This window comes from Saccostrea echinata, unplaced genomic scaffold, assembly GCF_033153115.1.
Source record: "Saccostrea echinata isolate AGI-Se365-2 ecotype Australia unplaced genomic scaffold, CSIRO_AGI_Sech_v1 ptg000052l, whole genome shotgun sequence".
In the NCBI taxonomy this organism is placed as follows: Eukaryota; Metazoa; Mollusca; class Bivalvia; order Ostreida; family Ostreidae; genus Saccostrea; species Saccostrea echinata.
In genome coordinates this window covers 8598877-8670965 of record NW_026889801.1, presented here as the reverse complement: position 1 = coordinate 8670965, position 72089 = coordinate 8598877, and the positions used below count along the sequence as shown (strand labels likewise).

General features: G+C 31.9%; 2 protein-coding genes and 1 pseudogene across 3 annotated transcripts; 2 read left to right on the top strand and 1 right to left on the bottom strand.

Moving 5' to 3' along the window:
• Positions 1-8088: 8088 nt before the first annotated feature.
• On the top strand, positions 8089-12034 carry LOC133203823 (uncharacterized). Its single transcript, XM_061339608.1, has 5 exons — positions 8089-8166; positions 8310-8454; positions 9369-9493; positions 11475-11598; positions 11724-12034. The coding sequence occupies exons 1-5, from the start codon at positions 8103-8105 to the stop codon at positions 11986-11988; spliced, it is 723 nt and encodes a 240-aa protein (XP_061195592.1). The 5' UTR covers positions 8089-8102; the 3' UTR covers positions 11989-12034.
• A 12728-nt stretch (positions 12035-24762) lies between these two features.
• LOC133203821 (uncharacterized) lies at positions 24763-60606 on the top strand. 2 transcript variants are annotated; one of them, XM_061339606.1, is made up of 5 exons: positions 24763-24883; positions 25024-25168; positions 26215-26339; positions 60091-60215; positions 60332-60606. In XM_061339606.1, the coding sequence occupies exons 1-5, from the start codon at positions 24820-24822 to the stop codon at positions 60332-60334; spliced, it is 462 nt and encodes a 153-aa protein (XP_061195590.1). In that variant the 5' UTR covers positions 24763-24819; the 3' UTR covers positions 60335-60606. The 2 variants fall into 2 exon arrangements, with proteins under 2 accessions (XP_061195590.1, XP_061195589.1); XM_061339605.1 differs by lacking the exons at positions 60091-60215; positions 60332-60606 and adding exons at positions 30629-30752; positions 31637-31960 and having other exon boundaries at positions 24764-24883.
• LOC133204217 (piggyBac transposable element-derived protein 4-like) lies at positions 38475-41856 on the bottom strand (annotated as a pseudogene).
• Positions 60607-72089: the final 11483 nt, after the last annotated feature.

Genomic DNA, 72089 nt, shown 5'->3' with positions numbered 1-72089 from the left:
GAAATTTCAAAGTAATAAAAATACAATTAAAGATTACAGTCAAAATGGTCTATCGAAATCTGCAGGGGCACCAAAAATGTCGCTGCTGTGAGCAACATGACATCTGAAAATGCCAGAATAACATTGATAGATATTGCTAAGACACTAAGCATTTCCTCGTCACAATAGTTTATAGAGTTTTGACAAATGTAATAAATTTAACAATAATTTTATCCAACAGGTGCCTTATTTCCTTACAAAGGCCTCAGAGAAAACATTCACAACATGTGCCATTGGTCTATTTAAAAATAAAAATATTTACTAAACGAAGATTTGATATACTTGAGTGATGGATTACAAAACATGGGTGCACTTTTTAAAGCCAAAAAGGAATATCAAGAATAAAATCTGGAATCAAAGAGAAAGCTGTCGCCCAATTATTGCAAAGAAAAGCAAGGGCTCCAAATATGTGTAATTAAGTAATTTTTTCTTTTTATTCAAGAGGTCCAGTAAAACATGTATATACGCAGATTTCCTGCAAAGCAATACCATATGCCTGTCCCTAGAGTAGTTTTTCTTTACCTGCAAGTACTGGAGCAAATAAGCATAGAGTAATAAATAAAATGTTGAAGAAAGGAAAGTTTTTTGAGGTTTTCTGGCCCTAGGTATAAAGACTTACATATGTACGACATGTATACATGTAAACATAGAAAGCTTTGAGAGATTGAAAGCATGAAGAATCTGCTTTACATGCTTTTCCTTTTTTAGATGACTTTTTGCATTATTTATTGAACGACCCTTATACATTACAAAATTCATCAGATATGATATATATTTTATCAAAATCAAACATGTGCATGTATCTCAGACAACCCCCAGATACACTGTATTACTAATGTACTTCTATAATGTGTTTAGATCTAAACGTGTTTAGAATTATGTTTAACGACTAAACGCCTATGCCTAAACATGTTCTATATCTAAATGCGTTTAGAAATTAAACACGTTTTACTGTTAAGTGCAGAGTTATCTTCCCAGAAATGGCACATATATATTTGAACGTTAATTTGAGTGACTATCGAAACAAAGAAAATCACAAATAAGGTAATAGAGATGTATCAAAGAAAGTTATTGACAACTTAAGGGATAACCATGACGAAATTGGGAAATGCATCGGAAAGGCATCTTATTACTACAATTAAAGTTTTGTTTTCTTTTTTTTTACATTAATTAACCACGATGAGCAATGCAAACAAAGTTGACTTGGGATATTTTGAATTCGTTCATAAATAGAGTTGCTGGAGAAAAGTAAATATTGAATATCGTTAAAACATCTATATTTGTAACAGCATAGTTTCACCAAAATTTGATTAATTATGTTTATCAAGGTAATTTAAAATTTAAATGAGTAGCGTACTTTTACTCAAATGTGACTTTCTTTCCTGCAGGTTAAATAAGTAGTCCAGATCAAAGTACATGGTGTCATCTTCAAGTGCAATTGTTGTTCCATAATCTACATCTACACTTAGAAAATTAATTTTGTGAAGACTACTAGGGCAGTTTTGAATACCTAAAAAATTATCTTTTTGCATTCGAAATAGACTACTCAAGTTTTGAATACCTAAAAAATTATCTTTTTGCATTCGAAATGGACTACTCACTGGCAGTTATTGATGGGACATAAATCATATGCAGTGTTATGTGGTGCTTTGGGACATTCTGAAAGTAATCAATTTTGATATTTTTGTGACTGTCATGAGGAAAACTCTGCAGCCGATTCAAATCGTAATTAATTAAACATGTTATTATATTTAAAAATATACATTTTGTATTTTTTTAATTTCTAAAATATTCAGTGAAGTTTTGATATTTATGGAAGCCGGTTGGTGTCAGGTAGAAAAAATATTTTATCTGGCGGCCGCCAGATAAATAACTGGCGGCCGCCAGAAACTTATCTGGCGGCCGCCAAATATTTTCTGGCGGCAGCCAGATAAAAAGATCTGGCGGCCGCCAGATAACTTATCTGGCGGCTGCCAGAAATTATGTGGCGGCCGCCAGATAAAATATTTTTCTACCTGGCACCTACCGGCTTCCGTAGATATTACATTGTCCGCTGATTTATTTTCTTTGTCATTTTGAGGATAAGAAAATGGTTTGTACGTTATGATTTATGAGTCATGCTGATTAAATGTGAGAAAAATAAAATCTATTCAGTTCTAGCTCCTACTTTATTTGTGAAAATTAAGTACATCACACAGTGTCCATTCTATTGCATAAATATACATATCTCAGTAGTGGTTTTATAAGAAATAGTTAATATTTCTTACACATTTTGAAAAATTTGTTAATTATGTGCATTGATAAGAATATGCTCCTTGATCAATTCAGTTTATCGTTTTTCTGCAGTTATAAAAGATATACTTATGAAGATATATTTATGAAGTGTTTAGCTACTAAATACTTATGTGTTTAGCTACTAAACACTTATCAATTTGTGTTTAGAATTAAAACACATGTGTTTAAGTGTTTAGATATGTTTAATTTCTAAACACACAAATGATTAAATTCTAAACACTTTCTCATACATGTTTAGAAATTTTACATGTTTAGGAATTAAACGTATAAAAAAGGAGGTGACAAAAAATTGTATTGAAAAATGCTTGGATTTTAAACACATTTTTACAGTGTAGATCGATTTGGTCAACAATAATTATCTTAGCCAAGTGCTTAAAGTATCAGATTTATGAACGGCAAATTCCATGTTCGAATCTCTCCTGGGCTTTTGTTCATATTTATTGAATTAAATTTTTTGGTAAAACACATGCATATTCAATTTCAACCTTATACATACATCCCTACAAAAGCTAGAGAGCGGAAACTTAAGATTTCTTATTTTTTGTAAGTTCAAGAGGGATAATTCTGTCAAAAATCATCGAACCACGACATAATATAAACTTGACCTATATCTTTTCGTAAAATACCTGCACATGCAATTTCAATTTTATACATACATCCTTATAAAAGTTAGAGAGCTGAAATTGAAAATATCTTAATTTTTCTGAGTTCAAGAGGGATGACTCTATCAAAAAAATCATCGGACACAGACCAAATTCGAAATTGACCTGTATTTTCTGGTAAAATACCTACACTAATAAACTACCTGAGACCGGTCCTTCGGATGAGACCGTATAAAGCGAAGTCCCGTGTCGCAGTAATTGCTGGGACGAAAAATATCCCTCAATGCTCAATGGCCCCGAGTGCCGAGTATGGGTCAAAATTCGCAGTTCTCCACCGGCAAATGGTGGCGTCTCTATATGAGTGAAAAATTGACGAGAAGGACGTTAAACAACAATAAACATTCAAGCAAACATCTGAGTTTTGCCAAAAATCATCGGACCATGACCAAAATCGAACTTGACCTGCGCATTCCTTTGACGTATCCATATGTCAAACCTGAGTTGAATGTGTGCAACTGTTGACTAGATAATAAATGGAAAGTCAATGATACGGAATGAAAGAATGACGGAATGACCGAACAGGGTAACACTATATGCCTCGGCCATTGTATGGCGGGGGCATAAAAATACTGTAAATGTACATTTTTCCTCCACGGAGTCATAATTCCGCGGAATCATTATTTTCTCTTTAGTCCGCGGGCATGAAACTACGCAGATTTCTTTGATTGCCTTTGTATACCAGTATGTTAAATATTTCACACCTTAATTATCAACCTGGATTAAATCTAATGTCAAGTTATTTTCATAATGACGTCATAAATAGAAATTTCGTATTTTTATGACATGTTCTTTGAAACATGCTACTGTAGGCGTACTTTTTTCGGTGTGAGATAAATTTAAGCTATGTATGCTGTCACAACGTAGCGAAATTTTCCGTGGAAATTTGTCACCCGTACTAAAGTGTATTTTTTACATTTAGTTTAAAAATTATCAATTGATTTTTTTGTGTTAAATTGGACTTTTCTATTTTTCCAATTAGATATACATCCTGTAGAAGCCGGCAGACATATACAGAACAAGAGTTAATTGCTCGAATTCACAGAAATGTCAAGAAGGACTGCGTCGTGTGGCTTATATATGTTTATACAAAGTATGTAAAGGGATATCTTTGTAGAATATTGTTAATTGTTTTCATTTTTATACACTTACCAATTCATGGTCTATTTTTAAAATAATACCGTACACAATCGGCTGTGCAGTCATTATAAAAATATCTCTTGCCTACGAACTTTGTGGACACTAGTTATAAATGTCGTTCACTGCAATTAGTTTACAGTACTCATTCTAAGGTTTAAGAATGGCTTCATGCGTATAATAAAAATACACGTTTATTAAACTGTATATGGCCATTTTCTTTACCTTCAAATGACATTAAAAACATTTCACATGATAAAAAGTTGGTATATGACAGAAAAATCTGTTAAATAGTACATACAGCACAACTTGAGCTAGAAACTCTTGAGATTGCTCTTTTTATATTCTGACACGCAAAGGAAACACAACATCCTATTTTAAGAGAAAAATAGCATATAGTGTATTACTTTGTATTTAAAAAGTAATTGCATGTTCAGCTTTGCGAAATCGCTAATTTAACGGTTGAATGATTTTCATAGCATTACCTGAAGTTATGTTTGAGTCCGCCTAACAGAAATCAAAAATAATACTGCGTGTTTAACAAGACTTTCAGCAATATTCCGGGAAAAATTCTCCTTCCTTTCCAAAAGTGATGCCTAGGCTTCCTCAAAATGACTGAAAGCAGGCATTTCCAGTGCTCTAGATGGAAATTCTCAAAAAAAAAAAAATATATATATATCAAGCATTAGATTAAAGGTCATTTGCAAGAAAAAATTATGTTTTCCGATATGTTTATATTGCACTACTTTATTAGCCGACCTGTTTTTTGAATTATTTTCCTATGAAGCAGAATTTATTCAAAAACTCAAAAATGAAAAATAGAAAACATTCAGATATATCGACAACGGTTTATCAATTAACAATAGTTATTTCCTTTCATGTTTTGACTCAATATATCCCAGTGAACTTGAGATAAAATGCACTACAGAGTCTACCACATCTGATTCACTTTTGTATGTTTTACTGACTTTGAACGATAAACAGTATGACAGATTTTCTATCGTCATATTTCTTTAATATATATAGAATATTCCAATAAGCCTGCATATTGTGTTTATGTCTCCCAAATTATTTGCTATTTAAAAGAAAGATCAATTTTTAAACCGAGACAGATTATTCACAGATAAGTTGATGTTGCGTCATGGGTTTCAACAACCTCGGTTAAAGTCTTTATAATTACCTTCAGTTGTTATTAAATATAACATGTCATTGGGTCCTATATTGCATTGCTTGTTTCATACCAGTTGTTAGGCCTTTGTTTTTTAGTAACCAAAAATAAAATAGAATTAAAATAAAAAAGATAAATAAATAAAAAAATAATAAAAAAAAATCCTGTTGTGCAACTATATACCGACTATACTTTTTTTTAATTTTGCAATATTATCTTTCATACATTTTATTAGTCAATTGTATTGACTAATATATAATATCTGACTTTGGAGAACGTTAGTGCATTAATATAGCTGATTAACACAACTGCACGATTTAGGCATTGAATCTATATTTGTTACCTTATTGCTCTCAAGTTTCCTTCGAAAGGACGGAATTCATAACAACGTTTCAGTTTTAAACACAAGTACTTTTACAGAATTCGAGATACTTAGTATGCAGATAATCTATTCCAAAACTTCCTTTAAGAATTTACAAACAAAGATACATTGACGAAATCAGTAAACGCTCCATACTAAGTCCTCATCCGTGCTCCTCGCAAAAAAATAAAATGTGCAATGAGGGAGAAACTTCAAAGACACATTGAAGATTTTAGTAAATTCTCTATACCAAGTCCTCATCCGTGTTCCTCGCAAAAATATAAACTGCAGTGAGGGAGAAACTTTAAAGTGCTATAGTTCTGTTTACAACAAATTTTCGAGAATTTGTATAAATCAAATGTGGATTCTGAACTCCAAAGAGCTTTCAGAAAATTTGAAATTCCAATTCTTCCCACACAAATTTACGTAACCAAATGTGCCAATCAATTCTCGAAATACAAGTAGCATATATCAATTTTTTTTTAAAAATGCCCACAATGAAAATATAAGGCTACAACAGTACTAATTTGAGAGTAATTGTCTTCATCGGCAGATTATGTTCCCAATATATTCTTATGTAATTCTTAAAAATGACATATTGGAGCTCAATCCTACCCAATGAAGTTATAATTTAAACAAAACTGAATCTACCATTCCTGGAGAGAGAGAGAGAGAGAGAGAGAGAGAGAGAGAGAGAGAGAGAGAGAATCATTTGAAATATCAAACTTTCTATAGCATTGGTTTTCTCACTATTTATTTAACTTGGAAATGTCAGACTGTTTACAAAATTAAATTCTAACTGTTCATAAATATACATGTACACTCTACATTAATAGAATGACGAAGCAAATGAATCAAAGATTAGATAATTAACCAGATTTTATCTGACCTGTAATTAATGTAGGTTCATTTTATGTCAATTTGTCAACCAATTTCTTGACTATTAGAAATAGTAATTGTTTAAAATTTATGGGTGAAATTTATTTGGTTTCAGAGTCAAACATAGTTCATTGTCATTGAAAATTTGCTTTCCAAGAAAAAAAGTTTTAGTGAATTTTTTTTTCATATAAACATATTTATGTTATACACATTTGTCTTAAAAAGACGATGTTTTTTAGAATTAATTACTGAAACTTGCTGGACAATTTCACGTGAAACAGTTGTAAACATGAATGAATTTTTGTTTATCATTTTTCATCAAAGATGACGTTTCCGGTAACTTTTTACATGCATGGATAGGGTTACGATGTTCCATGGATGCTCCCCCATGAAATTCGTGCACATTTCAGAATCAGCAAATTTTGACTTAGATGCCCACAAAGCATCATGAAGAAAAAAAAAATTCAGTTTTTTGCTCCTTTGTTATTCCTACAAGTCTGAAGCCAAATCAACTGAGCTAGTTTTCTGATGGATTAAGAGAAAATAACAGCAATATTGAAAGTGAAACAAATGTCATTCATTCAAGTAAACGACGCAAAACAAAAATACATATAGTTAAGGGGTAAGAAGAGACTACAAAAAAAAAAAGAAAACAAAAATCTTTGGCATCATATTATGCAAGAACTGACCCACTAAAGTTAAACATTCCATAAATCAGGCACTGATATGCCTACCATCAAAAAAGGGTGGGATAAAACAAAATGAACGCAAAATATGAACACTTATACATGTGTAACAATAATAAGATAACGGTGGAAGAAAGGGGATGGATGGAGGGATTTTTCAACAAAATTTTCCCTCGCAATTTGGCCTGGTTTTCTCCTTTCGTAAATAAACAACAATGGTCACGTCATTGGGAAAATCCACGCCGATTGGCTGTAAATTTAGACAATCATGTCATAGATTAAAATTAGACAATCATGAAGAAAGAAAAAATATTCAGTTGCCTTCGTTTCTCATTATATATAAAATGGAATAACTCTGATCGCGAGATCCTTTCATGTATTGAAATAGTAGATAGTGTAAATCCGCATAGTATAAATGCATATTAAACAATATATAATATGCCATGCCACTGCAAAAATCTTACAAAATCTTTATAAAAGTAACATAAAACATTAAACAAACCCCATCTTTTTAGGGAGTTTTGATTGATTATATGTTTTAAAAACATTTTCTCCTTGTTTGAGTTGTGGCAGCACTTCTTTGTCTAGCACATTAACATATCTCAACACTTTTTCTAAGAGTTTACAGAACATTCTCTTTTTGCCAATCTATGTAAGTATATTTCATTTTCGAATTAATGCAGGGTATAGTAGTCTAAATTATAAATGCACCAAATGCCTTCAAAATGTCTAATTATGAAGAGCAATCAGTGATTTGCCACTTTTTCTCACGGCATTCCATATTTAATGATCCCAGATAGTATTTAGTTATAAATAAACGGTTGTTGAGTTACAAAGCACTGCCAAGATTTAGCAGGCAGAGAAAAGATTGATTTAAAATGGACTCTTTTCAGTTGTTCATTGTAGTCTTCATTGCAACACTTTATTTTGACGTGTATGAAGGTGGGTCTCTCTTTTTCTCTCTATCTTCAGAAAAATGCACGATTGAGTGACGTTAGATATAAAGGGAAATGCTCAGAAGTAGTATATAAATAAATAAACAAACCCGTTTTATACTTAATCAACATTTACCTTTTTATCTCTAGCCGGGCATAATATATGTCTTACTGAGGTGTGTTTGGAGAGTAAAATTAATATTAAAAAAGAATTGAGTGAAAGAATCACTTCCATACCAACACCAGAGGGAAATCGACTTCGCTTTAAACCTGGGCTCTTTAGTTTTGGATGCAGGTGGGTTGAATGCACTCACTCGAACATTTTATTATTAAAATTGTATAGAGTAAATTACTGTTAGAAGACGTATTTATTACTTTTTTATTTAACCATCCTTACTTTTGCACTCTACCAAATGCAATACTTTTGCATATTGAAATTCAATACTAAACATTGAAAAGATCGATGAACAATGTACATGTAATTTGAATTTTCAGTAAGTGTTATTTGAAGTAACAGTAAAAAAGAAAAAGCTTATGCTTCAGATATTTTTTTTAAATATGTATTTTTATAGTTTTACGCAGATTAAGGATGACTTGTACTGAAAGCTTTGATAAATGTTTTAACTAAGATACATCAATAAAGATAAAAAAGTATTTGAAAAATATGTTATAATACGCCATTGAAATACGTTGAATGAAAAATGAAACAAACTTGATGCGGCTAAGATTATCTATTTACTTTAACAGACATACATTAACTTGATTTCTCGTGATTTTTGAAAGGAAAAGTTTGTTCTGTCCTAAGAAGAAATTACTTTCTGCTAAGGGAAAAGGCTTTAAAATTTGAATCTCTATGCTTCCTCCACAAAATTGTCATAATCAACAACGCCGTGCCCAAGAATCACCTCGTGTTATTTACATTTTGGTTTGAATTTCATTTTAATTCAATCTTTAAGAGGATTTTCAGCATTATGAAAATTCCATTCAATTTAGCAGATGACTATTTGCCATCTCCATCGTTGTAATCTTGTGTCCTTAAATTTAAACAGTTAAAACAATAGTCTACTTGGAAATTGAAAGAACCTATATCATTATGAATTTGAATTTAACTGGAACTTACAGTCTACCAAAATTAAGTTTTAACAGTTCCTCTCACATCAATAGGAAGTACTAACTTGATTGAATACACCTTAAGGTTTTATTTTACAGCTATTTTGACACGTACAAGGCTTGCTTACCTACGGGGTTAGATCCATGTGTTCCCGAGAGGTATCGTAATACAGTGAAAGAATTTGTTGAAGCGTTTGACAGGATTGCGTGTACCAAAGATGAAAGTAAGTCTAGCGATTCTTAGATCATTTAAAAGATAAATTGTTGGGGTAAAAAAACCTAAACTGAACTAAGGGAAGGGAATATATTTTCAATTCAGTCAATATTTTTTATGCCCCCGGATCGAAAGATCCCGGGGGTATATTGTTTTTGTCCTGTCTGTCTGTTTGTCCGTTTGTCTGTCTGTCTGTTGTCAACTTTAACTTGCCCATAACTTTTGATTGGTTGGAGCTATGACTTTCATATTTCACATGTGTATTCCTTGTGACAAGACCTTTCTTTGGGTACCATCATATTTGACCTTTTGACCTTGACCTTGGAGTTTGAACCACTTTTGCAAATTTTATGAGACTATAACCTTGGCCATAACTTCTGAACAGTTGGTTCCTGGGGTTTCAAACTTCACATGTGTATTCCTTGTGACAAAACCTTCCTTTGGATACCAACAACTTTGACCTTTTGACCTTGACCTTGGAGTTTCACCTACTTTTGAAAAACTTTAACCTTGGCCATAACTTTTGATCAGATGGTGCTTGGGGTTTCAAACTTCACATGTGTATTCCTTGTGACAATACCTTCCTCTGAATATCAACCTCCTTGACCATTTGAACTTGACCTATGAGTTTGACCTACTTTTGAAAACTTTAACCTTGGCCATATCTTTTGAATGGTTAGAGCTAGGGCTTTCATTCTTCACATATGTAATCCTTGTGACACGACCTTCCTTTGGATACCAACCACTTTGAACCTTTGGCCTTGACCTAGGAGTTTGACCTACTTTTGAAAACTTAAACTTTGGCCATAACTTTTGAATGACTGATGCTAGGGCTTTCATACTTCACATATGTAATCCTTGTGACAGGACCTTCCTTTGGATACCACCCACTTTGACCTTGACATAGGAGTTTGACCTACTTTCGAAAAACTTTAACCTTGGTCATAACTTTTGACTGGTTGGTGCTAGGGCTTTCATACTTCACATATGTAATCCATGTGACAAGACCTTCCTTTGGATATCAACAATTTTGACCTTGACCTTGACGTTTTTCTTACTTTTAAAAAACTTTAACCTTCGTCATAACTTTTGAACAGTTGCAGCTAGGGCTTTCAAATTTCACAGGTATAGTCTTCGAGGCAAGACCTTTCTTCTGGGTACCAACATTTTTTATCTTTTGGCCTGGATTTTGACTTGCATTTGAGAAACTTCAACCTTTGCCATAAGCTGCCATATGGAGGCATCAGTGTTTCACAAACACATCTTGTTCTTCAATATTTTTATGTTTTATTCTTTATTGATATCCAAATTCAAATTAATATACATTTTCCTTGAAAGAGACTCTTTTACGATTGTTCAAATTCACGTAGGACTAATTTGTATTAAAGTATTTCTGCAAACCATGTTTTTAAATAAATTGATAAAAAGTACAGAATGATCATACTTTTTGTATAGAATTGCACTTACTACACAGTAAAGTTATACAAAGTCATGTAACTATACAGTAAACTCGATACCATGAAGTCACTTGAATCTCGCATTTTCCTTCCTTATAACCTATGTATTTTTTATTTATAACGCATTGTTCTTTTTTTCGGATTCATAAAAAAAATTTATATGTGAAATTTCATTGTAAGGGATTACTTTATAACCGAGCTTCACTGTTAACATGCAAATTCTATTCAAAAAATATAAACAACCAAGCAATTTTTCATTTACAAACATACCTGAAAAGACTGGAAATATACATATTATATATAGATGAACTGATCTGAATATAATATGAATATAATTAGTAAGTTTTGTAATTAAATGATAACTACATATAGAAATTCACATTTATAGAATGTGTTGATGTTGAATCTTGAACAATACATATATATTTGGTTTTTTTTTTTTTTTAAATCTACATAATTAACATTTTCTTTAAAACTAATTACACCGCTGTGCTAAACTATACACTGTATCATTGTAATCAATATCATTTGCAGGGCTAGACAAATTGATTGACTGTATGAATAATGACAAAGTCCAGAAAATGTTTTTTAAGGACCTGGTGGTTCAAGGCTTTTCCCTAATGGCAAAAATGAGAAGAAACGATTCCGACGTATGCAGGTTAAGAAATCCCTAATTTGTTTTCATACCTTTTACATTTTTAGTAAGAAAAAAACCCAACACAGCTGTATTTGAAAGATTTTATGAAATTTAACTGTAGTTACAAAACAAATGTATCATTTCAGCGAAATGAAGTCAGATATCAGTACCACCGTCACAAAACTCTCGGCGTATTGTGACCATGATGGTCTGCGAGCACTTTTGCAGTTCATGAACGAGCTGGGGGAAGAGCTACAAGATATTTTACAAAAGGCTGTAGATACTTTGGAATACAAAGAAATTTGCTATGACGAGTTTATGGAAGTGACTTCATCAGCCCAGAGTTCCATTACAAGGCAAGCTTCGGCCCTGAACACCTCTCGGCTCGTCAGATCACTGCTTGGCTTGTAATTCCTGCTCTTTGCATTTTCATTAAAGAAATGAAGCATGAGAAAAATCTATCATTATTGCAAATGTTAAGTTTGTGTTGTCAGTTGGTATTTTAGAATGAAATAGCAAAAAGGACAGGTTCATAATATTTGCCCCTAATAACAATTGTCGGTAAGAACTTAAATCTTAAACATATAAAAGAATGTTCATGCACATAATCTTTATTTATTTAACACGGGAAACTTTGCTCGAAATTAGCATGGCAACAGCTAGCTACGTAGAAAAATTACAAAATTATTGATAACGGATCCAAACGCTTGTCGTTAACAAGGAGGGTATAATTTTTTTTTAAAAAGTTATAAAAATTAAATTTTCTTCGTTGTGATATTGTATATACATGTATATGTCTTTAAAATGATATATTGTAAGTTATCAATTGTGTTAATTTACAAAAATATGCACTTTTCAAAGCGATTGAAATATAAAGGAGACATGAACTTCATTGTCAGGTAACATCCATAAATTTTAAGAGAAGATGAATTACAAATAGTCAAAATGAGAATAACACTGACATTAAAAAAAAACAAAAAAAAAAAAAAAAAAAAAAAAAAAACCCTTAGTCTAAGGTCTCATTTTATTATTTTATTTTTTTCTAGTCTGGTATTCAATTTGTACCAAATTCAATGAAATTTTGTTACTTGTAAATGCCATAGGGAAAACACGAGCTTCCTAATAGAGTTATACCCCTTGACACAGTATAAATCAAAGACAGCAAATATATTATTTGACAATTTAAGTGAATTTTTATCTTTTTTAATCTTAACCACAGTCATATTTTTTTTTTAAATATACATGATCAAAATATTTCTTTTTAAATCAGACAGGTAGGAATAATGAAATATATGGAGATAACGAACAGTATTCAAGCTCAAAAGTCCATTATACAATACAAAATAGGAGCAGAGCAAACACGGACCTCTAAACATCAGAGGTGGGATCAGGTGCCATGGAGGAGTGAGCATCCCCTGCCGACCGGTCACACCCGCCGTGTGCTCCTTGTCATGATCGGAAAATAACGGAAAAATCCGTCGACAATTCAGTGTGTAAATAAAGACCTAACAATTAGTATGAAAAACGTCAGTCAGCATTTGACTCAATGATAAATTGTATTTGCTGACAAGGTCATTGTATCGACCATAGAACTTACGAAATGATGACTTTAAACGAGACAGCTGATATTCTTGTTTCATCAACTTGTTTGTCAGTAATTTACCTCGTTTTAGAAATTGTTCATACGTAGAGCATGCTCTTGCGTATCGAATCAACTGAGAGATATATACCCCGTATGCTGGTGATGAAGGTATATTGCTGCATAAGTAAGGGAAGTTGACGATTGAAAAGTTAAAGTCATCACGTTTATCATAAAGCTTGGTTGTTAGATTAACATTAACGTCTTTTTCAAGTAAAATATCCAAATATGAAACAGATGTGTCACACTCTGTGGTATCTTTTATCTCAAGCTCACCAGGATATATCGTATCCACATAAGAATGAAAATAGCCATTGTTATTTGACAATACATCGTCGATATATCTAAATGTCGAGTTCAAGGCCACAGCAAGTGTTTTCTTCTTTTCACGTACAAGATTTTGGACAAATTCTGCTTCATATGAATACAAAAAAAGGTCTGCTAATAACGGGGCGCAATTGGTACCCCTGGGAATTCCAATAGATTGTTGGAAGACCTGGTCTCCAAAAACCACATAGATATTGTCAATCAGAAACTCAAGCATCTTTTTAATGTCAACTTCAGAGTACCTATGTGTACAATCAGAATGTTTTTTAACAAAATAATTTTGCAAATGACCAATGACAAGGTAAGTTAATTTACGAGTTCCATTGTTATTGAAAAAGCAGCTGTCAATTATATCAAAAAGCCTGGACTTTAATTTATCGTGGGGAATGGTTGTGTATAAAGTAGAAAAGTCATAAGTTTTTAAGCTGTTGATTTTGGTAAAATCTTGCGATTTCAAATTTTCCAAAAGTTCCTTGGAATTTTTAAGAATCCACATCTGATTTACACCACTTCTCGAATATATTGTTGCACAGTACTCTTGAAGTTTCTCCTTCACCATTGTTAATATCTTAGTGAGAAGTAAAGAAAGAGGCTTGGTTGAACATTTACTGGAACCCGCTATGTATCTTTGTTTGTAAGGATTTTTATGAAGTTTCGGAATCCAATATAAATATGGTAATTCAAATTCATTTTGGTTGTTTGGAATATTCAAAATATTCAAAACTGACCATGATTTTGAAGAATTTCTTCCTTAGAAAGGGAACTACGAGTATAAGTTGGATTACCACTTGTAGAATTAAATCCAAGTTCCTCTAAAATACATTTAATATAATGAGTCTTACAAACAAAGACAATGTTGTTATCTGCTTTGTCAGCAGGGACCAGTACGTACTGATCATGTAATCTATCTAATTCTTTTTTCACTTCTGGATTGTTGAATACAGAAGGATAGATGGTTCTCATATTGCCCCTCAATCTTTTAATGCGTGATTTTAACATACATCTGATACATTTAATCCATTCTGACAAAGTGTCAAGGTCTTCTTTTTCATGTCTGGCCCATCGCCTGAAAGGATGTATAGAATTTAAATAATTAAAAATATAATTATTTAATCTTTCTAAGGTTATAGTAATGACGTTCTTCTGTTATCACTGTATTGAATGAATAGACTGACGAACATCATATTGATGCCTACTATTAAAAGTTGTTCAGCCACTTTCAATTTGATTTAATTGCATTGAAAATTCCACATACCAATTTAGATTTCTGGTAGAATTCTATGAGTTCAAAAGTAAGAAAATTTAAGTTGGCATGAAAAAAGCAAAAATCAGTTCAGTATTGAGGAATTTACATGGGGTGGGGGGTGGGGGGGGGACTTGAATTTTGAACTACCTGATGATGCTTCCATATTAATATAACAAATGGCTTTGTTGTTCTTGAGCAGATGATTTTTTCCTATTTATTCATTTGTAAAAATTTGATACCCCTTTGTGGCCCATCCCTACCCCTTGGGGGCCTCATTTGAACAAATTTGATTCTACTCTACCTGTGGATGCCTCCATATTAATATGACTAATCATGGCTTTTCTGTTCTTGAGAAAAAGATTTTTTGTCCTTATATCCTAAGTAAAACTTTGATCTCCTATTGTAGCCCCACCCTACCACCTAGGGGTTATAATTTGAACAAACTTGAATCTACACTACATGAGGATGCTTCCATATCAAATTGACTAATGATAGCTTTGCTGTTCTTGAGAAGAAGAGTGTTAAAACATTTCTTATGTATTCCTATGTTAAACTTTGATAACCCGTTGTGGCCCCACCCTCCCCCCAGGGGTCATGATTTGAACAAATCTGAATCTTCAATACCTGCGGATGCTTCCATATAAATTTGACCAGTCATAGCTTTGCTATTCTTGAGAAGAAGATTTTTAACTATATTTTCCTATATAATTCTATGTAAAACTTTGATCCTCCATTGTTGCCCCACCCTAATCCTGGGGATCATGATCCCCCATTGTAGCCCCACCCCACCCCCAGGGGTCATAATTTCAACAAACGTGAATCTACACTACCTAAGGATGCTTCCATTTCAAAATGACTAATGATGGCTTTACTGTTCTTGAGAAGAAGAGTTTTAAAACATTTCTGATGTATTCCTATGTTAAACTCTGATAACCCGTTGTGGCCCCACCCTACCCCCAGGGGTCATGATTTAAACAAACTTGAATCTACATTATCTGAGGATGCTTCCATATAAATATGACCAATCATGGCTCTGCTGTTCTAGAGAAGACGAGTTTTAAAGAACTTCTTATGTATTCCTATGTTAAACTTTGATTACCCGTTATGGCCCCACCCTATCCCGGGGGTCATGATTTGAACAAACCTGAATCTTCAATACCTGAGGATTCTTCCATATAAATATGCCCAGGCATAGCTTTGCTGTTCTTGAAAAGAAGATTTTTAACTATATTTTCCTAGATAATTCTATGTAAAACTGATCCTCCTTTTTTGCCCCACCCTAACCCTAGGGGTCATGATTTGAATCTTGAATCTATACATCTGGGGATGCTTCCAAATAATATGACCAATCATGGCTTTTCTGTTCTTGAGAAAAAGATTTTAACAATATTTTCCTATGTATTTCTATACTAAACTTTTATCGCCCATTGTGGCCCATTGTGGCTCTACCCTACTCTCAGGGGTCAGGATTTGAACAAACTTGAATCTATACAACCTAGGGATGTTTTCACATAAGTTTCTTCTTTCCTAGCCCAGTGGTTCTTGAGAATTCCTAATTATCTCCCCTTGAAAGAGGAGATGGTCCTCCATTTGAACAAAGTTGACTTCCCTTTACCCAAGGATGCTCTTTGGAAAGTTTGGTTGAAATAAGCCCAGTGGTTCTTGAGAAGAAGATGAAATTGTGAAAAGTTTACAACGACAACTACGACGACGACAACGACAACAACGACAGACAAGGGACAAATTTTTATCAGAAAATCTCACATTTGGCTCAGGTGAGCTAAAAATTAACTTATTAAAAATGTTTTTAATTTTTACGGTTCCAAGTTTGAAAACAATTTTGTCTCTACATAATACGAACAAATTTAACAGATACAGTATAATAAGAAATATAATCTACCTGAAAACTTGTCTTGTGTACCCTGCATATCTTATAGAACCTCCAGATATTGTTTTCTATTTTATACTTTTAAAATTTGTAAGAAATATACATTCCATATCCACGTATGACAGCAGATTTTCCAGAAGGATATCAATTGCATAAGTTGGAGTACAATGAACTGTCTCGAAAAAATATGATCAATGTTCACTCGCACATGTTGAGATCTCCATTACACAGCATTTGCCAACAAAAAATAGGACTTATTTTGCGAAAAAAAGACACTGTTACGTAACTGCAAGAAAGTTAGTTTAGGCACCTCTATCAGTATTCGTATCTGTTGGTAGACTAAATTCTTCTCATTTTAAGGATTATTTTAGTAAAGCACACTTTTGGTTGTTTAGAGCATAACACTGAATTTTGTTCATTTTTAAAATGAAAAATTAGTTGTACCTAGCCGAAGAAACCCTTGTGCATTTGGAAACATTTAAACTTAGACGATTTCAATTATTTTTGATCTTTTTGTTGATACCGTGAATGCCAAATTAAAGGATGCTTAGTCACACTCTTACATGTACCATTAAACACACAGACACACATCTCCTTGAATCCTGAATATGAACATCGACAACAAAAATCCTTTTCTGAATTTAATTTTGAATAAAATTAATTTTATTTATTTAAATATAATTTTATAGAAACAATTTTCTGGATTCCCAGCTTGTAATTGGTATTGGCTAAAAGATATCTTATATGGCCAATAACTTGACATTTTGAGAATGGATATAGAAATATTAAATAATTTGAAATAATTCATAAACATTCAATGAAAATAAAAGATTGGGATTAAATCATTTGTTCTTTGCACATTCACATAGTACGACCAGGCACTGAATGTTTAAATTTATAATTTGATTTAATAACCACTACATGGCCAGATATTTTCCAGGATAAACGAGAGGTACATTAGTATGTAATGATTTGGAATTGTGCATAGTTATGCGATAAATTTGCTACATTATTACATCTCTTAGCCTTGAAATCTTGAACTCGAAATGTTATCATAAATCAAAATAATATCTTTGGCCAAAAATTGCAAAACTGCGCATTTTGCTAAAGCCACGCTACTAATATAATGAGAAAATTTCCATGATTTAATTTTTTTTGAAAGAATCGACAATCTCAGCAGGACAAATAGACGAAAAGTGCTAAATTCCATGCCGCTAACCAGGTTATGGAAAAAAGTTTCCAGGAAAATATTAACTTGTTTGCAATATCATTGCAGCAATAGCTTTAACGTTTATATTAAAAAAAATAAGTTTATTGTGATGTGGAGATTTTAGTCCTAGAGTTATCTCTCTCTGCTTTTATACACCGTTTGTCATTGAGGGTAATTTCCACATCTATTTTTAGTAACAGAACTTCCGTTCAGCTAAAGTATTCAAGATTTTCATTTAAAATACTTTCTTGTAATTATCATTTTTCAAATTATTATAGAAAATGCATATTATTTTTAAGTTAAATGTATTGTTTAAAAATTTGATAATTTTCAACTTCACTTCATGTGTTCATGTGATTTCATAGTTTATGATTTTGCACGAAATGTTTCGCGCTAGTATGAATCGAAGCAAGACTGTGTAACCGTTGAAGTCGATTTTTGTAATAGGAAATACCAACTCAAGTTTATATTTTTTAATATATCTTTGTTTATAATAGTAAAGTATGTTTTGGTAGGATTATTTTAATATTTACGAAGTCAGAAAATATTTATTTTAATAGAATAAGTTTTAGCCATTGTATTTGTTGATAAAAGTTTTCATATTCTGTTTGGCTATTTATTTTAATTCTAATCATGCTTATGATAGTATGAAGAAGTTCAAATTTATTACATAAAATATACATGATATATTTGTGTTATTCTTTACAAGTATGAAAAGGGGTAAAATAGATATATTGATTTTTAATACACATTGTACCCTTGACCTTTTGTGCATTTTGCCCTATTTGGGGTAAGGTTTATATCAATCATATTCCTTATTATATATTTATTCATAAGTGTCAATTAATTATGAGTGTAATATATTATAAATATTTATATTAAAAAGATCAACTGTCTGTCATAATTATGTATTTTAAATTCTATTCATTTTTAGTTAATACATCATTACAATCATGTGAATTTACATTTGTAAGTAATGCCATTTTTCTTTATTTTTCATTTGTACAGCACACTCTCATTATTATGATTATGATTATTATTATTATTATTATTATTATACCATTATAAATGTTGTAACTTGAATGACACACTAAACATATAAAAGAACAGAAACTGGTTATCACATTATTTTATGGTAATGATTCTTTTTACCTGAATAGGACTCTAAACGATTGCACTGATTCTTTTTCAGTTCTTAATAGAGACTAAACAAATTAACAACTGACTTAACAAATCCTCTAACACTGCCAAGTCAGTGTTGATGCTTAAAAAGTAAAAGTCTTTTGGGTGACCATCTATCAACCAACAAAAACTTTTGTATAAAATGTGACACTCACATATGGTAAATTAGGCTCGGACATTTTAATATGATATTCTTTTAGATGAAAATAAAAAAAAAATGATACACGGTAAAAAGCGAGACTATCAAATTACGTAAATATTTTTATATGCGTTTTTATTTGAGTTGCTTTCGTGTTATGAAGTGACCCATGAATTCATGACCTTGGATGTAATCAATATTTCAGATATACAATTCCTCACAATTTCTTCACAGAAACATGTTCCCAACCAATACATATTGTCTCATCATAAAACCACACAAATTTGGCCCCACGAAAATAGGTGAATTTACAATATCTTCTGTATACTCTGTACTCATTTCAAACACTGACTTGTGTAAAATGATTAAAATTGTGCTGAAACATTTAGACAATATAATATATTTTGTTCCCCCCTTTGAACCAGGTCTCTTTATAAAATAAAAAAGACATATATGCTCTGTTACGTTATTAGTCTTACAGTAATAATTTCCATCCTTTTCTCTAGTATGCCCGTCTTCAAATCGCTTTAAATGACCAAGAGAAAAAGGAAGACGCCTGTCTGTTTCTGTCTGGTGAATATCTTATACCTTAATTAATCTAATTCACAATTCACTTACCTGTAATATACATGTAAGTTTACAGTGTAGTGGACAGAACATCGTTTAATGATAAATTAACCTTTCATTTGTAAATTCTACAGCTACAATGGACATTTTTATTGAGCTTAACAGTGAAAAAGATAATATTGTACATTCTTATTCTAAATGCAATGAAAATCGATATGTTTTACATGTAGTATGCTTCCGGTAACATGTACTTGAACATATAGTTATATGAAAAGCTAATTCTTTATCTAATAATGTTTAAACTGAAATTAATCCTGAGTATTAATATATGTGATATAAAAAATATTGTTTGTTTATTTGTTTAAAGTTTGTTTTTTATTCATATGATAGACATACAATTAAAGTCTATAGTCGACTGTTACACGATTTCAAAGAGGAAACATCTACGAGTATACTGAAACCGCTTTATCAAAAGGTATGGTAAAGGGATTTTACAAAGTGTAAGATCTTTCCTAAAAATACTTCTCCTAAAATCAGGTATGTTTAGGCATCATTCGGATCATTATCAGGGAAACTATTTTTTGGTAAAATTTTACATTGATGACCCTGTAAAGGCACGGATAAACATATACAATCATTATCCGATGTAAAGACGCCAGTGAGTCGAAGCAATCCACTATAATGTCATAATGTGATGTATATAAACAGAAAAATATGTCGTAATGGGAAGTGAAAAGTTCAAGACTAACCCGGCGATAATTTGTTTCTATTTGTAAAAAAAATATAAAAAATGTATCTCTGGGTATTGAAAGGTGCTGATTGAATTCGACTCTCCTGTCATAAAAATAATTATTCCACACTGTCGAATGAAACCTTACCAACCTTTTTATACAATTTAATTTGTACAGAAGATCGAAGAAGTTTTATCAATTCATGTCAAATGCACGATTCTAGCAGCACTTTCCAAGTACTATACAACACAAGTTTCAATATTGACAGAAATAGATAATTGTTCTCAAAGTTGTAATGTTATTACATTTATGTTTATGATGATTACAAATGTTAAAAGGGACGCAAGTTTTGTATTGTGTTATGATTTAATTTTAGTTGTAACACGACATTTGATTGGATAAAAGATTTCGTTTATATTGTATAATATAAGTTGCCTTGGTCACATTGAGTTCAAAAACGTATTACTCCGCTTGGCGTTACTTTTTAAAATATACTCAATTTGAAGCCATTTGTGGAGGAAAACCGTGTCTTATTGTCTACACTGAAATAAAATTATAAGGAATGAAGCTTATTTTAACCTATGTAAAAGGATATGCATCTCTGTTGTTGAGGACGACAGAAAAAATGCTGATCGGGATTTCAAAACACTATCTGACTTAATTGTAAGAAGAAAAAAAAAAAAACAGGAAAATAAATCAGCATACCTGATTTTAAAAATTTATTCCTTATAAAGCACATATGCTAATCACTGTATGTTCTTTTGAACTTCCAACTCTCGTCTTGTTTCTTGTTTTTATTTTCATTTGGCGAATATTTGATCAAAAGCTATGACGTCAAGGTATATTAACCACCGTGACAAATAGTTCGTTATACATACATGTACCATACAAAGATGTCATGATTCAGTCATTATATTTTGCATGTTTCAATTTTTTTAATTGACTTGAAATAAGAAATCGTTATTTCTAAAATTCACGTCATATAGCTTACAATGGCATTTTGTAGATGCAAGCTAAGAAAGATGGGCGTAGCCTTACACTGTAACATATCCGCGTACTTTCATGATTACTATCTTCTTTGTGAGATTGTTTATCCTCTTGCACCAGTTTGACATGTTCCAAAGGATCCTCAGTACTGTTGTTTTCAATCACCCAGTTTGTCAAGAGATTCTTCCCGCTCTTGATGCTTCTGTAGCATAACAGGAGATGATAATAGATTTTCCAGTTAAAGAAATCATTGGCTAGATAATCATTTTTGGTGACTAAGCGCATTGTAATTTATATTTCAAACAGTCTTTCTGCCTGAATGTCTGTTTATCTGACAGTGAGCTTGTTTTCTTTCGGAATGATGAGATTTGGACTTTAGACTTAAAATTTAAGGGGAACGACAAATGACGGTGGAGAAGTAGTTTTGTTTAAATTATGCAGTACATCTTGATCTGATATAGCAAAGTTCAGGAAACTTGTGAATTTACTTTGCTTATCTATCAGTTATTTGTTTAACGAATTCGTTTAAATAAATATTTGGTGTCTCTATATGAGTGAAAAATTCTCAGAGGAACGTTAAACAACAAAGAAAGAAAATATATACATTGCAAATTCTCAATATGCATGTCTTCCTGAAGTAATACAATCTGGGGTACGAACATTTTCAGATTAATTGAATTTCGAATATAAATACGAATAATTTCATTTCAATAAGGTAAGTTTTAATAGCTATTCTCTTTAATCACTTAAACTTCTTTGCCACGCATAGCCACCGATTTTGATGAAACTTTGCCAATTATTACCACTTGACACCAGAAACATATATCAAATAAAATTTGATTGCTGTTTCCTGGTTGCCATTGCAACAGCCGAAAAAGTTTGAAAAATTGACAATTTTCAGCTACTTCTGTATTGAGCCCTAATAGAAAATAAGAAAAACAAACAAACTATTCTCTTAAAAACATAACACATTGTTGCCACTTATGCTATGACGAAAATGCTTAGAATATTTTTCTAAGTAAGTGGTAACCATGGATACATTTGGAATACATTTTAGATATTGAAAATTGCTGAAAAACGCATAATATTCACTATTGATGTGTGTTATATGATCAAACCCAAGCAACAACGTAAGAAAAAACAATATATCAATATATTTTTTGACCTTAAGTAATTGAAATGGAAATGTTATTCTAAAAATAACTTTCATGGTTGCCTTGGTAACACAGTTTATCCAAGCAAAATCTGTTACTAAGATTGGGTTAATGATACATATACTTTCTTGACAAAAAACATAAAAATTCAAGACTGGCAAATATACACCCTTAGGACCTTGCAACATTAACAACATAAAAAATGGGATTAATTGCTACGGTGCAGTGTAACCATGGTAACAACGTACCAGTGGTTTAAAGTGATACTTTTTGCTGTTTTAGGAATTTACTTACCATTTAATCAAGAAACGTATTATTTGATTCAACTTGAATAATACTTATCTGGTAGGACTAAAGTTGAATATCGTATATTGAAAAAGTTTAATAAAGAAAACATTGTTGCTGCATGAATAGTTACCAAGAAGGGAAAATGTTCAACTTAGTTCATGCTGTTAAGCTTATATTATTATCTTGCATCCATTTAGAGATTGGATGGTAATCAAAATTGATAGTCAGGTTAGTTGTTCATAAGTATCAATCATAAAAGTTTTGGAAATCTACATATAAGGCTAGGTATCCAGGGAAACAAAATATTTTAAAAAAAAATTACGCATATTTTCTCTGCTAATTTCCATAGCAAAGCTCTATTCAAAGAATTTAATTTGAATTTTTTTAAATGTGAAAATTAGGACCATACCAACGCCTTTAAAAAAATGATCAGCAGTCGTATAGAAGTCTGCTTTTTAAAATGATCAGCTTAAAACATACAGAGTGTAAATTTGAAGCCTCCCTGTGGTGTAAAAACCATGACAACCATTGCCAACCAATGAAAAATATCATATGTTTTTCTTGGTATATGTTTAAAAGCTCTTTTCTCTATTATTAGGTTGCATGTCAACCTATCATTGTTTTTATTATTACGTATATGACATAATAAAAGTAAATGAATAAAATTTTTACTTTTGAATAATTTGTTTCCATAGTAACGTACGTAATTGTTGATTTCCCAAACACGTTTGTCATGTGTTTCAGACATCAGACCTTCGGAAAAGTCATTGCCACTTGTTTGCTTTCCTGCAAATTTTAACTATTGGGCTCTAAATATGTTAAAATGCCATTTTTCAAACTTTAAGACATATTGCCATGGTAACCATGACACATAACACCAAATTTTGCCTGATTTTAGCTTACGGTATCAAAGCCTTTTATCAGAGAGTGTTTGCAGAAATTCTGATACTATGCTTGTCACGGCTTCTACATAAAAATCGAGTCATTATAGAGACTGACTCTTGAGATCTAAAGAATTTACTATAAAACATGTACGCTATTTTTAACTTCCATGGGAAACTGAATAATGTTACTTCATCCATTATAAGTTCCTGACCGTTCGATTTTACAAAGAATTGTTTAGAATTTGGCTTGCATACAAAAAGCTTTATTCGTTAATTCTCTTAGTCTCAGCTCTAATAACGAGTTTAACAGTGCTCTCAGAATGAATATGGAGTTTTCTTATGATGTTACATGTATTGCGTATCAGTACATTAAGGAACAGAAAAATTACCTTTTTTACGCGTGCATCTACATTTAATGCAACATATTTTTATTACACGAGCATGATGGCAAACAAAGACTTCATGCACATTTGTTTTCGAAAGATGTGTTAATTTGATGCTAGGGATTAATTCTAAGTAAAACTTGCCGGATCATGTCGCATGAAACTCGTTTTATACTTAAAAATTTCGGAGTATAACTTATCCTTGTTCTCAAATTTTTCTTGTGCCATACAGCAATTATACATCATGTTCATGTTATGCAGGCGTTCACAATGTCCCCCTACTGCCGTTTTTCCCTTATTGTAGACTATTATATGTCTAGTCTTTTTTTAATTTTAAGTTTACAGAACATTCCGTAATAGCCATACCTATTAGCTGAACTGTTGTATCACAGTTTCAAATAAATGCAGTTCGTAATACTTTAAAATTATATGAAAATTACTGTAATGCAACAGATATCTTCAAAACGTCCAATTGGCAATGGAAATAGGTAATTTGGCTCTATTTCGCACCGCATTCCAGATGTAATAATCCTAGATAATATTTTATAAATAAACTAGTATCAAGCTACAAAGGGATATGAAGAACTGAAGGAGGATAAGAAAAGTTCGTTTTCGAAATGGTTTCTTTTCGATTGCTCACTGTAGTCTTCACTGTCACACTTTATTTTGACTTCTATGAAGGTGAGTCTCTCTCTCTCTCTCTCTACATGTAATTGCACGAGCTTTCGGGTGACGTTATAAAGTGAAATAGCATACTAGATAAATGAAGTATACTTGTTTTATACTTATAACAAAAAATACGTTTTTTTTTAAATCTCTAGCCACTCATGACAAATGTGCTACTGAATTGTGCATGGACAGTAAGATTGATATTAAGAAAGAAATGAGTGAAAGAATAAATTTTACATCTGGACCAGAAGGAGTGCGAGTTCGCTTCAAACCAGGGCTCTTTAGCTTTGGATGCAGGTCGGTTAAGCTTACATATATTTGATGTTCTTAGCTTGTGTGTATTTAATGTTTTATTATTGATTTGAGTAGTTAGTACATGTTCACAGTAGAATAAATCCCACTTTTTCTGAAGATTTGATTAGTTTTTACCCGTATACTCATATACGCAGATTAGGGATGGTTTTTGTGAAAGTAAAAATGTAATAAATAAGTATCATAATAGTTTAAAAAAAATGAAATGATATTTTTTGAGTATTTTATGTCTTTGTGGGGACAACATACAAAGGAAACAGCTGATGCATGGATTGGTATGTGTTTAATTATGCTGTAAATAATAAATTGAACAAATTCTTATATATATATATATATATATATATATATATATATATATATATATATATATATATATATATATATATATATATATATATATATATATATATATATATATATATATATATATATATATAAACTTGAGATATTCTTTGATGTTCATTGTTCTTCCCGGTTCCATCACCCTATAAATCTATGTATATTTTTTTTTTATATGACATCATTAAAATAACTCTGAGTGAAAAATGAAACTATGCGGCTAAAATTATTCTTCCATTATCTACGTTAGCGTACATGTATGAAATGAAAATTGGTGAAGATTACGAACAGTGGTCGATCAAAAAAAAAAAAAAAAAAAAAAAAAAAAAAAACAAAAAACAAAAAAAAAACAAACAACATTTTAAATCTGTAAAAAGTATATAAAACACAGACCCCCGGAAATATTTTGTTAGTCAAAATACGATCTATTCTGAGGGAGATTATTCAGGATTTGAAACTTCAATAAAAAAGGAGTAGACAACTGTTTACCATTATTCTTCATAGTCCTTAATCTAGTCCATAATGTAAAGAACATAAAACAATGAAAAACAATAGACTACTTAAGAAATGATAGGGAATTTTGAGAGAAAACAAGAATTTTATAATATATGATTGATATAATCAAGTTCATATATTCCATCTTTACAAGTATCGATAGATCTTAGTTACTAGAACTTCTCATAACTTTTTAGCTACTTTGACATGTACAAGGCTTGTGTACCTACGGGGTTGGATCCATGTATTCCCGAGGAGTTCCGAAAGAGAGCGAAAGAATTTTTTGAAGCTTATGACGACATTGCGTGTACCAAAGCTGATAGTAAGCATGGTGATACTTTGATCGTTTGAAAAAAATAAATTGAGCATATAAATATCTTGAGTGAATATCTTCCCTTTAAACTGAACTAAGGTCAGAAAAAATTCAAACAAATCAATGCTAAAATTTTCTATTTTATGTGTTTTCTTTTTGAAGATTCATTATGATCAAATTCAATTTCATTTACACTTTCATAGATATCGAAAGAAACAATTGCCTGATTGTTAAACATTAGCTAGAACTCGTAACCGTTTTTAAGGAGGAGTAGGACATTAATACGAAAAAAAATAATCCTGTCAATGAATTTTGCTCATATTTTTTTATTTTACTAATTAATAATGACCTACTTATTTTAAGGCAATTGTTTCAACAGATTTCTTGACTTAGTTCAGATATATTGCAGCACAAATATCGCTCAGTATCGTATCTGTATGAGGTTTTGATTTAAAGGCCCATTACTGAGTTATTAACGTGAATTTTTAGTACAAATAAAAATATATAAATGAAGACATATATCTCTTTAAATATTTTACGATATAAATTCAGCTTAACATTATTTAACATTTTTTTATCCCCCACTGCATATGGATTGGATAAGTACTTTTTCAAGACAATTACAACATTAAAAGTAAATATGTGAAACATTCTGTCACGAAACATTTTTAAATTCACGACTAAACGTCCTTAAATTCAATAATAAACTGTGAAAATATCGGAATGAATCAATGAACCAATAAATAAATGTAAATGTGAAAGTATTGATATGAATGTTAAAACTGACACATTCTTATATAAGATGATTAAGCACAATAATTAATACAAGAATTATACAACTACTCTTGATTTTTTATGATATATTTATTATGCATTAGTTGAGATTATGACGTTGCCAATTATGTTATGTGACATGTGCCCTGCATCCCCTTAGGTATAATTCAGTTCGATTTTTCTCTATTAAACCTCATGCTTTTTATATTTGGTAATATTAGCTGAGCAGTAAAGTAATATACATGTATATAGATACAATTTATACAGACAAAATGATAAAGCAAGAAACATTAAGATTCAAAACATACATTTCAATACTTCAAACATGGAGCGACAAAAGGGAATAAGATCATGATCTTATTTATAAGTTTTTGTAATTAAGGGGATGAAGGACACATGGTCACATGACTAAGTTTAACTATGTCTTGTCTCTGATAATATAAGTATAAAACCTAATTTAAACCATCAGTTATGTGTTATTTTTGGACAATTTGATTCACTTCACCATCTTATATAAGAAATATTAAAAAATTGAACTTTTTTGCAAATTTTAACAAATTATAGAATATATTGATCGAGTCTTGTGTTTCCAAATAGAGCGCGTCCAACACGTCGTTGATGTTATACATGATCTCTTAGTTCATCAAGAGCATACTCGTTGAATGCACGGGCAGTTTTAGTACATTAAAACGGGTCATAATCAGCATATGGTAGGGTATTTTGTAAATTAGGGAACACCAAAAATATTTTAACATGGCTGTTGGCATATATCTTTTGTAGGTATATCTTATTTCGCTTATTTTACTTATGTGTGACGTCAAAGTTGTTTTTTTTCCGAACACAAGAAATGTAAACATGACATGCTTACATCATGTTTTACTAAGTCCTGTGCAATATTGAAGTAAGCTTTACCTTTCGATATTTTTACACTTAATCAACAAAATGAAGGACTCCAGTTTCAATATGAATTTTCAAATATTGAATAATAGATTTTGTTTGGAAATATAAGTTTTCTGTAGTTTAAAATTTCTGAAAAAATATGCAATTTGCGTTTTTGAATTATAAACGTATTTAAATTCTTAAATATTTTAAGAGATACATGTTCACTCACAAATTTTTAATCTATGCTTAAAAAATCCAATTATGGACAGAATGATGGGACCATAAACATGGAGAATCGAAACTCTACTTAGATACTATATGGCATGGTATTTGTTAAGCAATATCTCTGAAATAAAGTAAGAAACATAACGATATAACTACATTAAAATACATGGAGCATACTGATTTAGTGATATAGAAAATAGGAAAAGTGTTAAATGACAATTTTTTTTAGCCCAAGATCCTTCTTCCCCTTAAATGATGTATATATATATATATATATATATATATATATATATATATATATATATATATATATATATATATATATATATATATATATATATATATATATATATATATATATATATATATATATATATATATATATATATATATATATATATATATATATATATATATATATATATATATATATATATACATGTATATATATATATATATACATGTATATATATATATATATATATATATATATATATATATATATATATATATATATATATATATATATATATATATATATATATATATATATATATATATATATATATATATATATATATATATATATATATATATATATATATATATATATAAATATATATATATATATATATATATATATATATATATATACATTTGTGGTATCTCTCTATTATATAAACATGCAGAGAGCAAATAACTTCATACCTGTATGAAGTTTTTCGAAGGTCATATGTCATTACGTGACCTAATCACACAGCGCAGTAATATCTACATAAAAAGACTTACTCCACTAAGCAATATAGCATGTTTTTCATGCATAAAAATGTACAAAATACGCAAGTAAAATAATAATCATTTTATTTACAATGTAAACGAGTATTTAATACAGTTCTTGATCGATTTTACATAGAGAATAGAAGACTACGTGTTATAAGTTTCATGTCTGAGCTGCATAGTCTCAACGTTTACCCTTATTTTTCTAGCAGACCTCTGAATGCTATAATTTTTTTTCCATTAAACTTTACTCACAATATATTTGAAAATCTGTTGGAAAATATCAATGTAATGCAATCACGCCACAAACAGCTGACAAACACTGCACTTTGGAAGTTCGGTAGGCACACCTCCATCATCGAGATCGTTGTGACGTTGTCTTAACAATGTAAGCTGTCGCCAGTGTCTCCATGTCAACATCATAAATTAATAAATATGCCTTACTGAAATCGTAGATTTTATGTTTTTGATCAAATTTTGTACTTGATTTCAAGTTATCTGGTCCGGACAAGTGTCTCCATCCATCCCTTTCCGACCGCAATTCCTCCAACTTTTTAGTATCAAACATCGGACGTGTTTCTTGAGTTTTTTAACATCGAATATGGGTTCTCATGAATACAAAAATTCCCAGACACATGCTCACTATAATAATTGATCACAAGTAGCTTTTCACAGAATATTTCCTTCAAAACAATCCTTTGTCAGGTGAATTTGAAGCGTAACCGCTTTTCAAGCCGATTTACACCTAGCGTAATTTGTCAAAATCTACGACGTACAGTTAGTGCAATATTTATATTCGATTACATTCGATTGTCCGTCTCAAATGTATATATAAGTAATAAATAACAAGTTTAAAAACTTCAATGGGAATTGAAGTGGGTCGGTACGTGATCAAATCTTCTGAGAAGGCCTTCGGCCTTCACAGGATTTGATCACGTGACCGACCCACTTCAATTCCCATTGAAGTTTTTAAACTTGTTATTTATTTCTTAAATATATATATATATATATATATATATATATATATATATATATATATATATATATATATATATATATATATATATATATATATATATATATATATATATATATATATATATATATATATATATAGAGAGAGAGAGAGAGAGAGAGAGAGAGAGAGAGAGAGAGAGAGAGAGAGAGAGATAGATAGATAGATAGATAGATAGATAGATAGATAGATAGATCTCTCTCTCTCTCTCTATATATATCTATATCTATATCTATATATATATATATAAAACAATTGACAAAATTATTAATAATTTAGGTTTGATTAATATATGTACTGTTTAAGCAGAAATTTTAGCGAGGATTCAATTTTGGCAGTATTTAGCGACGGTGTTGAGGTCTTTAAAATTGAACATCGCTAACAATTTATTGCCACGCTGAAGGTTACCGTTAAGTGTACCACTCTAGACATCACAAATCACTAAACATTTTTCTTGCTAAAATTAAATACTATACCTTTATGAAAAATTGCTAAATTTGTGCCTCGCTAAAGATTCCACTAATACGGTATTTGAAAAAAAAAATATGTATGAAAATTTAGCGGTTAGGAAATAATTCCTTCTTGTTTGTGCTATTATACCATTGCCACGTTTCACCTTTTGCAGGGCTGGACAAGTTGATCGACTGTATGATCAATGACGATGTCCAGAAAATGTTTTTTGAGGACTTGGTGTTTAATGCTTCCTCCCTTATGAGTAAAATGAAAACAAATGATTCTAACGTATGCAGGTTAATAATTATTGATTTCTTTTATGCCTCTCATCATTATTTGTTATGCCCTGTCATGAATATGGCATTGGCGTGTAGTGTGTATCATGTCCGTTTTATGTCCTTCTGCCCTTCCGTCCCTCCATCCTTCATCTCTCCTTCCGTCACACTTTGCGGTTAGATAATTTTCAAAGACACTATGCAAGATATTATTGTCTTACTTCATATCCACATACTGATGAGAATTGTTTTACTGCATCACAATGTTTTGACCTAGACCTTTCTTTGACCTTGATCTCGCTTTCTTCAATTAGTGATTATCTCAATTTCATAGACACTTTAGATATTTAATCAAGCCTTAATACTTAACATAAACATTGATCAGAGCTTTTTCAACAGCATCAACATTTTTTCATTGGGTCTTTCCTTTGACCTTTTTCTTAAAAAAAAAAAACAATCAGCTCTGTTTCCAAGACAGTACTTAATATATTTTCTTCAAGCATTTTTCGCCTATGCATATTGACGAGGGCTATTTAACGACATCAACATTTTATCTCTACCTTTCGTTTAACCTTTAATTAACATTTGTGTTTAGGTAAATTTCCAACCTGATTCCACCTTTGAAATTTCCAAAGGTCTTTGTTTATGCCGTCTACAAAGATTTGCATTGTTTAGAGATTTCTTGAGATATACCACTTTTCATTATCTTCACGCTTTTCAAGCTTATGCTTTAATTTTTGAAAGTATTTTCTTCAATCTTCGTACATTAATACAAATTGTTGTATTACATATGAATACTAGACGGGGCATTCTTATCCTATTGACATATATACTGTATCTAGTTTAAACTAAAAAGCCTTGATTTGAAAGCAGCCACTTCAGTTCCACAAAATATATAATTTTAGTGAAATGAAGTCGGAAATCAGTGCCACTGTGACGAAACTCTCGGCTTATTGCGACCATGATGGTCTGCGAGCTCTTTTGCAGTACATGAACGAGTTGGCAGAATTGTTACCAGATATTTTGCAACTGCTTGAAAATGAATCGGAATATATATACCTTTGCAAAGACGAGTTTATGGAAGTGACGTCAACAGCCCAGAGTTTCCTTACCAGGCGAGCTTCAGTCGCAGAGACTTCACGCATCGTCCGATCTCTATTTGGCCTGTAGTTCCGTCTTTTGTTTTCTGATAATCAATCAAGCATGGAATAAAATATTGCACAACTTGATTGTATATTTTCCATTGTTATTTGTGAATAGGTTTAAAGAAAGTATAGCGTGTGTCATAAATGCTGTCTTCATTTCAAGTGAAGATAGAATCGTTTATTTTAATAATAAAATTAACAGTAATTATATAAAGAAGAAAGAAAACAATTTCGAATCTTTAAAAAAGCAGGCATTTTTATGGTATGATATCAGATATTTGTCATCAAAAGCACCAAAATTTTGATATATATATATATATATATATAATAATGGTTTGCTTGGTAGGTGATTGATTTTTTCTGAAATTTTCAACATTGATGTTGATGGAATGTATAAAAATCGGAAATAAAAAGAAAAGTAAAAATATCGTTTCCTGGAATTAAAAAAAAATTGAGTCTGGCTATTTTAGCCTGTCGGTCAGGAGAGGGCAAACAAACAGTTTTCTAAAGATGGCCTAAGTTTTATATATATATATATATATATATATATATATATATATATATATATATATATATATATATATATATATATATATATATATATATATATATATATATATATATATTCTTCTTGAGTCTTTATACGTGTGATATTAAGAAAAAATCTTGTTCAACTTTTCACTTAGTTTTGTTTGCATAATCATATGACAGTCATAAAAATACAATCTAGTCAACAGAAATATAAAGAACAAGACATCTATAATGATTGAAATTTCTTTTTCAAATGGTATGGTTGAAGGATTTTACAAGGTATTAAATATGTAAAAGAAAGTAATAAAATTCTCAATTCTCCGAATTCTTCTTTATTAACAGTCTTCTTGGCAAGATTGAATATTAGCTTGTTCCATCTTGTCATGGCCCAAGTACTATAGTGATATTCCATTGTCCAGTTTGTCAAGAGTTTCTTTAAGTTCTTGCTGCTTTGAAGTATAACAGTACTTTGGCAAGAAAGTCAATTTTATGTGCAATACTATATTTGTACGCCTCCAAAGAATAGACAGTTATTTATTTCGAAATATTTAAATTAACCAGTATTTTGCCATTAACCGTGCCAGAAAAATCCAGGTATTAACTTTATATAATCCAGAGCTATTAAGTTGCAGGAAAAATAGATGAATTGAAATTTTTATCCCCCTGAACTGAATAAAGCAAGAAAAATACATTGTTCATTCTCAATAAAATCAAAGCTTTTGATTAATCTTAAAGTGTTGTTTGTAACATTATGACCATATTTAATTTAATTTACACATTCCTGGAAAGAAACGATCGTCCGATTGTTAAAAATCGGTAGTACAAAAAGTATTTCTCTAAACAGTTTCTTTTGAATAATTCGGTACAGTTTCCCAAATTAAACAACATGCTTAACGAATGAAGATATAAACTGCACAGAATAAAAGATTCAGCGAAGTGAGATAACAAAACACGTTCATTTTCAAAGCATACATCTCAATATTGAACATATGCGATTGAGAAATAGACCTATCGATCAGAATCCTATATATTTAATTTATAAATAGTTAGCATGTACTTTCTTGTAAATATTACGCTCATGTAGAAATTTAAATTAGTATCCAAAAATATATAATTGCTGGCGTTTGTACGATATATATATGTAACTATGAAAAAATATTTGTTGATTTGAGACGTTCTTGGAATATTTTTCACTATTGACTTTTTGTAACTACTAGTATGTTATTGTCTTACTCTATGCAGGACAAGAAAAAAAATTAATGTATGAACAATGACAATGTCTAGAATTATTTTTTCGAGGACCTGGTGTTTAAAAGCCTTCTACCTCTGGCTAAAATGTAAACAAACGATTCTGAAGTGTGCAGGTTAATAAAAACTTAATATGTTCATGTTTCTCTTCATTATTTTTTAGCATAGAGAGCATTGGTTCGATTGATTGTTTGTTTGTCGTTTAACGTCCCTCTCGAGAATTTTTCACTCATATGGAGACGCCACCACTTGCCGGCGGAGGGTTACAAATTCTGACCTATACTCGGCACCTACGGCCATTGAGCAGTGAGGGATCTTTTTCGTGCCAGCACAAACTGCGACACGGGACCTCGGTTTATACGTTCTCATCCTAAGGACCGGTCTCCACGTCCCACAGTGGGATTCGAACCCCATTGGTTTGATAGTTTCATTGAAATAATGTACTTAAACGGTACTTTAGTTTCTTCAGTTTATATAAAATATTTTATAATGCACGGTGTATAAAGTGTTTACTATCATTGTAAAACACCGTAAATTACTTTTAATTTTAAATCATGCTAATAAACATTGGTATCTAAACTAGATTAAGGATTAAAGGTAAACAAATATCGACTTTTTAAAAGACCGTTCCTAAGACTTCAAAGAACATTGAATTACTTTGAGAGACAGGAAATGAAAATTGTTGCAGGAAACGATTTCAATTTCAAGCTTCATTTTGAGAGTTTTTGAATTAGATAATAAAATAAGAAGTTATCCTTCCTGGTTGAGGAGCGGATATCATTAAGGATATAATAACTAGGACCTAACGATTGGTATGAATTACGTCAGTCAAAACACGGCCCAATGATAGATTATATTTGCTTACAAGGTCAATATAACGACCTTTAAACTTTTGAAATGCTGACTTTAATCGAGGTTGTTGAAATCGCTGTCAGATCAACATATCTGTCAGCAGTCTGCATTGGTTTGAAAATTGATCGTACTTAGGGCACATTCTTCAGTATTGGAAACCAACAACGCTGCGGCACCAATAAAAATTCATATATCGAGACATGTAATTGCCTCCCCCGAAATGTTATTTAAGAGTATTTATTAAAATAAAAGAGGTGTGTACGTTTTACATACACATAGATCAATCAAAACAAAATACGCAACAATTGTCGTTAAATACAGCAATTACCATACAACAATATCTTTCAAGGTTTTCCCCACACAACCTTGAAATAGCATCCTTCAAATTTTTATTTAAACGATCTCGAAATAAAACTGTTTTTTTCTTGTATCTCTTACTTGTCACCACACAAGCCAATCACAATTATCCCGATATATGATATTATGATGTGATGCCGAGGAAGAGGACAGGGAAACTGTTGAAATAAATTTCTCATATCCATACAGTCCACGAAAAATCAAATTTTCATATAGTCAAATTAACCTTGTTGCAATTAATATGTTACTGATTTATAATTAACGTCTAATTCATCGTTTTCTGGGGTTCCTTTGGTGATGGCATGTAACGGCTCCATGTTTTTGTATCACAATGTAATTCCTTGCTAAGGTATACCCCATACACACTGTATATTCTCTTAGTGACCATCATCAAAGTCGCTCATAGAAGTATACATGCACAAGATGCCATTGATCGTGGCCATTTTCCATTTATACAGAAACGTCACCATAAACCGGCGAAAGGATTCAAGTTTAGATCTTTACTCACTCAGGACCTTATAGCCCTGAGGGATCTCTATCGTGCAAGTCTGCCTTGACATGGGGCCACAGTTTCTTAAGGTCTTGTTCGAAAGAACCGCAACTTTCACTTCAAAGTGCGGAGAGCTTAGCAAAGGTAACAGTTTCTACCTATTTTTGACTTAGCTCAGTCGTGAACGGGGCTTGAACACACATCCTTCTAATCACGGACCTAGCGCTCTACCGACTGAGCTACCGTGAGGGTACATGCACCAGAGGTGGAACAATGTGCATTAAGGAGTACATTGTAATTGCCTCCTGTCACTCTTGCCGTGAACTTTTGTCTGTATATTTAGGTTACAACTGAATAGGAAACGTTGACAAAAGATAAAAAGAAATCAATCCCATATGACATCAGTTATTAATATAGGATTTAAAAGAATTCTTATAGTTTTTATATCCTTATATTCCTTACAAATACAAATGGAAGCGTTTAACACTGTTTCGGTTTACTACCACCAGGAAGAGGCCTACTCCAAGGAAATGTGTCCTAGGATATATGATGCAGAACAACAGGTGCATTCGTACGAAACAATTTATTGCTATTTTCATAGTATAAGAATGTCCAATACCAATATCTATATACGTACATGTATATTCTGTCGGACTCAGTGTCAATATAGTAGTAAATTTCTTTCTAAAATATATATCATTTGTTAAATTCCATCGACAAACATGGTTTCTGCTATGGAATTTTTATGATACTCGGCTAAATGCAGAACTTACATCTGTTGATTTTCAACGCCTATTAACCATGTCGTCAGATATAAAAGGGCAGGGGCATAGATTAAAAGGTTATAATATTCAAAGTTTCGGTATAATTTTACAATTTACATACTACAAGAGCCTTTCAGACCGATATATTAGGAAACATGTTAAGAAGCTTTATTATCAGAAAATTACCATAACTGATTTTCGATCAAGTTTGATTGACATGTATCCTTGCAGTTTCATGAGTTAAAATTTTTGTTTGCTTTATACTCAAGAAATGTTAGGGAATTTAAGGTGCATTAATATAAAAATATATCGAAAAATGTATGCAAGAATAGTGAAAAAATGAAGGAGAGAAAAACAAATAAAAAAATATTGACATTTAGTAGCCGGAAGTCTCTTTGAGTGTTTTTTAAAAAGAGTTTTAGGGAAGTTCAAACCATTAAGCTAAAGCAATATAAAATGTAGAGAAATTTAAAAGGGTAAACGAATGGAGGTGTGTATATGCTCTTTAACTTTACAAATAAATAAATAAATAAATGAATAAATAAATAAACTTTCAAATGGTCTAGAGCTGTGATTTAAATGACCTTGATGCAAGATCTCAGAATCGTTTTGCTGTTGCCAGAACAAGTTTCTCCCTGATGAAGGATACAAGATATACATACCATTAGAAAGTCTGTTCTCACTCCCTTTTCTTCCAGCATATCCTACAGGATATACAGGAAATACATGTAAAGAACCTTGTCAATATCTGAAATATGGTTTGATGTGTCAGTTAAAAAGGTGACTGTAATCAACAACTATGCCACCATATTAAAGGATATCCTACTAACCGTAAGATTTCATACGGCTAAAGAAATACCGACAGTAAATACTTTTGTAAGCCTATTAATACACAATGCAATATGACATCTTTCATATTGTAATTGTTTTGAAAGGGTCATGGATGCCAGGAGAGATGTAGTTGTCTGCAACATCTCTGCAATGCTGAAACAGGATGCAAAAATGCATGCAATATAGAAATCATTTGCGTTTCTTTAATCATATAAAAAATAATAAACATTAAATACCATATGGCCGATTATATTTACTGTATTTATTTATTTAGTTATTTTTGTTTAAAAGAAATAATGTTTGCATTAAATTTACAGCGTAAGACAATTATCGTTATTATTTGATAGAAATCTACGCGGGTATGTTAAGGCTACACCCAGAGATATCCTACTTGCCTTTACAATATGACGTCATAGTAAGCTGTATGACGTGAAGTATAGAGATAATGATTTCTTCATATCTGTATTTAAAGTTTAACCCTCTGGCTGCGACGTCAGTGAACAGAAAATATAACGTCACTGCGAGATTAAAACGACGTCACAATTTCTTTTACAATTTTTAGCGGAATTTTGAAATATTTCTGATTAACGCTAAGTGCGCGTCTTGCACAGGCAAGCTTATATGAAAAGTTATTCATTTGTCACATAAACAAATTATTTATAGATTTTTTATAAATACTATTGACTCAGTTTTAATCACAGTATTATTTTTTTCCCCGATAAGTACTTGTAATTGAATAAGAAGAAAGTTTTAATTCTTCATCAAAATCGGACACCAACTTAATGATCTTAATCATTATCGATAATTTGTTAAGCGTTTGTTAAATAATTGAACCAAATAAAGGAAATATAGTAAAGACCTGACCAATAATCTTCATTAATAGAACCATATAAAGGAAATACAGTATATTATAAAATGTTTCGGCGGAGTGAAAATTACGTTTCTGTGCGTACATGTAACTAAAACAGCTCGGTACGTTCTTTTTTATCATATTATATTTTTTCTAGAATATATCTCTTGTATTAACACTGTTTAGAATTAGTCATAAGTGTGATAGAAGAACAAAACTGGCCCTATTTCGGCATAGGGAACCATAACCAGTATTTCCTGTAAATGTAATCGTATGTATATTGACACGGTTGACTAAACTTGAATTAAGAATGTTTTTGCTTTTCAATTTCTGTTTTTAAAAAAGTTTTTAATGTAAGTGGTTTAGTAGACAACTCATGCAATTATTCTTGCTTAATGGTTTTTAGCTGTTTTAAGGTTATTAATTATCAATTATTATTAATTGATAATTATTGTAAATACCGTAGTGTTCTGTTAACCCGAAGACAAACTGACAAAATCGACAAGGAAAATCTATCAGCGTATTTATGTTTATGTTTTGCAATATATAACAACAAAGATGCAAGACAATTTTGCTGTACATTTTATTCTTCATAATGTCTAGTGGTGTGGAAAGTCTTAAAACATTTAATGCAAAGCCCAACACTGCAAGGGGCGCACCACGTTCTCACTTAATTTACTCTTGCAGACCACACAGATTTTTCTCTTTCTGCCTGAAAATCAGATGAAAAAAGTACAACTGGGGATTACAGAGTCGCAAGCTACAGAATGGGAAATGAAAAAAAAAAAACCCAAAAAAACAACAACCAAAAAACAAAAAAAAACAAAAACTCGTGACTTGTGACGATGTTTACAAGTGTTTCCTGAACATCATATTATTAAAACCAATTAGATAAACAAATTATATTGATGCATGTAATCAAGCTGTTCTATGAAGTGCCTCTCTGTCAGTCGTATTTGAGTAGACAGGCTGGGCCTTCCTGCAAAGCGCCTAGGTTGCCGAAAATTTCCTATCAGACCCAAGCAGACGCCCATATGAAAGTCCATCCTGTCCTTATTATAGTGCTCAAACCTCTATTTTGTCTGTATATGATGTAGGCGTTGGCTTAAAAAAGTTTGCTTTGGTTATTTAAAGTGTTTTATATAAAATGAAAAATGATTGAACTTGGCGAGATTCATTTACTTATTTATTTATTTATTTTTGCGCTGATCCCGCAAGCGCAAAAAATTGACAATACCATTTTCTACCCATAGATAAAAAATGATAATCTTTTTAATTCAATTTTATTTCGATAGATATATTTAACAACTACTCTCTCTCGTTTACATTAAGCTTAAGGGGGGGGGGGGTAAAAATTCTAATCTAGTAGGAAACCTACATATAACTCTCAGAAGAAGGTTAAAGAGTTTTCGTTTCCACATTTTGTTTGACCTTATATCTGGGTCGTAAAGTTCCAAACTTTTGTCGGACAGGTCAACACCACCCATCTTTTTGTTGTACACATTGTTGACAGCTGGTATGAGAACTTCAACTCCTCGGGCGTTCTGTGTTGGGATAACGCTGTAACACAAATGCCAATGTTTCCCCCTTATACAGGCACGTAGTATCGATTTTAAAAGGTGGCAATCGGGAAAAAAGGGGATTCATCCAACTTTTACACATCCAAATTTTCTTTATACATTACTAAATAATCATTAGCTAGATTATGCAGCAACAAAGAAGTGGGGAAGGGGGGGGGGGCAGCCACCCTTTCAATGATCTTTTTTTTTTTTATAGAAAAAGGTTATGTTTTGGAAAAAAAGTTGGGGGAGCCCCCCCCCCCCCCCGATTCTACATGCCTGTTATATCATTCAATTTTAATTTTGTTTAAACAATAATAATGATGATGACGATGTTACCTGATAATGATGGTGATGGCATTAAAGAATTTTCAGGACAACTGGAATGACTTTGAATTTTCTTTTTCTTTCTTGAAATTTTATCATCTTAATTATATATAGTGAAATAGTAAAATTACTTGGGCTTAGATAGCGTAGACATAAACGTTACGGTTTTTCTGTCTCCGTAATAGGCCCACTTTGCTTTACAACAATCTCTCCTCGCTGTAGTTTTAAGCTCTTTAACGACCTTGGCATTCCCTTCCTGCACACCCTTACAGTGCCCGTCATGTAAGTGTTTGCCTCAAAGAGAGCAGAACAAAGAGCTGGGCTGGAGAAGTAGTTGTCACAGACTAGATGGTGATATCTGTACAGATAGGGATGGATCAACTGCATCACCACATCATACCCAACACCGTGGGGACTGCGAGCGACACCCTCTTGTCTACCTGTACACGAATAAATTATTTTCAGTGAAATATTCCTTTTTTTTGTTTCAATTTGATAAGTAATCTTTAAAATGAACAGGGTCGTATAAGGCGTTCGCAATCCCATTTTTAACAATGAAGAATTAGGGACATGTACATAGAATAGGTTCAATGGCATAGTCTCAATATTCTAATACGTATGCTTTTTTATGATCTTATGAAAATATATGCACATTTATCAACAAATATGATAATCTAAACCATTAAAGAATGCCAAATCTGTAATGATTACTTCATTCGCGATTTAATGAGCCACTACAACACTATTAATAATCTAAAAACTTTATGGTATATTTTGTAAACTTTTGTTTCACAGATTTTAAAGAAATATTATTTATCAGGATTTTATATTATATATTTTTATATTATGCAATTAACTCGAATTGCTTTGAGTGAATGGATTTAATATCTGATTTAAAAATACATAGTGATCAAAGCAGATTCCTAGACATTTTTCAAGAAAATAAAATTAGCAATCAGAGTGCAAATAAGAGTTGTTAATGTGGTCCCGCATTTTTGGCGATGAATGTATTTTTTGACTACGAGAGTGTACATGTTTGAATCTGATTATTGTCTTTTCATTATTTCCCCCTTAAAGCCAGTTGTCCTTACTGTACATTGTAAATGCTGGGGTTCGATAGGCCTTGGACGCCCCTGTTAAGCAAACGATAGAATAAATTAAATGCATGTATTTGCGGTATCAGTAATATTAACCTGCATATAATTGAATTGCGGCATTGTAGCCTGTGTCCGATTCTGCCAGCACAAACAACTTTGCTCCCCACTGATGAGACTTTTTAGCCGGTACATACTGTACAATGTCGTTTCTACCCTTTGTAATGTTAAAAGACAGTTATTGTGTATATATCGTTATTTGGATTAAAAAATATATGAAATGCCGTGCATGTATATGATTAATGATACATATTTCAGTATTAATGAATGATATAAGAGATTGTTGAGATGAATATTTTTTTCAATGTTTTAAAACTTTTAATATTTTTTATACCGTAAATCCAACCATGCTCTCATCAATGGTTAGATCTCGGGCTAAGTCATATGCGTTTGGAAAAGTTTCGTTGAGAAGATCCAAAATAGGTCTAAACTTGTGTGATGGATCATAATTGTCATTTCTACGTGGTACTTGCGTTGAATTATCATTGCAGTGAAGAAACTTTGACAATATTTGAAACCTGTCTCGCGTCATGATTTCGGGAAATCCAGGTGTACGGAAAAGAAAGGATTGTTCTGAATCCTGCCAGTATGCCTCTATACTGGGTTTCCGCAAAATACCCATAGACAGGTATAAACCTAGGTAGGCAGACATCTCATCAACATTTGTTTCAGACCACTGTAGACATCTTGAGTATGGCATAGGACTATATTGAGGATTAGATAAAAACTGATCCGCATATCTATTTGTTTCTTCCACCAAAATTTCAATTAAATTTCTCCCTTCTTCTGGAAAGGTTAACTTGTGAAATACTCAAGAGGTGAGGCATCAACCCTCAGGGGGCTTACTGGACCCATACGGCGACAGAAAGAATTAATTTCATGTGGGTACTCAAAGTTTTCGACATACCGTACATTTGTCCATAATCTCTCAATGAATGGAATTTCTCCGTCGTCAGTTTCAGACTCATCATCTGTCTGGAACTCATAATCAGATTCACTTTCCGATGCAGAATCCATGATATCAAAGAGCACCGTAAAAATGACGTAATTAATTAATAAAATGACGTAATTTTTGAGATTTTACGGGAAATTTCGCATAAAATTTGAAGCCTGTATCATTCTTGTAAAAGTTGTTTTACTATAAAAAAAAATGTACAGGTAGTTATCAATTTAATCCACTTTTATTTAACAGCAAAGCAATTTATCTATCGTATCATAATGTTTATAATATGTTTATTTAATTAAAGAATTAATAAATCATAATTATAGTAATGTTTATATTTTTTTATCACATGCATAAACAAAACGCACAAGAATATTTTTTAAGACATAAGGTGCATAGGTAAACAACGACGTTACTTTTCTCTTAATTATAGTTTATATCAACTAAACTTGTCATATGTAATAATTTCAAAATCGACCACTTTCTCTCTATCAATGGAGGGGTGGAATAATTCAAAATTTAAAAAAAAAAAGGGGGGGTGGTTGTTACGGATAGTAAAACTTAATTTTTGTTACGGACGAAAATGTCAAAAACATACATGAATAATATTTCTCTTTAACCTTTAAAAATGAATTTACATTTAAACGTATTTTAATTTATAATGAAAAAATAAAATAAATAAAAGAACTAACATTTAATTTTTATTTTATTTTAGCTTTTAATTATTTATCTATTTTTCAGTGCCAGACAAACAAAGTTTTCCAAAATTTACCAAAATTACTTTACATATCACGGAAATAAAACAATGATGTTGCGAGGGACATATATGTCCTTCCTGCAGTGAACGGTAAAAGGACATATATGTCCTTCCCGCAGCCAGAGGGTTAATTTCAGGTCCAAGAAATGAATGAAATCATTCAAAACATAACATAAACTAAATCTTGTCGTTTTGGGGTGGTACAAATAGCTAATTATTTAGCACGGGGGTTAAATACCAAACCCATGACGTCATAACTATTGATCAAATATTTGCCGAGTGAAATTAAAGGTGTCGAGAATTCATGTAAAAAAATATATAAATTGGAGTTTTAAGGTATATACCGTGAATGTTATGTGTGATTCATAAGGAATTAAAGATTAAGAATCAGGTACGCTCATATATTCTTATCATGTTTTCTTATAATGAACACAGTCAGTGCTTTGAAATCCCGATCAGCCTTTCCTCTGTCGTTCTATAACAACAAAGATGCAAAAGTTCAACACTACGCCGCATACTTTGAAATATAATTTTTGTTTATATCGAAAGCTTGTATTCTATAATACTCGGAAAGTGCTGCTAGAATCTTGTGGTTAACATGAATTGATAAAAATTCCTTGATCGTATGTACAAAATGTAAAAATTTTGGTAAGGTTTCATGCGAAACTTTGGAATATTTTTTTCTGTGTCAGGAGAGTAGGATTCTACCAGCACTTTTCATGGCCCCGTGATGTTTTTACATAATTATTTTTACTAAAAGAAATGAATTATCTCCGGGGTAGTGTTGAACTTCTCACTTTTTCATTAAGGCAATTTTTCTATTTATAGACGTCACGTGATGACGTCGTAATGGAGTGCTTCTTTTAGCCTAAGACTCAATGACGTCTATACAATGGATAATAATAGTAAATGTTTTATCTATGGTTTTCCGATTTATCAATGTTACATTTTACGAAAAAGTCTAAATTCGCCGAAAAATGATCTGAGTACAGCCTTAACATACCTGCGTACAGAAGCAAAACCAAGGATTGTTTTAACCCATGTACATATTAAACAATTTGTCAGCTCAACGTTCATGCCCAAAAAGGAATATTAATGCTCGAATGTTTTGATAAGTGAATGTTCACATCAGCAGAATAAGAATTATAAATATGCATTCAATTTCTTTTTTCAATTCGTTAGCTTAGAAAGAGTCAAAATATTTTGCATGGAAAAAAAAAAAACCCTGATAGAACGGTCATTTAGGCAAACACCCATCAGCCACGTTATTCTAAATTTAGCACCAGACACAGTGCTGCGATTTTTTCTAATTTCTTTTTAATATTGACATCGTTTTGAATGAGTAGTTAATTATTTATTGTATTGTTATGACAGCCATGTGTTTCGGCATAAAAATTCGGTATATATCATAAACAAAAGATATGAAATTCACCTTCAGTTGGGGGCGCAGCTTACGAAAAAGAATACTGCTGGCACTTGCGAACCTCAAAGAATAAAAGAAAGAGTTAAGTTCACTTTATGCATAAAATGGTCCTGCCCATATATCAATTAATTGAATATCACCCTCTGCCCATTTCATATATCAAAATAAAGTAAAGACATAGTGCTTTCATTTCCTATAAAAATTTTCTTTTTTAAGAATCCAGGTATTGGAAAACAGGCTTTGTGAAAATATAATGTTCTTGAATTTTGAAAAAAAAAAAAAAACAACATTTGACGACTTTCAGCAAAGAACAAAAATATGAGCACTGCCTTCGATCCATACAGTGAAACATGTTTTATGATATTCAGAAACAGATCTTTCAATATGTAATTGCATGTTGTGGATAAGAGGTTGTGTTCTATATGTAATATTGAAAAAAATTCAACTTTTGGCCATTTTTAAAAGAATTCACAGGAAATTGGAAAAATGACGCATTTCATGACGTCAAAATCCACGGACCAGAGAGAAAATTAAATCACGTTTAAAAGATACACGGTCACCAAGGGTTCAGGTAATAGAAACAGCATTGTCAACCAAAACTGAGCAGTTTCGGTTTTTCAGAAATTCACAGGCAAAAAAATTTGAGTATTTGATGTCCTTTGGGATACAACATTGAATTAATTTGTAAATGATAAATTGAACACAACTTTAAATAAAAAGTAAAACTTCAGATATTCCTGGCTTAACTTCGTAAGTTAATATTTCATCGTAACCTTAACCTAAGATAAAATTCTGCCTTATTAAACTTCTTATCTTAAGTTAATTAAAAATCTTGTCGTAATTCTACGACAGCCTATGGCCATGGGCTACCTTAAATTAAGATTTTTCTTAAGTCTAAATAAGAATGGATGCCCTCTAAATGTTTCGTGACATTTTGAGCGAAAATGAAGACAAGTCTCCCCTTCGTTCCCGGATTTTTAGGGATAGGAGTGAAGTTCTTGATACTCTGACAGACGCTGAACTCATTGAGCGCTATAGTTTTCCTAGACACGTCAATCTTTATTTGAAAGAAGAAGTGAAAGACCTCATCCAGCCTAAAACATTGAGATCCCACTCTATTCCTGTACATATTCAGGTACCTATGTTTTCTGTAATCCGCTGGTATCAAGATATAAATGAACATAGGAAATTCTGGATGAAGCTATGGCACCTAAACAAAGTTCCAAATGTTACATTGCTGAATGACATGGTCAAAAGGAAAAGTAACTTACTGTTACTACTATATGTTGAATATCCTGAAGAAAATGATTTAGAAGAATATTCTTTCACAGACTACTGAAATCTTGATCAATTTCCTTTGAAACTGACTTTGCCCATTTTCCAATATTGAAGAGTAAACAAAAGGGTCATTACTGTACCAACATACATATTTCAATTGTTTCCCTTTCATAAAGTATCGCATGAAAAACACACAGTTACTCAAATTATTCCCCCTGAATTTATCATAAGCCAAAAATTACCAATTATTTGTTAATTCATAATAAAAAAGTTAATTTTAAAATAAAAAATAAAATAATATTTGAACTGTTAATAAATGAACTTGAAGATGTATGGTCTTTTAATTAACTGGGTGATTTTTTTTTATCATGCCTTCATTGAACAGAAATTCTTTTCCAAAGGTGACCAAGGACAAAATATATATTTTCTTTGAAACTGCCAAATTGCAACCTTCTATATTGTGTTAGGGGGGGGGGGGTTAGCACCAATTAAATTTGACAGCCTAAATACCGTAACTCTAGTTGGAAGAGGGGGGGGGGGGTCAGGTACACTCAAGGTCTGAACATCTATTTTCTTGTTGATGTATATTTATTGTCAAAAGTTTAAAGGAAAGCAGGGTTCTCCATCATTTGAAATTTTACTGTGTTGCAGACTTTTCGTGAACCACTGATATTCGTGGTATTTTCGCGATCCAATTCGCAACTGAACCACACTATTCATTATAATACCAAAAGCACACACTTGCACACACACACACACACACACAAATTGCCGGAGGAAGTAGGAAATACGTCAAAAGCGAGCCATGAATGTGTGTGCATAGTACAAGCGGAATTTGAATGATAGAACTCTGATTAGACGATGGTGATCTGTGAGAAAACGGTTTATTCGTAAAAATCTTGTCAAAAACATTGAAAAGTTAGTAACGTCATGCTTAAGAGGTTGGCGCTTCACAGATGCCGATCGAAATATAACACTGACAAACAAAATGATGCTACTGGAACAATTGTTAGCAAAATAGATTTCAAGTGATAAAGAAACGTTTTTAATTAGCTCACTGGTATTGGATAATACTGTGTGAAATGTATAGGGATAGTATTTTTGAGAACCTCATGTCGGTATGTTTTTGACATTACAGTGTTGTTGAGTTTGCGCCGTGGTTACAAAACGTGTTGATTCCAAAATTAAATAACATAAATTCTATTTAATCACATGGAATGAAACTTCACACTTAAACAAAATAAATATTTTTACATATGATAATGTGCTCATTTTAAATTTCTTGAAGATAGTATAAGGAAGATTGGCAAAGTCCACGAACTTTTCGAACAACCCTCGTACATACAATGTACTATAAGACAAACCAACTGTAACCCCCCCCCCCCCCCACACACACACACACACAACTTAAAAAAATAAGTATGATTAAAAAAAAAATTATGATATACTTCTATCACTGTCTACAAGTTGTACGTGTATAGTTAAACCTTGATATTTTTGTATAACTTCATATTTTACACATGCTTTAATTTGAAGATCAGAGGAAATTCTGGTCGATACAATCGATCTACTTACCATCTTTAAGAGTAAATTTGTCGTGATTTTTGTCAGTTGAATGAATTACTGAATCAAAAATAAAAGAAACTTTAGAATAGTAAAATATTTTTAGGGTGTGCTTTTAAATTCTTCAACAATACAGTTACATTATGTTTTTCTCACAGTGGCAACATAATTCTAGAGCCGTGGTTTTGAAGTATAAAGACATATATTTATGATAAATTCTTAACTTCTAAATAATATCTAAAAATGCAACTAGCAATTATACGGTTACATGGAAGTGTGAAAACAAATTATTTGTCTTTGTTCCTTCATGCGTAAAGTCCAGGAGATTAATTGATTATTCAAGGTGAAGCAAGACAAAGTGCCCTAATTAAGAGACAATTAAGTGATTTGCCTTAGAACTTGAAAGACGGTATATTTGTTTGATTAAAGTTTCAGTTAGAGAGAATATATGCTCTGATTTTCTAATTATCAAAGATTTTAGTGTGTCGCAAAATTTTTACTGTGTCGCACGCATAAAATTTGAATCGTTACTGTGTCGGGAAAATTTAACTGTGTCGGGGCCGACACAGTAAAACAGCTCATGGAGAACCCTGGAAAGAATACTCATTTTGAGCCCACACCCCGAAATTGTCTCCCCCTTAGTATAGCTGCATTTCTGCATTTTTTAGGAGAAATATATATCAGTATATCTTTTAATAATTATATACATGTAGAACTTTTGTTATGTTATAAAATCAAATATCATTTGGAAAAATTACTAGACGAAAATTATTTATAACATACACTTTCCTTCTATAGATATGTTACATGCTCAGCGGCTAACAAAAAGAAAATAATATATATAATTTTATTAGAAAACCTAGTGTATCAGTAAGAAAAGGATGGATCGGTTCATAAAACAGCGCAAGTTTAGAAGAACATTTGCTGAATCAGTTTCTCTGTTATCAAATGACTATTCCTAAACTTTGTGCGAGTATTCTATTTTTAAAAAAAGTAAATACTGATATTATTATACCCCCGCTTGAAAAGTGGGAGGGTATATAGTGATCGGTATGTCCTTCCGTCCGTCCATCTGTTTGTTCCTCCGTCCATCCGTCTTTTACGCTTTGGGGTACCCATCGCTTATCCTCTTATACGAGTCCTTCGAATGAGACCTTAAAAACCGAGGCCCCGTGTCACGGCAGATGTTGGCACAATAAAGATCCCTCACTGCTCAATGGCCCTGAGTGCCGAGTAAAGGTTAAAATTTGAAGCTCTTCACCAGTATATGGAAACATCTCTATATGAGAAAAAACAACATACAATCAATCAATCAATCAATATACCACTGAATGATATTTAATGAGACTTTCACAGAGTCATTGTTACATAGTGCCATTGTGCACTTCCTATTTTACTGTTTGATCGGACATATATTTCGGGTTTTTCATAGCAAAACATGGACACTGCCAATCTTTCTATAATATTGAAGGGTATCCATCTCTTATCCACACCTCCTCCTATACCATTGATTAAAATTTAATGACACTTTCACAGATTCTTTATTACATATACTTCCTATCTTACTTATTGAACTGACACTTATTTCTTGTCTCCCAAAGCAGAACAAAGACGATGCTATTATAATCATATTGGAGGCGGAGGGTATCATTTAGTGAGCTCAGTGCTCACAGTACATCTAGTTTTGGTTTATATTTGTTTGGGAATCGGTGGGGGTGGTTTAAGAGGTAAAACCAGTGGTTAAAAGTGATATTTTTTGCTGTTTTAGGAATTTACTTACCATTTAATCAAGAAACATATTATTTGACTCACCTTGAATAGTACTTTTCTGGTAGAAATAAAGTTGAATATCATCAATTGATAAAATTTGATGAGAAGAACAACACTGTTGCTATGGTTTCCAAGAAGGGAAAATGTTCGATTCTGTTAACTTTATATTATCATTAAACCCTATGTACCAGCTTTTTGCATCCATTTAGAGTTTGTGTGGTAGTCAAAATTGATAGTCAGGTTAGTTGTTCATAAGTATCTATCATAAAAGTTTTGGGAATCTACATGCAAGGGTAGGTATCCAAGGTAACATTTTTTTTTTTTTTTTTTTTTTTTTAGATTTTTATGCATACTTCTTTTCATATCAACGCTCTGTCTGAAGCATTTAATTTGAATTTTTTCAAACCTGAAAATTAAGACCACACCAACGCTTTTGAAAAACTGATCTTCATTTATATAGAAATGTGCTTTATAAAAAGATAGGATCAGGTTAAAACATACAGAGTGTAAATATGAAGCCTCCCTGTAGCATAAAAGCTATGGCAACCATTACCAACCAATGAGAAATATAATATTTCGTCCTTATTAGGCTCTTGTAAGGCTCTTTTTCCTATTATTGAGGTTGCATTTTAACCTTTAATTGTTTTTATTATTGCTTGTATGACTTTATAAAATTGAATGAATACAATTATTACTTTACAATAATTTGTTTCCATAGTAACCTATGTAATAGTTGATTTGCCAAACATGTTTATCATGCATTTAAGACATCAAGTCTTCAACTTTTGGAAACAGTCATTGCCACTTGTTTACTTGTTTGATTTGCTGCAATTCTTAACAATTGGGCTTTAAACTTGTTAAAAAATGCCATTTTCCAACTTAATGACATGTTGCCATGGTAACCATGACGCATAGCAACCAAATTTTGCCTGATCTTAGTTTTCGGTATCAAAGCCGTTTCCCACTGAGAGTTTGGAGAATTTCTGAGGGTATGCGTGCCACAGCTTCTATATAAAAGTTCAAGTCATTATAGAGAATGGCTCTTAAGATCTTAAGAATTTGCTATAAAACATGTACGCTTTTTTAACTTCCACGGGAAATTGAATTATGCTACTTTCTCCGTTATAAGTTCCTGACCATTCAATTTTACAAAGAATTTTCTTTTTAAATTTTGCCGGGCATACAAAAAGCTTTATTCGTAAATTCGCTTAAACTGAGCTTTAATAATGATTTTTTCCAGTACTCTAAGAATGAATTATGAGTTTTCTTATGATGTTACATGTATTGCATATGAGTAGAGTAAGGAACAGAAAAATTGCTTTTTTACGCGTGCATCTACCCTTACATATATTGCAAAATATTTGTATTACACGAGCATGATGGCAAACAAAGACTTCATGCACATTTGTTTTCAAAAGAATTTGATGCTAGTGATTAACTGAAACTTGCCGGACCATGTCGCATGAAACTCGTTTTTACTTAAAAAAAAATCGGAGTATAACTTATCCTCGTCCTCATGTTTTCTTGTGCCATACAGCAATCATACATTATGTTCATGTTTTGCAAGCGTTCACAATGTCCCCCTACTGCCATTTTTTCCAATTAAGAATTGTGCATCTTTTAGAAAAAAAAAAGATTGACTTAGATACTATAGCAGCATAATTTAACAATAAAAGATACAAGGGTTCTTTTGCACTCATTTTGTAATGAAATTTTGTTTTTGTTTTAGTTTAGTGGAATAGTATGTAACATAGACAGGAAAAAACTATACAATGCCTTTCCAAAAACATTAAAAAATGTCTACAAAACAAACTATGTTACATAACACTAAATCATCATAAAACCATAAGAAAGGAAGTTTATTTCTTTTTTTTTGTTTGATTGGTTGGTATTCTAAGAAAATGTTTTTTAATGTTTGCCTCGTGAGAACACCGAGTTATTCACTAATAATTTAAATTGGGTTTTAACGCGTCATTTGATTGGATAAAAAAATGTCTTTGTCGTATAACCTGTGTTGCTTAAGTTACAATGAATTACGTCAAAAACGTATCAATCCGCTTGACGTTACATTTAAAGGACAAGATAGGCTAAGACCCCTTTTTGTTCTCTGGTTTGGGGTGTCTAATAGAATGGTGAAACAGTTTTTCAAAAAAGAATAGTATTGGTTCTACGTTATGGGATACACAGAGGTCGCAGGAAGTTGGGAAAATATGTCGATTTCCAATTTTTTTTTTTTTTTTTTTTTTTTTAAACAAATTTTCATCGATTTTACAGTACATTTTGTTCCAGAATACATAGAGCACAAGCTTGCTTATCTACCATATTTACATATTTTATACACTAGTATCAGATGCATTGCATCAATTTTTTTATAAAAAGCTTAGATAGGCAAGCTTGCGCTCTATGTTTCCCAAAGTTAAAAGTATCAAAAATTTGTGGAAATTCCACCAGAATTGAGGAAATTTTGGAAAATGTCACAATATCACAATTCAAACAGTGTTCTGATTTTTACATCAAGGAGGGGGCAAAGTTCGGTCCTTACCATAACTTGACCTTTGCTCAATTTGAAGGCATTTTTGAAAGACAATTTGAATAAATTTTAATACTTCATTACGGAAAAATTAATCATAAGGAATGAATTTAATAGCTACCCAAGTTATACTGTATAAATAACCTGGTTTGAGGCAGTTTACGCTTTATAATATACACTATTATATTTGTAGACTTTTTTAAAATTTAGTTTCCAGAATATTCCATTAATGTCATACCTATTAGTAGAGCTATGGTATTACATTTTCGAATAAATTTCGCAACAATAATTTAAAATTATATGAAATTTACTTTAATGCAACAGATGGCTTCAAAACGTCCAATTGGCAATAAAAATAGGTAATTTAGCTGTATTTCTCAACGCATTCCATATTCAATTATTCTAGATAGTATTTTGTTTTAAATAAACTGGGATTTAGTTATATATGGCTATGAAGAACTGAAGAAGGAATAGAAAAGTCCGTTTTCGAAATGGTTTCTCTTAGATTGTTCACTGTAGTCTTTACTGCAACACTTTATTTTGACCCTTATGAAGGTGAGCCTCTCTCTCTCTCTTTCCTTATATGTATTTGTACGAGCTTTTCAGTGACTGTTAGATATAAAATGAAATATCATAAATAAGTGAAGTATACTTGTTTTACGCTTATAAAAAAAAGTACGTTTTCTAAAATCTCTAGCCACCCATAGATGTGCTTTTGAAGTGTACTTGGACAGTAAAATTGATATTAATAAAGAACTGAGTGAAAAAATAAATTTTACATCTGGACCAGAGAGAGTGCGAGTTCGCTTCAAACCCGGGCTCTTTAGCTTTGGATGCAGGTTGGTTAAGTTTACAGAAGTTCTTTTTTTATAAAGTAGTTTTCTTATCAAATTATCTGTAATCTTGCATTCTTGTCAATATCAATACTAAAATTTACGTACCGAAATTCAATGCAGAAAAACATGAAAGGAATGTATGTGTGAGGGCGTGTTTTACAAACCCTTATTAACTTACAAAAGAACAAAATATAAAATTTTAACAATATTTAATAACAAATTAAAGAACAAATAAACAAAATTTCAACAAAGAAAAATTAACCATAAAAATGTACAGAATAAAATAAAGGACAAGGTACGTTTGGTGCAAAATTCGGCCCCGTGTCAAAATTAAATGATAATCCTCAAAACTCTTTGAGAGAGTATATATTTTCATGAAATTATCAATATATGCATGGAGTCGCCGGCGTGGCGCAGTGGTTAGAGCGTCTGCTCTAGAGTCGCGAAGTAAGGAGTTGATCTTTACGTCGCGGGTTCAAATCCCACTGTGGGACGTGGAGACCGGTCCTTCGGATGAGACCGTATAAACCGAGGTCCCGTGTCGCAGTAGGTGCTGGCACGAAAAAGACCCCTCACTGCTCAATGGCCATAAGTGCCGAGTATAGGACAAAATTTGCAGCTCTCCACCGGCAAGTGGTGGCGTCTCCATATGAGTGAAAAATTCTCGAGAGGGACGTTAAACAACAAACAAACAAACAAACAAACAAATAATATATGCATGGACAAAGCTTTTTTTTGTTTTATATAAACGTAAAGGTAGCATTGTTTACGTTAACGTTGCGATATTTTGACGTTGCTTTATGCGACGTCATGAGCAAGAATTTAACGTCATGTTTTAAAATAAATCCAGCTTACATGTATATTTTATTACTGGGGAATCATTTTAATTCGTGGGGTTAATGTTCGTGGGCAAGCAAAATTTTATTGGTTCGTGGGGATGTTATTTCGTGGGCAGCTGGTTTATTTGGTAGATTCAGTTAATCAGTATGTTGACAAAATAATTGTTCGTGGGGATGTAAATTCGTGAGTAAGGGTGACCCACGAAATCCACGAACATTGATCCCCCACGAACAATGATGATTCCACAGTATTTTGTTATAAACGTACATTTCGATGTTTTTGTATACATGTGATATCATATTATGCTTTCTAAATTATTTTTCATAATTAAAGACAAATCTTTGAATCAGTTGGTATGGTTGGCTTTGAAAATTTTTGAATCATAATGGAAAAAAGGGGTGTACGTGTACAGTACATTCTTAGCGGATTTCTCACTTTCTGTGCCTCGCATTGGCACAAGCAAAGTTATTGGCTTTGTTTGTTACCTTGACAAACCGTAATTGCAAAGCTTTGTAAAAAAGACTTAAAGACCGTTATGCTTTTTCTTGGATTTTGATTGCAGGTGTTCAAGAAAATGATTTTGTGTGTAATAATGTCAGTATGGCTCGCAAGATTTTGATCTTTTAACGATCAAAAGACTTTTAACGATGTTTAAGAGACCTTCACATTAATTCATCTCCGTGGTAGACAAGGAACAAAAGGTACTACCTGGTTCATAGAGGATTTCATGGAAAAGAAAAAAAAAGATACTAGTATTTCACGGTAAAGAAGAATTTTTCGCGGAAAAGCAATGTCGACTCTCGTAACAGCGCAATTAGGAATTTTCCTGTAATTTTTCCCAGAAAAGGGAGTGAGGTGTTCCATACCAACTACCAAAAAAAAAAAAAAAAAAAAAAAAAAAAAAAAAAAATCGACCCAGGAGAAAACTTTATTAAAAAAAAAAGAAAACTAACCCTTGCAACTTGCAAACCTGAAAAACCTATTTTGAAAGGGGGATGTCACTTTACCTTCCTACATATCTTACAGACTTTACAAAGATTTCTTAAGCCTCCCCCTTCATATTTTTTGTATTTTACTATGAATTTTATACAAGTGGTGGGTGTTGGGGTGGGGTCCGGATACCCCCCCCCCACCCCCACTGCGGATCCCTTACTACTTCCTCTAAGTAATCGATACCTTTGTGACGACAACCTACGCAAGCGTGTGTTTTAAGGAAGCTCTAAGCATCAATTAGGAAAAAACATTTAGACTCTGAGAAAATTTTATCATATAAAGATGTACATTATGAGATAATCTAGTTCATTTTAAGGATAAAGTACCTGCCTTAAAGTCGCCCGCGTGGCGCAGTGGTTAGAGCGTCTGCTCTAGAGTCGCGAAGTAAGGAGTTGATCCTTACGTCGCGGGTTCGAATCCCACTGCGGGACGTGGAGACCGGTCCTTCGGATGAGACCGTATAAACCGAGGTCCCGTGTCGCAGTAGGTGCTGGCACGAAAAAGATCCCTCACTGCTCAATGACCATAAGTGCCGAGTAAAGGACAAAATTTGCAGCTCTCCACCGGCAAGTGGTGGCGTCTCCATATGAGTGAAAAATTCTCGAGAGGGACGTTAAACAACATACAAAAAACTCTGCCTTAAATTATTTCCCCAGGAAAATTGTTCAAAGACAATCAAATGTTAAGAATACCTAAATTTAATATTGTGAACCTAAGCTAAGTTAACCCTTGAAAGTAGATGGCTTTTTGTTCATAACAAACAGAAAGCAATATTAATTCTATTTTGTTATTCGGTGGAAAGGAAGTAGACAGTACAGTTGATACTTTTTTACACGTTTTATGGGAAGCGGGGGGGGGGGGGTCTATTCAATGAGAACTTTGATTACATGAAATATTTATAGTTCCTGTATCACATATTGTAGACGTAGAAATTAAAGCAAAAATAGTTCTACATTCAGTCTACTGATAATTAATTAAATGTATATTTTCAAAATTTAAACAAAAATTTAAAAAAGTAAAAAAAAAAAGGTTGTCGTGGGAAAAGTATCATTATGTTCATCGTGGTAATCAAATTTCAAGTAAAACTTTACCATTTACACATGTAGGGGGTAGGTTAAGATTTTTTCGACATGAAACATTTTTCTGATTCGATTCAGCATTGAAACTACGTGCCTGAACGTTACGTGTTGATAAATTGAGAGTATAAAAGGGTTAAACAAATAAAATGAACACAAGGGAAAAAAAAAGAAATCCCAAACAAGGTGGGTGGGGGGGGGGGAGCGCCCGGCACGCCGGTGCTGGATCCGCCTTTGAATACATGTACGTACTAGATTGTTGATATTGATATCCTGGAAGTCATTATTTCAATAACCTTACAGTAAAAATGGTAAGAACGACATTTTCTACAAAATCCAGCACCGTGGACTCCATTTCACAATAAATCCGATGCTTATACATGTAGGGGGTAGGTTAAGATTTTTTCGACATGAAACATTTTTCTGATTCGAATCAGCATTGAAACTACGTGCCTGAACGTTACGTGTTGATAAATTGAGAGTATAAAAGGGTTAAACAAATAAAATGAACACAAGGGGAAAAAAAAAAGAAATCCCAAACAAGGTGGGGGAGGGGGGGGGGGGGGGGGAGCGCCCGGCACGCCGGTGCTGGATCCGCCTTTGAGTACATGTACGTACTAGATTGTTGATATTGATATCCTGGAAGTCATTATTTCAATAACCTTACAGTAAAAATGGTAAGAACGACATTTTCTACAAAATCCAGCACCGTGGACTCCATTTCACAATAAATCCAATGCTTATATATATATATATATATATATATATATATATATATATATATATATATATATATATATATATATATATATATATATATATATATATATATATATATATATATATATATATATATATATTCTATACATCGTAAATGCATTTATTAAATAAATCATTTTCTATATTCTATGACACCCTGTTTATATATTTTATTTATTCCCTCCAGTTGAAACAATTATCAAGAATAAAATCAGCTATATTTTCTACGATCACTACATTACAGGTACGAGCCCCGTTCGAGAATATTTCACTTATGCACAGATATCAGTGGATATATACTTAACATTTCTTAGCAAAGATTAATATTAGTTTTAGTAAACAAGTCAGAATTTAAGTATTACATGTGCGCGCTGATAGGCAATACTTTTTCGAATATTAATGCAGAAGGATGTGATTCTTGACAACCAAAGTTAAACACTTTTTATCCTCTGCCATTCGTTACTTCTATATCATGTTTCCATATACAGTTCATATAGGTATGTCGATCATAGTAATATTAAGAATATAAATCAAGAGGAGCAATTGGACACGTCCCCCATCCGATATCATCACTCAAGTAGTAATTTATAACCCCCCCAATTTTATTGTTTTCTTTTTTTTTTTACATTATGGAAATATTACATTTAACCTTTATTTAATCGCTATAAAGTACATAAAATGCTAAACATATTACCCCTTTTTGACCATCTCGAGAAATGAAGTGACCATAATACATGTACATTTATGTGATGTATATGGCTTTACGGGTATTTTTCATGGACCTTTTCAAAAAAGCTAACTGAAGTAATTGATAAAACATTTATGACAATCTAGATTATGTTTGGAACTGATCTACTTTGCACATATTTTATACTGAGAAGGGCATTGCTAGACCTATTGTGATATTTTGCCAATTTAATTTTCTTCTATCTTGGAAACTTAGCCTCTAATTTTCACTATGATAGCTAAAAAAAAATCATGTTCTTGTACATGTATGTTAATGGTCCATTTTCCCAACAGGCCAAATAGATCGGCGAAACCACTGTGACGTCAATTTTCAAAAATGACGTAGGCCTATATATTGTTTAATAGTGTTCATCTCGACATGAATATGGACACAGGCACTGGGTAATAAATAAACTAGATGTAAAATAATATTCATGCGACAAGTGTAAATACTGGATTTTTTTTTCTGAGCTGCTACTTTTTTCAACCACCTCATGTCCAGATATAGTCTAACTCGGACCACTGTTGCTTAGTTAGGGAGCGCGGAAGTAAGATGCAACATATAGTAATATAGGCCCAATGCATCTGAATTTGAACAACGTGCAAAGACTTATACATACCAGATCTTCATACCATTGAAATAATGATTTCATCCTTTATATTAAACAATTTTTAGCGATACGTGGCGAGATATATTCTCAATATTAGTTAGATCTAGCAAAACACCGTCGAATGCATGTGTATTCCATGCTGTATAATGAACACATTTTAAAAAAAATAAACATGGTCCGCACAATATCACCATCGTAATTTTTTTGCATATAAAACGTTTTCAAATCGATGTTTCATTTGTGAAATTTTCAAAGTGGTGATATAATGCGGACCTATCGAAAAATGGTTTTAAGTCCATGATTTTTAATGATTTTTCCGGAAATACGCATTCCGTGCATGATTTGACCACGAATAAACAGAATACAGGGGACACATTCTCAAAGTTTGGGTTTATTTTTTTAACAAGCATATATCCAACCTTTATTTTCAATGTTAAGTTTTGACTCAGCGTATTCTTTAATTTTTAGAAATTCTCAGGGCCAAATATTACATCAAATGAACCTTGTCCTTTGAAGAATATCTTTATATAGTCCCTGGTCATCAGTGTGGAAATTCTTTTGAAAAAGATTTGTCCAGTTTTCCCTGGTCCTCATCAACAAGTGCAGAAATCCTTCTTGGAATAGATTTGTCAAGTTTCTTTAATGAAAGGCTGCACGGAACAATGTTTATTTTAAAAGGGCTTGCGTGGCACACTGGGTATTTCCTCTCTGGTTTCAGAGTCAATGGTCCGAAGTCTGGTCCAATAGTTTTGAAATGTCTTTCATTTAACTAAAAAAAAAACCCAACTAAATATCTATAATTAAGTTCCAAATACACAATACGAAATGTTATCAGACTTTCACAATGTTTTGTTCATATATTGACTTTAAATCATATAATAAAATGTTCCACGTGGATCACCGCCAGGTGATATAACTCAAAAACTGGTTTTAGAGATTGTCGCACGGGCCGCCATAGTTCACTCACTCGCTACGGTCTCTGTCAAACACCATAACATGGAAAAGGGCTATACAATAGCCGCTAATAATTTCAGCACCTGAGATCCCTCATATTCCCGACAGCTATTGACGTTCTGTAGGGAAACTTTACAGGCAAATATACATAGCAAAAGACCCCGATGTTTTGTTTTTGTTTTTTCTAAGGAGAGGTCCCTGGTAGCACTAGACAAACACGTCTATCGACTGATGTTTCCCCGGGTACTACATTGTGCATGTTTTTACCTTACTACTTAAAGTGAAAACAATGGGTTCCCCATCAGGCTGTTATGTTACCATGAGAACCACAGGTATTTAGGGGCTCACCTCAGGATTATTAAAGAAGTAACCGAAGGATGAACCAAGGGATTTAGTAAACAATGAAATAAAGAATTTTAGTTTGTTACAGTATGATATTCTGAACATGTGTGCAATTAATGTGTTATTATTGATTTAAATAGATAATAACATAATTGGCAATCTAGTGTATTCACAGTAAAATTAATTCAATTTTTTCTGATGTTTCAAGTTTTTTTCTTTAGTATATTCATATGTCCAGAAAAGAGATGGCTTTTATGAAAAGGAAAACATGTGATAAATATGTGTTTTAGCACTTAATAAACTTTTTTGAGTAACTTCTTGAAGTGGCATCAGGGGTCTAGAAGGACATAACATCCCCTGTCGACCGGTCACACCAACCGTAAGCTCTAAGTCCTGATCATGTAGACTGAATAATATGTAGTCAAATGTATTGAAAAATCAGGGCCTTACAATTAATTGATATGAAATATGTCAGTCAGAATACGATTGAGCAATAGATTACACTTGCCAACAAGGGCATTGTAACGACCAAAATTGAAGAAATGCAGACTTCAAACAAGTTTATTGACTTTCCTGTCATTAGTCTGCCTTATACCTAGCGCATGCACTTGATTATCGAATGGGAGACGTAATCTCGATATGTAGGTTGGTTCTATCATTTGTCCTCAATAAAAATAACTGTCTGCTACAAGAAAAGACTCTGAAATTTGAATGTCTGTGCTTCCTCTTAAAATTATCATCATCAACGATGCCATGTTTTACAAATTGTCTTAAGTAATTTTAGCAGTTTTGTATGAATTTCATTTTAACTTTATCTATTTTGATGGAGGATTTTCAGGATTATGCAAATTCCATTGAAAGGAAAAGACAACCTTTTCCATTATTTTATAGAGTCCTAAATTTGTGTCCATAATGTAAAGAACATGAAACAGTGAAAAACAATAGTCTAGTTGTATATTGATAGAAGATTTTATATGAGAACTATAACTTTATCATATATCAGTCAGATAATCAAGTTCATATATTTCCTTTCACAAGTATAGATAGTACTTACTTTGACATGTACAAGGCTTGCGTACCCACGGGGTTGGATCCATGTTTTCCAAAAAAGTATCAAAACAGAGTGAAGGAATTTATTGAAGCTTTTGACAATGCGTGTACCAAAGCTGACAGTAAGCATTGTGATTCCTAGATCATTTGAAAGATAAGATGTTTATTATAATAGCTAGAGTTATTTTTTCCTTTTTAAATGAATTAAGGTAAAAAAAAAAAAAAAAAACATTTTCAAAAAAGTCAATGCTATTCTTATTTCAATTTTCATGTGTTTTTTTCCCTAGAAGACATAATAATCAAATTCAATTTAATTTACAGTTTTATTGATATCGAAAGAAAAGAAAAAAAACTGACTGTTAAACATCAGGAGAACTAGAACTCTTAGCCTTTTTTTAAAAGTAAAATCCAGTTCTATTTTCTTTAAAAAAATTCACGTGTAAAGATAATTCTTATATTGGATAACATTTGTATACATTTAGGGAATATAAATGTATATTGGTACAATTTATACATACAAACAAGTATGAAGCAAAAGACATTCATTTTCAAAACTTGCATATCAATACCGAACCCTGCAGGGACGATAAAGAGTAAGATCAGTATCTAATATCTAAGTTTTTTTTAATTAAATGATATCTAAATATATAAAAAAAAATTAATCAACAAAATGTATAAATATCTAGGTTTGAATAAATTTTGTATTTCAAAAAAGTATAATTATGGATATTAAGCGGTTTGAACAAATTCCACGGTCGTGTTTGTGCTCCTATATTATTGTCGTAATTTACTCTTTGCAGGACTGGACAAATTGATCGACTGTATGAACAATGACGATGTCCAGAAAATGTTTTTTCAGGACCTCGTGTTTAAAGGCTTTTCCATTCTGTCTAAAAATGAAAACGAAGGACTCTGGCGTATGCAGGTTAATAATTACCTAATATTCTCAAGTCTCTCATCATTTGTTTAAAGTTTAAGAGCCTGGATTTGAAAATTTCACAGAAAAATGTCACTGAGGTACAACAAAATATATAATTTCAGTGAAATGAAGTCGGATATCCGTGCCACTATGACAAAACTCTCAGCTTACTGCGACCATGATGGTCTGCGAGCTCTTTTGCAGTTCATGAACGAGTTGGCAGAAGAGATACCAGACGTTTTCCAAATAGTAAGAAGTGAATTAACTACAGACTCGGAATATAAACAAAGTTGCTATGACGAGTTTATGGAAGTGACGTCAACAGCCCAGAGTTCCCTAACCAGACGAGCTTCAGTCCTGGAAACTTCCCGGATCGTCCGATCACTGCCCTGCTTGTAGTGTTCGAGGTCTTGTTTTCTGATTAATCAATCAAGCATGGAATAAGATATTGCAAAACATAAGTGTATATTTTCCATTGTTATTTGTGAATAGGTTTAAAGAAAGTACAGCGTGTTTCCTAAAATCTATCCTCATTTCAATTGACTATATAATAGTTTATTTTATTAATAGAATTAACAATAATATAAAGAAGAAAGAAAACAATTTTGAATCTTTAAATCTGATAACGTGTCAAGGTGGCTATGATTAAAAAATATTCTGAAAGAATCGACATTCCAAGCGGGACAAATAGGCAAAAAGTGCAAAATTCCATATCAAGCATCAAGGTTATGGAAAAAGTTTCCAGGGAAAATTAGATTGTTTACAACATCCCCTGCAGCGATAGTTTTAATCTTGATATTAGAATGATGAACAGGTCACATTTAAGAACAAACTTTTGTTTGAAAGTAATGATTTTTTTTTACATAAATTGAACTCTGAACGATTGTAGTGATTCTTTTTTCAGTTATTAACAGAAAGTAAACCAATTAGCCACAGAGCTAACAATTCCTCTAACTTTGATACATTTAACTCAATGTTAATGCCTAAGAAGTCTTTTTTGGGTATCCATTTATCAACAAACATAATATTTTATAGAAAATGTGACATTCAAATATGGTATAAGTGGCTCGGACATTTCAGTATTCAGCTGTTTATTAGATATTGTATTTAAACAAAATTTAAATAAAAACAATAAAGGAAACAACCGTGCTAAAAATGTCTATACTGTCAAATTACGTACTTACAATGTATTTATGTATGAGTTTTATTTTCGTTATTTTCGCGTTATGAAATGATCTATGAACTAATGAACTTGCATGTAATATTTCAGATATACAACAGCTCATAAATACTACAACACCAAAAAAAAGTTTCCAACCAATACATTCATTTTCTTTCCACATATAGCCACAAACATTGGCCCTACGAAAATAAGTGAATTCATAGTACTCCAAAGTTCTCAGTACTGAATGAAACTAATTATTTTTTACACTGATTTTTAAACATTGACTTGTATAAAATGATTAAAATTGTGCTGAAACAGTTAGACAATATGATATATTTTGTTTTGGTGCTTGTACCATAGGACTGGCGGTAAATTTAGATTTTGCTTTGATATTGCTGTGGTGTATTTACCAGAAGAATCACCGTTTTTTTTAAGTCACGCCCACCTTTTGGCATCAAGCCATACTGTGACAAGACCTTGACTGATGAATGCATGATGTTAATTTCCAGACCTTGGCAATGGCTGATGAATGAATTAAGTCAACATTTTTAATTTCAAAAATACTAACATTAACTTTTCGATGTTCGCTTCATAAATGTTTTTGTATGTTTCCTCCGCGTATCCTTAATCAATAAATATACGTTCTATCTCGAATTCTCGTCATTCTCTTTCCCGTCTCCAAAAACATTTAGCAATTTCACATCAGAAGTCCCCGCGTCTTTTTTTTTTACTTCCAATACCATTTCAAACTTTCATTAAAATATCAGAAATCATTTCATTTTTTTTCTGTACGCCGATTGCCATAAAGAAAAATTTCAATGGCGATGTTTCCCATACCCATCCCCCCTTTTTTAAAAAAAAAAATCTAGAGAGATAAATTTTCTCTCAGAGTTGCGCAGGTAGGTTAAGGCTTCCCGAAGAATATGACAGTGCACTCTGTGCCTTCACATCTCTGAACTACCAAAATGTGACGTCATAATGGAAAATGACGTCAGGTCACTGCAAACTTGAGGTGTTATGACGGGGAGAGTGTCATAAACTTTACACTTTATTTCAAACTGCATGTAAAATGCTAGATAGCTATTGCAAAATTCACGGGTCGTTAAAGGTTTTTTAAGTCTTATATATCCGAATATTTTAAAAATACACCGCTTACCTACCCTTGATTGAAATTAATCATGTTCAAAATACTTATGAAAAATATACTTTTGAAATGTACTCTGTTTTATACCCGTGGTTGGAGGTAGAATTTATTTTGTGTGTATAAAAGAGTCTGACGCAGGTGATTATTGAGGATTAATCTGAGAATTTTTGTGGAAATCTGTAAGAAGAGGTTGTTCTCTAACTGAATCTTGCTTGGGAAAAATATATCTGTTGGCTTTGTTTTGATACAGATTACGATATTGTGTGGAAAATACGCTCAAATTTGTAGGTAAGTTGAATTTCTCACGAAATATTTTGTACCCAGGTAATACTATGACTTTTCCCAAGCACATTTCGGATACACAAGGATACGATGAGTTTATTTATATAACAAAATGTTAATAGTTATTGTGTTAATCAGCTGCGCCGAAGCGATTTATATGAAACACTTCCGAAAATTATAAATGACCGTCACGTGATCAACAAAGTCATGTGATATCATAACAAATATACTAATATATAGCCGAGGAAACCCTTTATATAAATTGGAAGTACTAAAGTTCAATACTTATAAATTAAAACCAAAACCGACCTCGCAATGTCATATTATGTTTTGAGCGCATTTTAAAGCTTCGGGAAGCCTTAACATAGCTGCGTGACGGCCTGAATATAAAAGCCTACAATCGCTACCCCTGTACCTGACAAAAATCATGTTTTCTGCGTCTTCAACATTCCAAAGGTACAAAATCTTCACACGTACCAATTCCGATTTTTTTTAATCAACGATTTATAGTAGCAGTGCCGCAGCTAAATATGATCCTTGCAGATGGAGACAGCTATTTATATAGACTCCGGACCGTGGTTTGACACCTCGTAGTAGGCGGTGCTAATTATCAACTTGCTTTTCTCTCATTGGTCCTCTGGTACAAGTAACTTACACAATAGATATTAATTGGTTAGCGGTAAATACACTCACAGTTTTTATTCACTCGGGGCTCCGCCCCTCGTGAATGAAAAACTGTGAGTGTATTTACCACTAACCAATTAATATCTAGAGTGTAACTATAACCTGCCCCATTGAATCCATATCTCTTCCCTAACAAAAAAAAATACTATAGTAACCTATCGTTAACTACAGTAAAACAAAGTTTTCAAAGTGATCATTATAGTGTTAAAGGGTGATTACTATAGTAAATCCAACTTTTCAATGTTATCACTATAGTAAATCAAAGTTTTCATAGTTATCACTATAGTGTCATATTGATCACTATATATGTAGTAAATCAAAGTTTTCAAAGTTATCACCATAGTAAACCAAAGTGTCAAAGTTATCACTGTAGTAAACTATTGTTTTCATAATGTCAAAGTTATCACTATAATTAGCTATATTTTACTATAGTAAACTATGATTAACGATAGTTTTTTTTGCAAGGGTTGATAGACTTGGGTTTCTCACAAAATGATCATCGGGCACGAAAACAAAACCATGCTCTATTGTATAATTGATCTTGTACTAATGATTTCCACACTTATTTTCATGCATGTCCGTCTTCAAATCGCCATATGTGACAGAGAGAAAAAGAAAGAAGGCTGTTTGTTTTCTTAGGCGGACTATCTTATACCTAAATTTATCTATCCATGATTTACTTTCCTATAATACAGATTTATAGTGAAGTGGAATGATGAACATCGTTTGATGATGAATTCACCTTTGATTTTTCAAATTCAACAGTTACAGCCAGCTGAAATTGTAATTGAGATAATCAGAGAAAAAGATAATATAGTATGAAAATAAATCAATATGTTATACATACAGGACGCTTCTGGTAATTATAAAATGTACTTAAAAACATGATTATATAGAAAGCTAGTTCTTTATCCAATATTTCTTTTTTCAACAACACATTGTATATGTAATATTTTAGTGCATTTCGAACAAAAAAAGCAAATTTGAATGTCTTAAACTAGGTAGCACAATGATTGATTGATTGTATGTTGCTTTACATTCCATTCGAGAATTTTTCACTCAGATAGAGATGTCACCATATACCAGTGAAGTTGTATGTTGTTCTTACGTCCCATTCGAGAATTTTTCACTCATATAGAGACGTCACCATATAACGGTGAAGGGCTTAAAATTTTGACCTTTACTCGGCACTCTGGGCCATTGAGCAGTGAGGGATTTTATCGTGCCAACGCCTGTCGTGACACGGGGTCTCGATTTTTAAGGTCTCATCCGAAATTTCGGTGACTTTCACTTATAGTTCCGGGCGCTTGGCGAAGGAAAAGACATTACCTATGTTTACGTGTTAGGTTTTGACGCGGCACGGGAAACGAAAATCGGTCTCCCGATCACGAAGCGAACGCCTCACCACTAGGCTACCGTGACCGGTCTAATACAATTAGAAATTAGCAATATTTTTTTTTATTAAAAGGAATTCTTCCTGGGTATTAATGCATGTGATATAAAGAAAACAAAGATATTGTTTAGGTTTTTCATTAAGTTTTATATCTTATTCATATTATAGACATACAATGAAAGTCTAGTCGAGTGTTACACGATTCAAAAGAGAAAGACATCTATACTGAAACTGCTTTATCAATTGGTAAAGGGATTTTAGTTTACAAAGTGTCAGATCTCTCTCTCTCTCTCTCAAAAAAAAAAAAAAAAAAAAAAAAAAAAAAAGAACAAGATCAAGGCTTCTTGTATCGCAGGTATGTCATGGCTGCACTCAGATCAGCATTCGGAAAATTCACACTTTTTTGTAAGATTAAACATTGATAAATCAGAAAAGCTACGGGAAAAACGTTTACTATTATTGTCCATTGTATAGACGTCAATGAGTCTTAGGCTAAAAGAAACACTCCACTACGACGTCATCACGTGACGTCTATAAATAGAAAAATATGCCTTAATGAAAAGTAAAAAGTTCAACACTACCCCGGCGAGAATTCATTTCTGTTTGTAAAAATATCTCTGGGTAATGAAAAGTGCTGCTAGAATCCTACTCTCCTGTCTCAGAAATAATTATTGCATACTTTCCCATGAAACCTTACCATTTTTTTTGTTAACTACACGATTTTTGCGGCGCTTTCCAAGTACTATGGAACACAAGCTTGCAATATCGAGAAAAATCATGTTTCAAAATATGCGGCGTAGTGTTGAACTTTTACATCTCTTTTGTTGAAAACGGTAGAAAAATTGCTGATCCGGATTTTAAAACACTAACTGGTTATATTATAAGAAAAAAAAAGTTGAAAATAAATCATCCTACCTGATTCTTAAAAAAATAATTCTTTATCAATCACACATGATATTCACTGTATATTCTTATAAACTCTCATTTCATATATTTGTTTACATGTGTTCTCGTCTTGTTTTATTTTTGCTTGGCGTAGATTTGATCAAAAGCTATGACATCATGGGTTAGGTATTAAACCCCCTTGACAATACTTCGTTATTGATACATTACAAAAAATATCCCGCTATTAGGAGACCTATTTTTGTATTCATATGAAGCAGAATGTATTTCAAAATCTTGTACATGAGAATAAGAAAACACTTGCTGTGACCTTCAGCGTGACATTTAGATATATTGACGACGTTTTATCAATTATCAACAGTTATTTCTATTCATATGTCCACTCGATATATCCCAAGGAACGTGAAATTAAAGATAGGACTGAGTCTGACACATCTGACTCATATTTGGATATTTTATTTCCAAGCATCAACAAATGTACATGAATCTATACATTCATTAAATATAAAATATAAAATATCACCTATCTGATTAGATGACAACTTTGAAAAGTTTTACAGACAAACCATCAATAACTGTGTCTTTTGATGTTGTCATTTTGATAATTTTATTTGCAATAAACGCAATTGTGATTTCTGGAATTTTAAATGAACCCGGTGGTTTAAGTTGTTCGACTTCTGGCAAAAAGGAATCAAATTGTTTACAGTGCTGCTATCCCACAAGTTGACATGGGATGGGTTTGGATAGGATTCAGGATTGAGGATTCACGATAGAAACATATAGTAGTTAATCCAATCCTATCCCTGTATCCTACAGCCAATCAGATTCGAGTAAAGGTTGATTCATATTTCAGAATTAATTACAAAAACGGAATATGTTTTAAAACCTTTACAAAAGAAATATTTATAAAATTACGATAGAAAATAAACATATTTTGTTTATTTTAACACAAATTAATAATTAACTTCGAGTGACATTGCGTACGATTTAACCGTGAACGATCACCGGAAGAATCTTCGCATGTAAACAACGAAGAGTTCGGACATCAAGAGATCTTATTTTCTTCAGCATGTTTGGATGATTAAGCCAATTCCTAGTTGTTTTAAAGTTCAATAACATGTAACTGTGTTATATGTGGTCTGTTTGTCTGGATAATTCTACACAAACTACCAACGGCGGACTTGAACAGATCGATATCGCAGTTGTTTGGAGCAAGAACATGTAAGAATACAACACACTGCACATGTGTGCATTTTTATACATTTTCCCGTTTGAACAATGTTATAATGACTTGAGCTATTAAAATTTTATTCTATTATAATATAGACAAAAATCGGGTGTGGAAAAAAAGGTAGTGTAGGAAGGGGAGGGGGTTAAAAATTTACAAATACTCTGTCATGATTCAATGTGTTCTAAACAATAAGATGTGTTATGCCTTTTTCAGTTTGTTTTTACTATATTATTTCCCTACTGTGGTTTAATTTTTTTTATTTGAGTGCAGTTATAATAAAATAAAGACAGAATCATTTCTTATGTTACTGTTTAAATTGTATTATAAGCCAACTCAGCACTTACATGTACATTGTATGTATGACCTATTCTGGGTTATGAATTATAAATTAATCATTCTTTATTCTTCATTGCAGAGAATGATACTTGGTTTTGCCTGCCCTCATCAAAATATTTTGTGAGGAAAAAAGGATTTTACATTTAAAAAGTAGGTATAATTATTAACATGTGCTTATGCATGGGTATCAGTATAATACATACATATCATTATCTGAGTTGAGATGAAGTTCTGTAGATTCTCTGAATAAGTGATCTTTCTTCTTTTTTAAAAAAAGAGTAAAACTGAAAACAATGTGTTATTGTTCTGGTCATCATGTCATCATCAAGTTATATGTATTTTCATAATTTTTTCTTAATATTCAAATTTTAAGCAAAGAGGAAAACAAACAAAAAACATAAATAGATTAATACAAGCAGAAAAATTCAAAATAGAGAAAAAAAAAACCCAAACAAATATATTCATACTAGTTAACAAGTTGACGAGATGAAATGAATTACAATTTACAAGTAAATTATGATTGTTTAATTAAGATATGACTATGAAGTTGCAGTATAAGATTTGAGTTTGCTTGATTTCTTTAAATGCATTACTCTGGGAGAGAAAAAAGGTAAAATTAAGCCAGTCATACATGAAATGAGAAAGATAATCACAACAAAATAGAGTTTTAAAGGACTAATCGCATGTTTCTAAATTATTTGAAATAAAAAGTGTAGAACGTTCCTTATGACCACAGTTTATAAATTTTGTGTTTTTACTGCGGATAAACCGCAGTAATTAACCAATTATTGACTCAAATGAAAACCCCTGAATTAAAAATCTAAGTTAATTAGATACCGATCACGTGACCCTGTGACGTCAAAGGCGACAATGGCTGATCATTCTTCACGTTAATCTTACTAAAATATACGCGATACAACCTGAATTTTCTGCGTTGTGGACGACCAAATCACTGATTTTATCGATATAAAATTGAATATCAAACATTTTATTTTAGAATTGTCAGCAAGAAAAAAAATCTGTTCACATTGTAAAAATAGCAGCGACTATATCGATGGAGACGCGGCGAAGACGAAGAAACTCGCCATCACAATACAATTTGATTTGTCATCTTATCACATGTATTGACTTATCTGATTCACAAATTTGATATTGTATATCTTTGTTATTCTTCGTTTTTAGCATAACATTAATTTACTTATGTTTTGTAAAGGATAGCGGTCTCGAAAAATAATTTTTCGATCACGAAACATTGCCGTAATCGGAGATGTACAGATTCTAAATGTTTCGAATAAAAAACGAAAATATCCCAAAAGCCTTATACCTTAGAACTAGTTAATGTTTCTATAGTAATTAAAAAGCAAGGTAGGAATTAATTTTTTCAGCATTTTTCGTAATTAAGCTGCATTTGTCCTTGATAACTCCGTAAATAGTGTGCATATTCTCATCTCTCTATCACTGAATTGTCGCATATGATGTCAGAGCTGTATTTCGCCGAAATCCGACTGAAATATGCATATTGCCGTATTTGAATTTCAACTCTCAATATCTCTTAAAATATGCTTTCAACAACGTTTATTGTATTCAGTATTTTAATAAACAAGGTTGTAGATAACATTTTTCATAAAATTACGATTTTTGAAAGATCATGCGATAAGTCCTTTAATGTATAATGTATATGACAAAATTGCACAATCTACATGCATATATTGTTATAATCATGATAATAATTGTTTTTTTAAGGACTATCCTGCATATTTGCTGCTGTACATATTGCACTTCATCTCATCTGCTGCTGGAATAAATATGAAAGATGTTTAAACCACTGTACAAGAGCCCCCTAGAGTCTGAAATCATGATGTTTTTCATTAAGGAGATCGGTGTATGAAGTATTTGTTTTCTGTGCATTGTTGACAATTTGGAAACTGTTTACTTACTTATGACTAGCTCTTTGACACAAACTTTGACATTTGAAATTCAAATTGAGCGACGGACAAGCAGTCGAAATCATATGCACATAAAACATCATACAATTGGAAAAAGACATTGATAAACTTAAATTTAAACAGATTTCATGTACATATATCTGTGAGCTTGGCATTAATTGAAATACATGTATACTTCTGATGAATTTGTCTCATAATGGAACATTCAATTGTTATACATTGTAGATAAAAAAAATAAAATTGTAGATTGTAGATAAGATTTATTTGCCCCCCCCCCCCCAAAAAAAAAAATATATATATATATATATATATATATATTAAACACTGAAGAGGCAATTACCCTGAATAAATATTGTCAACTTGGTCAAGCATTTTTGTTCCTCATTTAGACCATGAATAACATTCAAGATCAAATGTCAAGGTCAAAAACAAAATTTACTTAAATATGGCTTATAAATACTGAAACTACTGTGAATTCATATACATGTTTTATAAGAACGAATTCGAAGGAATATGTGTGTGTTCACTGCAATAATTATTGCTGTCAATCTGTCTGACTATGAAGATTTATGAAGATGTTTTCTGTGAAACATAAATTCTCACTCATGAAAATATGGTTATTGAAATACATTTGTATGACACTGAACTGACCATAAACTAAAAACAAAGTGAAGTGAAATAAGAAAATTTAACATTTTGAATATCTTGATTTTTATTTAGCAAACATGATAAAGTTTTTGCATGTTTGTAAAATATCCAAATTCAAACAATGAGGAACTGAACATCTCAAACAAGAATACTTTTTAATAATTTTTTACATGTTTAATAAATAAAAGTCAAGATATTCTAAATATCTGTTCTCGGTTTATGGTCTTGTCATACATGTATCTTCTTTCTGGATTTACATTATGTATTACCAATTTCATATTCTATACTACAGAAGAAATCATCAAAACAGTTAGCCATAGATTGAAAAGGTGTAATAGTACCGTTGCCAGTTTGTAATAGTGAGCATGTTGACGGATTCTGCTTCGATGGTAGAAACTGTTTTAATCGGGACCACATATCTTTTGGACGATTGGTACACTGGTCGATTACTTCTTCCAGAAAGTCTCGTCTCGCTTCTCTGATCTTCAGAGTAACACGATTTCTGCTCGCTTAGTAAAGATCCCAGTCGTCCTCTGATTTGGATTGTATTGCTCTTTCATGTAGATAATCGCGATTGTGCATTTCATTTAAAATTTCATCAGTTATCCATTCCTCTGAATTAACATTTATTCGTCATTCTTTAAAAGGTAGATGTTTGTCAATGACTTCGAAGATTTTTGTGTTAAAGTCGTCCACATTTGATTTACATCACTCATTTTCTTAATTTCATTAGACTCGACCAATCCTTATGAAATTGGTCTTTCTCTTAATCCCGGAAACTACAAAATTTTATATTAACATGACAATTAGTACAACATTTTATTTTTCCTCGGACAGCATTAACTAGATGGTGGTCGCTTATACCCATATATTTTTCGCCAGATTTGAGTATATCCCTAGGTTCTTACATCTAGATATGATCAATGAGGGTGCTGGAGTCTTTTGTTACATTAGTGGTCTCACAAGGCAAACTTTGGCTGTGGAGACCTCCCGTATCGTTAGCAGTCTGCTTGGCTTGTAATTCCTGCTCTTTCCATTCTCATTTATCAAATATAGGATGGGAATAAACTATCATTATTGCAAAAGATGTGTGAATTGTTCATTGTTACATGAGAATGAATTAAAAGGAAGCGTAAGGTGTTTCATTATATTTCCCACCCACCCCCCCCCCCCCTCCCCTTAAAATTGTCTGTAAAAAAAACTTTATTCATATTAAAATAATAATAAAAAATCTAAAGGGGGGGGGGGGGAGAATCTTAATTGTAAAATATCGGGTATATTTATAATACATGCATGATGTCATATATGACTCATAAAAAAATTCGATTCTCCGTCTATAGAACAAAGTATTGAAGTGTTGAAGTTGTTCTAAGAATGTCATTCATTAATAACTGTTTTCAGAATACTGCAAAGAAGTATCCAGATCCGAGAAAAAAAATATTTACGAGAAAAAGAAAATTAAATAATTTTTTTTCTTGTAACAGCAAATTTGAGAACACAGAAAGTAATTAAAGTATTAGTTCTGAAGTGACCAGAATTTTTTTTTTGTTTTTTTTTGTTTTTTGCTCTGTTTATTACAAAGACGACAGTATATAGAATGTATTATGTAATACAGATTTTTTTTTTGAAGATGGGTAAATCAAAGAAAAATAAGAGTGCAATTAATAAAAATAAATTTTATTTCAAATTCTCTGATTTTATTAAAACGTTCTGCATAAATTAATCCTATGCATTTCTGTACAGGTTAGTAATGTAAGAAGATATTACAAAGCACCCTGTATAAAATAAACATGTATCTTCATGTGCTGTTCATCTTTTGTCTTCAGATTGGTGACCCGTTTACAATGAAAAATGTTGAAATTGTTATGGGTTCATGTTTAGTCAACAACTTGTCTAAACATTATATGGACAATTTCAACTGACATAATTGATATTATAATCTAAAATAAAACTTGTTGTATGTACCCTACATATCTCGAAGAACCTCAACATATTGTTTTCTATTCTTCCGCTTTTAATTTTTTTTATTTAATATATGATTCAGATACATGTATAATTGGATATTGTTCAGAAGGATATAGATTGCTTTAAGTTGGAATACAACGGAATGTCTCAAAAATATATGATAAATGCCAACACGTACATGTT

Coding starts and splice junctions, on each gene's coding strand:
- LOC133203823 (XM_061339608.1), top strand. CDS start 8,103: ATGGACTCTTTTCAGTTGTTCATTGTAGTCTTCATTGCAACACTTTAT. Junction 9,494..11,474: donor TGCGTGTACCAAAGATGAAA/GTAAGTCTAGCG, acceptor TATCATTTGCAG/GGCTAGACAAATTGATTGAC. Junction 11,599..11,723: donor AACGATTCCGACGTATGCAG/GTTAAGAAATCC, acceptor GTATCATTTCAG/CGAAATGAAGTCAGATATCA.
- LOC133203821 (XM_061339605.1), top strand. CDS start 24,820: ATGGTTTCTTTTCGATTGCTCACTGTAGTCTTCACTGTCACACTTTAT. Junction 25,169..26,214: donor CTCTTTAGCTTTGGATGCAG/GTCGGTTAAGCT, acceptor ATAACTTTTTAG/CTACTTTGACATGTACAAGG. Junction 26,340..30,628: donor TGCGTGTACCAAAGCTGATA/GTAAGCATGGTG, acceptor CACCTTTTGCAG/GGCTGGACAAGTTGATCGAC.